Raw genomic sequence first — 72,089 nt, 5'->3', positions numbered from 1 at the left:
TAGTACATATATTACCTCTCACCTCTCTTAACTGATCCCTACAGTCCTTTACAGCCAGACCTCTCTGGTAAACACAGTTCTAATCTCCGTTAGTGTTAGGTAGCTGGAACAGAGAGAGAGAGAGAAGAGAGAGAGAGAGAGAGAGAGAGAGAGACTGAGATTGGTGTAGTGGGTGAAGTCTTTGGCAGGAGAATGGCCCATGATTAAGGTGAGCTAATCACCTCGGGGATAATTAGGGTTGGTAGAAACCAGGTCACACTGAAATCATCACACATGCCGCACTTACGCCCCAATATCCGCTCTGTGTTTATTCTTACCCATCCCGAAGCACAGTCTCACAGTCCTGAAGAACCCTGTGGTCTACAGGATCCTGTGCCTTCCAGAACTTCATGCCTTGCAAGATCCTGTTAACAGCAGGATTCAAGCACTGGGATCTTCACTGGGACTTGGACTACAATAATAAGGCCATACATCACTATTACAGTAGCACTATTACAGTAGCACTGTCCATGAACAATAAGTGTTTGTGCAGACCGCAGGATGGGCCTTAATGCCTGTCACTGTTCCTGCACTGACTCATCGTGTTGCTTTAAATTGTCATTATGTGACATTAGTAAGATCAAGGCAGATCTCTGTAAAAAGGTTAAGCCTCAGAAAGGGGTCCAGCAACACAACGTTTGACACAACCTACCAAGAGTTCCGGTGTTCATCTTAGAGTTTCATTAAATTCTAATTTTGCTTAGGTGTCGTAATTTTCCATGACTGTAGTGTTAGCTAAGCAAGCTCGAAACCTGCCTAACTATGTCAGCTTCCGAGCCCTGAGGCGTGAGAGGTGAGCTGTTCTGAGGTGTGGGAGGTGAGCCGATCTGATAGACAAAGGCCCAGGAGAGGTGGAAGAAATTCAGCTAAAATTCCTCTGGAACCCAACCCCCCCCCCCCAAAAAAAATTCTCCACATCCCTTTTCTCTCTTTTCTTCTATTTATTCTTTCCATCTTTATCCATCTCACTTCTCTTTCCCTCTCCTTTTCTTCTTTTCTCCCCTTCTATCTCTTTTCATTACCTGTCCTTTCTTTTCATCTATATCCCCCTCTCCTCTCTCTCTTTCTTCCCTCCATATTCTCTCTCCCATCTCTTTTCCTCTTCCCTCCCTCTGTTTTGGACCAAATGGCTCTCATGCTTTCGTCCATGTGACAAGAGCCGTTTGCTTTTCTCCATCAGCTGTGTGTGTGCATGTGCGTGCATACTGGAACATTACACCATCACAACACAAGATCCTTCAAGTGTCCATGTCGAGATGTTATTCTGAAGCGGTACCGTATATAAACACAGAGGCCGGAGCTGGCTGCCTTTTCCATGGAACTGCCTCGCTCGTAAGAACTATCAAAACAAATCTGGGTTAGTAACGGATGGGCCTTGGCAGTGGGCCTGGTGGACCCAAACCCTGCACAGACATCAATTACACCCCACAACATTAGCACGCTGCTATCGGATGCCTTTGTTTTCGTTATCTCACCGACCCTGCGGAGGGGGAGGTCGCAGGTATGGGGTGTCCCAGGAACACATGCTGCTGATCTGGCCCAGAACCGGTTCTGATCCAGTTGGGCTGAGGGTCAGGGGAAGCCCATAGAGCTGGGAGCTGCTTAGCACAAAAACTAAAGCTCGTAAGAGTATCAGCCGTCCCGAGACATGGATAGGCAAATCACACCTGGCCTGCACACACACACACACACACACACACACACACGCCCAAACACACACACCCACACACACACAGACACACGCACACACAGACACGCACACACACACACACACACACACACACACACACACACACACACACACACACAGACACACAGACACGCACACACACACACACACACACACATACATTCACATACACACACAGTATGGTCCTCCATAACTTTATGGCTCTAGTCAGCCTGATAGTTAAAGTGGAGATGAATCTGTAGAACATCACTTGACTACCGACGGTGATGTGAACTAAACATGACCTGGAACCCCTGTGTGTGTGAGTGTGTGTGTGTGTGTGTGTGTGTGTGTGTGTGTGTGTGTGTGTATGTGTGTATGTGTGTGTGTGTAGATGTGTGTGCGTGTTTGTGTGTGTGTGTGTGTAGATGTGTGTGTGTGTGCGTGTTTGTGTGTGTGTGTGTGCGTGTGTTTGTGTGTGTGTGTGTGTGTGTGTGTGCTGGTCTGCTGGAGGATCTCTCATGGGTTTATTGGAGTTGTGTGTGACTGTGCGTCTACACATGCGTGTGTATGCCCAGGCCTGAGCGTGGGAGCGAGTTTGCCAACGGCACAACGACTCCAAAATTTCGAAATGAATGAGTTGGCGAAGGACATTACAGTTTAACAGGCAAAACCATGAGCTCATAATTAACAGAAAAGAGGGGAAGACAGGTAGGAGGAGACTGGAGGAGTGAGACCACCCACCTGGTAGCCATTACAGAAACAGCAGCTACCTCAGGAGTTGTGGATGGGGAAGGACTCTCTTGTTATTGTGGGTCAGGTGTGATAACGCGTGTGTGGGTGTGCATGTCTGGATGTGTCTGTGCGTATGTTTGTGTGAGCACGCTGACAGCCTTATTTGGTCTTGATCTGTTGACTGGGTCGTACCGTGTACGATTATTGCTCTTCAAACACAGTCCACAATGGTCCCGCACCAGATACGTACAGAAAAGGGCAGCCGCAGTTCAAAATCACGCGTCTCTCTTCACAGGACCGTTATCTTCAGGCCAGTTTCAGGCAACACAGCTCCTCCTATCTTTGTCTGGCATTTTAAAGAAATTGTAGTATTTCTCAGAAAGCGCTTCACTTTCAGTTCTGCACGATGTCACGCAGCCTTGCAGCTATTCGCTGACTTCCACCGGTGTGGGTCCTTTGTGACTGTGAAACACCGTTTACTGTAAAACAGGCGCTTAGAACTTCTCTGCTGCCATCTAGTGGACATGAGGAAGTGGTTCCTCAAAATTAAGACTATTTCAACTTTCATGTTTGAGGGTAATGTTACAAAACATAGACGTTACGATGCATCTTGGAAAATATAACCTGTAGACGTCACTGCGTCCTCATAAATGAATCCTTATAAAGTATCTGTTCTGCTTATAAGTGATTTTGTTTTAGCCACTCGTTTGCTTTGAATCAAAAACGTTTGTTTTCCTTCGATTTGTCCGACAAAATAAAATTAACTAATTCCAAGTTGTTTATATCCACTGAGCAAAGTCCCATCAAGCACCCCCCCCTCCTATAAATGTAAAGGCGTTTCAAACGTTAAGGTAACGTGTGCGCATGCGCGAAAGTGTGTGCAGCCTTTTAGGTATGCTACCGTTTAGGTATTCGTATTTTTCTGATTCTGATTCTGAAACCAGCTGAGCCCTCAGTACCTCACGATATTAGCAGCGTGACTTCATCTGTCAGAGCAACGCTGTGCTACGTTCTCTGACCTGGTTCTGTTTTATATGTTATGTATGAGGTAGCCTATAAGACAGCAACACAACTCAAGTTGTTCAAGCTCTGTGAAGTTTTGCTTTTGAAATTTCAGTCATGCAAGTATTAACCGGCAAAGGGTAGTTTAGCACAAATAGTGTGAAGCTTTGTGTTTAGTTGAGTTATATTTTGGTATAATTTGGAAAATGCACCTTGGGACGTGCTGTTTAACACAAACACTAAGTGAACATTTGTACGTTTTCAAACACAAGCAGGCTATGTCTGACTAAACACGTAGTTTTGTTCACTGTAGTTTGGAAGGTCACACCTGAACAGGAGGAACTCTTCATTTTTATCAGACAAAGGATGTAATGGATAGACAGACACACATGAGATCGTGGTAGCAACACTTCGCCCTTTGTCATGGAGCTCTGAATCTGAAGAGTCATGGGCTGTCATGGCCTGGTGGTAGGGAACTGGTCTTGTGATCGGAGGGTCGTGGGTTTAATTCCCAGACCTGAGGCCATGACTGAGGTGCCCCTGAGCAAGGCCCTTAACCCTCAATTGCTCACTTGTATAAAAATGAGATAAAAATGTAAGTTGCTCTGGATAAGGGCGTCTGCCATAAATCTAAATCTTTTTTTTTTTTTTTTTTCTTTCAAATATGCCACACAACTGTTTAATAGGAAATGTAACTGCTTTTTTTTTTTTTTTTGGCCCGCCTCCACCCCCCCATCTTTGGAGGACAACTTTGTTTTTATGTACAGATTTAAATGGCAATTATAACAATTCTGTATAATATATAGTATAGTGATAACAATATATAGTGATAACAATATGCAAAGTGATAATTATTGGGGTTAGGTGGACCAAGAAAAGAGGGGGAGAGAAATAATAAAAAGGGAAAAGACAAAGAGGTAGGAGAAGAAAGAAGAAGAAAAAGAAAAGAAGAAAAAAAAAAAAACAAAATAATAATAATAATAAAATAAAACACGCAACCAGCTCAAATGACCACTGCAAACAAGTACAGAAAGTAAACCAAATACATATAGTACAGATGAGTGCGATGTATGGGTGTGTGTGAGTGTGTGTTTATGTGCATAAACCCCATAGAGCGGTGGAGTACCAGAGCCGCACTTCCCAGAAACCCTCACATGCCCGCCCCCGCAGGCGGGAGAGAGAGACCCCGGACAGCGCCCCACCAGTCAAGGAGCGCAGGTCCAGGGGAACCAGAGGGAACAGAGCGCCTCCCCCCCAGGATGCCCCCCCCCCCCAGGGGCCGGCGGCAAAGCCACGGCGCCACGCGCCCGGAAAGCCACCCACCACCCGGCAGGGCCCACCTCCCGCCGAGGAGCACCCGGCCGCCCCATACCACCACCGCCCAGGTGGAGCGGGCCAACCGCCCCCTCGCCGGGGGGCCAAGCCGGACTCCGGAGCCCCAAGGCGCCCCCCCTCTGGAGTGGTGCAGTAGTCTCAGGGGAGCGTCCGGGAGTGAACACCCTAAAACAATATATGAACGATTTTGGGCTCTCTGATGCGTGGCGTTCACAACACCCCACTCTCCGGGACTACTCTTTCTTTTCGGCAGTACACCACTCACATTCTCGTTTAGACAACTTCTTAGTTAGCAATTCCATTATGACAGATGTCACAGACACTTGTATTCATCCTATCACTATCAGTGATCATGCACTGGTCTCTCTCTCTTTGACACAGAAAAGAACCACACCAGCAACTAGGAACTGGAGACTAAATACATCATTACTTAAGGAACAAGATTTCATTAATTACTTCAAAAAAGCAGGGAAGGCAGTAATGCGGGGGAAAATAATATCCTACTGCACACATAAGAAAAAGACAGAAAAAACACAGGTATTAGAATTGGAAGGAAAAATAAAATCTTTAGAAGCTGCCCATGCTGCTTCACCACAAGAACACACAATGAACAAGCTGAGGAAACTAAAACTGGAATTAAATGAAATAATAGATAAAAAGACACAATTTTTACTGCAAAGACTGCGCTGGCAGAATTTTGAACATGGCAATAAATCTGGAAAATTCCTTGCTAATCAGTTAAAGCTTAATAAGGAAAAAACAACTATCTCCTCTATTAAGAACTCAACAGGTAGCATTATTCACGACCCACAACAAATAAATAAAGCTTTTAAAGAGTTTTATAAAGCTTTATACCCATCACAGATTAATCCATCTGATTCAGCTATTGAAGAATTTATTAATAATATAAATCTCCCAAAGCTAGAAAACGAACAAATTGTTACACTGGATTCACCACTTGCTCTGCCCGAATTACATGAAGCCCTACAGCAGCTACCAAATAACAAAGCTCCAGGACCAGATGGATTTCCTGTAGAATTCTACAAAGAATTATGGTCGGTGCTAGAACCAACCTTTTTTAGAATGGTAAATCAAATTCAAAAAGATCATGTCCTGTCTCCAGACATGAATTCTGCTAACATCAGTGTACTTCTAAAGCCAGGCAAAGACCCTACACTTCCTTCCAGCTATCGCCCCATTTCACTCATAAACGTAGCACTTGCCAGAAGATTAGAGGAAATCACCCCACTTATAATACATCCAGATCAAACTGGTTTTATCAAGGGTAGACAATCTGCCAACAATACACGCAGACTAATAAACATAATAGATTACTGCACAATTAACAAATTAGAGACTACCATTGTATCTTTAGATGCAGAAAAAGCATTTGACCGGGTAAACTGGAAATATTTATTAGCAGTTCTACACAAATTTGGATTTGGCCCATCCTTCATTACCTGGATCAAAACCTTACATAGTTCTCCTAACGCACGGGTTAGGACAAACGACATCACCTCACAAAGCTTCACTCTGCAAAGGGGCACCAGGCAGGGCTGTCCACTATCACCCTCACTTTTCGTTCTCTTCATTGAGCCATTAGCAGCAGCAATTCGACAAAATGCAAATATTACAGGAATTAACACAGGAACCACAAACCATAGGATAAGTCTCTACGCAGATGATGTATTACTTTTCCTACAGAACACACAAGCTTCCCTTCCGAATACAATCAAACTTATAGACAGCTTCTCTTCTATAACAGAATATTCCATCAACTGGGGCAAATCAACAGTTTTGCCTATAAACTGTAGTTTCCAGAACACGACCACCACTCCACTACAATCAGGTAATATTAGATATTTAGGCATACATGTCTCTGCTAAACTGTTAGACTTGGTGCAGTTAAATCATATCCCTCTATTAAAAACAATAGAAGATGATCTCACACGTTGGAACGCTTTACCTATATCACTCATGGGGAGAGTCGCTACCATTAAAATGATGGTTCTACCCAAAGTTAACTATTTATTCTCACTAATCCCAAATAAACCCTCTGCTGCTTGGTTTAAATCCTTAGATTCAAACATCTCAAAATTTCTATGGAAAAACAAGCCATCAAGAATAAGTATGAAAACCTTGCAAAAGCCAAAACGCAATGGTGGCTTAGAATTACCAAATTTTTATCAATATTTCTTAGCCAATAGATTACAGTACATTTTAAAATGGGTCAAATACGACTTAATAGACAGGCCATGGTTGGACCTATAACAAGCATTTTGCGGGAAAATAAAACTCTCAGACCTAACTTACATTAGCTCTAATATTAAGCGTCAGGAGTGTTTTAAAAGCCTTAATATAAATACTTTACTGACAGCCTGGTGGGAATTCCTTAAATTAACTCGGTCCCCACTCATCCCATGCAAACTAACACCCATTTGGAACAATCCAGACATCTGTCAGAACAAGAAAGTACTACATTTTTCATCATGGCATGACAGGGGAATAAAAAATTTAGAACATGTTATTAAAGATGGAAACTTTGTCACATTTCAGGAACTTGTATCAGAATATGGAATAAACAACAGTAGATTTCTGGAATATCAACAATTAAAATCCATCATTCAACAGAGATTCAACCGCAATCAACTGAATTTAGAAATATCAGCATGGATAACTGAATTTTTTAATCTATATACTCCTAAATTATTATCAAAACTGTATAAATTATTGTTAAAATTTGATGACTCAATCTCCCTTCTGATAGCCAAATGGGAACGAGATCTATTTATTAATCCAGATCAACATTTCTGGACCGACATATGTACAAATATCTTCAAAATAAGTAAAAGCCCCAACTTACAACTTATACAATACAAAGTCCTTCATAGAACACACTATACAGGACAAAGGATGTTCCAAATGGGCCTAGCACAATCAAACATATGCACCCACTGTACAGGCAATATAATTGATAACTATATGCATGCTATATGGGATTGTAGGCCTGTTAAGGAATTCTGGAAGAAGGTATGTGTAGAATTGTCCACGGGGCTTAAAAGCTGCATCCCAACTTCCCCCAGACTGTGCATCTTAGGAGACGTCAGTGAATTAGATACAGAGGCAGACATATCACACATAGTTCTCACTGCCCTATGCATCGCCAAGAAAACCATTCTTATCAATTGGAAAACGAAAAAGGACCTGCATATTACTCATTACAAAAATTTATTACTTGATCAAATCAAATCAAATCAAATCAAAGTTTATTTGTATAGCGCTTTTCACAACACATGTTGTCACAAAGCGCTTTACAGGATTTAAAAGGTTAACAATACTATGGGTCCAGAACCCTAATGAGCAAGCCAAAGGCGACAGTGGCGAGGAAAAACTCCCTATGATGGTGGGGATTAGGAAGAAACCTCGGGAGAACCAAGACTCAAAAGGGAACCCATCCTCCATTGGGCGGCCCGTTAACACACAATCTGTCTGATCACATCTGTCTGGAGAGAATGTCTGCTTCCTCTAAAGACCAGTTGGAGGAATTTAATTCTCTTTGGTTCCCACTGATCAGTTCCATTAGCTAGTCGGGGTGGTTGGCGGGGGCTTCATCTCCCGGAGGGCCGGTTGGTGGCTGGGGGTCGACCCCGGGGAGACTGCTCGTGCCGGCCACTTTCTGGGCGGGAGGGCCGGGGCTGCCGACCTGGGATGGCATGTGCTTGCCCTGGCGGGTGGTGGTGGGGGGGGGGCCTGGGTGGCGCTCCCTCTGGGCTCTGGGGTGTGGGGCCGGGGCGTGGGGGGAGCAGGTGCTGGCCCTCGGCGGGGTGGCTGGCCTCCCCTGTGGGGCCGGGTGGCGGGACCCGGGGCCTGGTGCCTGGGGCCCCCCGACCCCGAGCTGGGGCCCTGCCCGTGCGGGGGGACCTGCGCCGCTGCAGTTGCGCCGCTGGGTGGGGTGGGTCGGTCGGCCTGGGTCGGGGGGTTGGGTCTGGGCCTTGGGGCTCCGAGGTGCCTGGGTGGTGGGAGTGGGGTGGTGGATGATGGGGATGTCTGGGGTGGGCCGGGGGGTAGGGTTCCGGACTCCGACCAGCATGTCCTCAATACTGTTGATGTCTGTCATCGTTTGATCACTGTGCGACTGGTATGGTTGTGGGTGCATACACAGGGGTGTGGTGTATATGGGACAAGCGTGTGTGGGTGTATATGTATGTGTAGATATATATGAATATATGTATGTATGTGTATGTATATATTTATATATATGGATGGATGTATGTATGTATATATGTATATATGTATATATTTATGGGTTAAATGTGTGTGAGTGCATACATGTATGAAGGAAAGGTGTGTCTAGGTGTATGTGGATGTGCGGACCGGCTGCTCTCTGTGTTGGGGGTGGTGTGGATCCGGGCTTGGATGTGGTGGTGGGGAGGGTTGCCGCCCTGGTCTCCCCGGGTCGACCGCTCCCTGCCCTGAGCTGGGGGGGCAGTGAAGTTCGGTGCTCAATGAGCCAGCTAGCAAGCTGGCTCTCCTCTTCCAGAGGACCCTTTCCTCTGGACCTAAGCATTCCCACCCCCCCCCCCCCCCCCCCCACACACACACACACACACACACACACATCCTTGTTCATTTAGGATTCTGGGGACAGGCAGGTACCCAGAGGTTGACGAGGTGGGCCTGCTGCCATGGTTCACCCGTCTCCTCACCACTGTCTGTCCCTCAGTTTTTACTGCACTTTAGACATTGAGGGCCTTTGAGGGGAAGGTGTGGACATGCACTCACGTTTGTCCTAGCACCTGTCCCCTCAATTTTACCTGCACCATAGTATCACACACTACCACACATGCATATACACCAACACCTACACACAACACAGCATTGGGGTGGAGGGGTGGGAAGGCCTTCCTTCACCCGCTTCCTGCTCCCTGCCGGGGCGGGGGGGGGGGGGGGGGGTTGCTGGCACGGGACTGGGCTGGTGGCTTCCTAGGACCGCTGCCGGTCCTTGCTGGTCCAGCCATTTGCCCCTGCCGCAGAGGGTGTGCCGGTCTGGATAAGTGTGTGTCTATGTCTTTGTTTTCTTCTTGTCCTTGTTTTCTTCTTGTTTCTGAATGGGTGGATGAATGAGTGCGTGTTGGAGGGAGGGGACATATGGCCAGGTTTGGAGGTGTGAGGGTGAATTTGAGTGTATGTGTGTGTGTGTGGGGGTGGGTGTGTGCATGGTGGGGGTGTATAGGGGTGAATGTAGTGTGGGTTTGGGTGTGTGGGTGAGGACGGCTGGTTCTGGGTCGGGGCTGGTCGTGCCCGGTTCACTCCCGGACGCTCCCCTGAGACTACTGCATAAATCTAAATCTAAATAACTGTGGTGGTATTAAATTAGCACTTACGGTATTATAAACTTGTTTGACACTACACTTTACAAAAGCACAATTTCCCTCTTTACTATGTGCCAGATGATGCGTATAAACAGACAATAACATTTCGATCCTGATTTCAGTTCTGTTAGAATCTCTTCACCGAATTATGCGTGTACGCATAACAGAACTATGTGTTCTGTTAGTTTGTGTAGTAGTTGATTTTCATTATTTAAGGTTAGGACGGATCAGATAGAACTACCTGCCCATCTCTGATTGAAAAGAAGCTATCATGGCCCCCAAGGGTCACTAAAGAAATGTAACCATTATTACACAGAGACAAAAGGGCCTTTGGGATAATGCTACTGAAACCTTCACACCACGCTGTTACTGTACAGATGAAAAATGCAATATAGCCCTGGTGGCTTATCTGGCGAAATTGGTTTCAGAAGTGTGTGAGTGCACTGTATACATCACCGTGTACCCCACTCAAACTATTTCCATTTATTGCCTTGACCTTAGTTCACTTCAACCACGGAGGTAATTGTGTCTGCTTCTCCCTCCCCGCGGCCGGTTCGGTCTCCGATGATTACAGTCAGCAATTTGCACGGTGCGAACGTAAACAGGTGTGTTTGTTCTGTCTCCGGTTGCCTAGCGACATCACACAAATCACACGCTTCTTAGTCGCACGTTTTCGCAGGCCAGAAGAAACAACGACAAATATAAATGGATATGAACCCAATGAGGCCCTCAGTGCTGCGTGCGGTGCAGAGACCTGTAACCTAAAGACAACTGACCCACTGAAAGTTGAAGAAGTCGTCATCCATGTTGTCTGTCACGGTGTTGCTGATTGTTGCAGAGATGGGCAGGGAGAAAATGTGTGTGTGTGTGTGTGTGTGTGTGTGTGTGTGCAGGGGAGGGCTTGCTGACAAGCACAATGAAGTCACCAAGCAAAGCTAATTTTCCAGTTTTCCGTGAATGACAACAACCAGAGGGCGAGTGGAGCTGCTCACACATCGGCGTCTGGCACCGCGGCCGACCGCATGCAGTTTTAATGAGGCGTCCTCACACAGATGAGTGCGCAACTCAATTAGGCCGTGTGAAAATGACAAGAAGAATGTGTCAGCTCCTGAGGCTCGACGGCATCCCGAATGTTTCCCTTGCCGGGTGGATCGCTCTCAAGCTCACGGTTTTATTTATTTCCATGGTGGAAGATACCAGAGGATGGGGCGTTCGGGGCTTGTGAAGATGGCTGGCATTTGTTAGACATGAAAAAACAAACACGCAAAGCATGGAGGCAAATTGGTAATGCGACGGTGACAGTTTAGCTGTCAAACACAGATTTCTGAATGTTGTGTCTTTACTCCAACATAGTAAATAAATGATTCAACTCAGAGGTAGAACGAACACGACTTTACTTAGCTTAATGGTAGTCTCAATTTTACACATATCATTGCACTGGCAGATAACCTATAGGTAAACTAGGTAGCTAGGGGAGTGGTTCCGCTGAAGTAAATAGATCCACTTAATATACTACACTCCTCCCCTTTTAGATTAATGCTACATACCTAAAGTAACACATAACATTGCCAATGCATTTAACACAATCCGTTACTCAGTTGACATATGTTGAAACTTTTTTTCTTTTCTTTTCTTAAGCCATAAGTCCCATAAATGAACTTCACAAATCCAATCTTTTCGTTGGTGCCCTGAGTCGTTCAGGGTTACGCCTCGGAACCTGTGGAGTGCTCTCTGTAGGGGGCACTTCCTCTGTAACTGTGGGTGTCACTGTACTATGGTGGGAGCTGGTTCCAGGATCAGGTGGGCGTACTGGTTGCTCCGGTGTTTCTGGTTGAGCATTCAACAGTTGGTCCACATTACGTCTCCATGTATGCTTGCCAGTGTCCACTTCGTACATCAGAGGGCAGCTCCTAGTGACTTTCCAGGCGTCCACTTGTCCCCTCGGTAATCACGTGTCAGTACCTGCTGTCCCACATCGAAGCTTCTTGCTGTTCCACTCGAAAAGCTGCTGAACTGTTTGTTCTGCACTTCTCTCCTCAAGTTTGGCTTCAGAAGGTCAATGCGAGATCTCAGCTGTCTGTTCATAAACAGCATTGCAGGTGTCTGATTGGTTGTATGGACAGAATTGCGGTACACCAGAAGGAAATTGTCAATTTTGTGTTGAAGAGAGATGTCTTCTTTTGTCATTGCTTTTATGGACTTTTTGAATGTTTGTACGAACCGTTCTGCGAAACCATTTGTTGCTGGATGGTGAGGTGCTGACTTGAAATGTTTGATACCATTCTTTTTCATGAAATCTTGAAACTCTTCAGAAGTATACTGTGGGCCATTGTCACTCACAATTTGCTCAGGCAGGCCATTCCTGGCGAAGATGGTTCTCAAGACAGAAATGGTCCTTTCGGATGTTGTTGATCTCATTGGCACTACTTCTGGCCATTTTGAGTGAGCGTCCACAGCTATGAGAAACATAGAGTTCATGAAAGGGCCAGCAAAATCAATGTGCACTCTCTGCCAGGGTGCAGACGGCAATTCCCACGGATGTAGGGGAGCCTGTGGCGGTGCATTTAGAATGCTCTGGCATCCTGGGCAGGTTTTGGTGATGTCCTCGATTTGTTTATCTATCCCTGGCCACCATACGTAGCTACGGGCCAGGCTTTTCATCTTCACTGTGCCTACGTGACCCTCATGTAGACTGTCCAACACTCTGGTGCGAAGCTTAGAGGGCACTACCACACGTGATCCACACATCAAGGTTCCCTGGCAAACTGACAGCTGATCACGTCTTGCCGAAAACTCAGGAAAACATGGGTTCTCATGGGCAGGCCAACCTTGTACTGTGATGTCATACACCTTGGAAAGTGTTGGGTCATTCTGCATTTCTTTTCGTATCATGGCATTTGTAACTGGTAACTGGTCTATCAGTGTTGTGTGGAACATTTCAGCCAGGTCACCCTTTGATGGAATTTCTCCCACAGACGTTGACAGTGGGAGGCGTGACAAACCATCAGCATTGCAGTGTTGTTTAGTCCCCTTGAACTCAATGTCATACTAGTGTGCTCCTAAGAACAGGGCCCATCGCTGTAGTCGCATGGCTGACATCACTGGTACTCCTTTCCACGGATTGAATATCGACACTAGGGGCTGATGATCAGTCACTAAGGTAAACCTTCGCCCATAGAGGTAATGGTGGAACTATTTGATACCCCATACTAGGCTAAGGGCCTCCCTATCTATCTGTGCATAATTGCGTTCGGCACTTGAAAGGGACCTTGAAGCGAATGCAATTGGGCGTTCAAGTCTATTATCCATTGTGTGCGATAAGACTGCACCAATGCCATACGGGGATGCATCACATGCTAGACGGATGGGTCTGGATGGATCATAATGGGTAAGTAGCTCGTCAGATGTTATTAGTCTTTTTGTTTCTGCAAATGCCTTTTGACCTTTTTCCGACCAACGCCATTCCACTCCTGTCTGCAGTAGTGCATTTAGTGGATACAGCACTGAAGCAAGGTTTGGTAGAAACTTGTGGTAATAGTTGACGAGACCCAGGTACGATCTCATTTGTGACACATTTTCAGGTTTAGGTGCTTTCAGCACTGCCTCAATTTTCTCTTGTGACTCATGTAAGCCATGCTTGTCGATGACATGTCCACAGTATGAGATTTCTCTTTTGAGAAACTCACATTTCTCTCTCTTTGCACGTAGGCCGTACTCATTCAGCCTGGTGAGTACTTTGCTCAGGTTCTGGAAGTGATCATCATCATCTTTTCCTGTTATGATAATATCATCCAGCATTGTGTTCTAGGTATGTCCTGGAGCACCTGATCCATGGCTCTTTGCCAGATGGCTGGAGCTGAAGCAACACCAAACAAGTCGATTTTATTGGTAAAGTCCCTTATGGGTGTTGATGGTTAGGAACTTTTTGCTTGACTCCTCCACTTCCATCTGGAGATAGGCCTGTGACAAGTCGATCTTTGAAAACTTCTCCCCACCAGCCAATGATGAAAAGATGTCTTCGATTCATGGAAGGGGGTACTGCACTGTGCGCAGCACCTGGTTAATGCTCACCTTGAAGTCCCCACATATAGGCACTTCACTTTTTCCTTTCTTCATCACAGGAACAATGGGCGTAGACCAGTCACTCTAGTCAACTTTTGAGAGAATGCCGGATGCCTCCAAATTTTGCAGTTATATATCTTGGGCAGTATATCTATCTTGGGACGTAGTGCATACGGCACTGGGCGCGCTTTGTGAAATCTAAGGTTGGCATCTTTTTCAAGTTCAATTTTGGCCTCTAGGTGTTTAAATTTACCAATGCCTTTCTCAAACACGTGTGCATTAGCCTCCAACAACTGTGACAGTCTCTGGTCAGGGCTGTGATTGGAGCGCTTGAGGTTTGTTAAGATATTCAGGGCTTTTATTGCATGCCAATCAAGCTGAATTTTTCTAAGCCATTCACACCCTAGTAGAGCAGGGCCTGTGGTTTTCAGGACATAGAGCTCCAACTTGTGTGTTTGGTCACCATAGGCCACATCCACTTTAAGTTTCCCTTTGGGTGACACCTTTTCACCTGTGTACGTTTTTAACATAACTGATGTCTTTTTCAGTGGTAAGTGAGAAAACAGCCGGTCATAATCGGTCTCAGAGATAACTGACAATGCTGAACCTGTGTCCAGTTCCATTTTAAGGTTCAATCCAGACACTGTTGTTGTGACCCATATTATTTTCCTGTCTTCTTCAGTTATGCTATGCAGCTCTAAGCATGACAAGTCATCTTCCTCACTGCTGTTTGTGTTGTCTGAATGTTCTGTTACTTTGTGCATTTCATTTGCTTTGACCTTTGATATAGGTTTAAAACCTTTCTTCTTTCCAGATTTTTCTTTTTGAGTATTAGTTTGGTCTGTTTTGCATGCTCTTTCTATGTGGCCTTGTTTGTGGCATTTTCTACATGTCTTTTCCTTGAACCAGCAGTCGTTTGCATGGTGAGAGGATTTACCACACCTGTAGCATTTTTGCTTTTTCCCATTCAAGGACATTTGATGCACTTGGTTTTCTAGGGTTTTCTCCTGTAGCTCTGATGCACCCTTAGCTGCTGTTTCCATTGAGATAGCTAGTCCGAGCGCTTTCTTCAAATCTAGCTCTTGTTCTGACAGTAGCCTTTTCTGTGTACTTGTACAGTGAATGCCACATACTAATCGATCTCTTAAGGCATCGTTAAGTCCATCTTTAAAGTCACAATGCTGTGAGAGTTTGCGCAGTTCGGCCATATACTCAGATATGCTTTCATCCTTTGTTTGATTCCGTTTATGAAATCTGAATCTTTCCGCTATCACTAGTGGTGCGGGGTTTAAGTGCTTCTGCAACGTTTCGACAGTGTCTTTGTATGACTTGCTCGACGGTTTCATGGGGCTCAGGAGATTACGCAGTAGACTGTAAGTTTTAGCTCCCATTAGACTGAGGAGGACGGAACTCTTTTTTTCATCCTCAATATTATTAGCGTCGCAGTATAACTCCACTCCCTCTATATATGATTCCCAGTCTTCACTCGAGCTATCAAACTCCTCTACTTTCCCAACGTAAGCCATTTCATAAAATCCAGATCTTATCCGTTTATCCGTTCACTGTGTGCTAAGCAGTTACTCACCGATCCTTTGCTAGGTTTCGTTACGTCTTCTGCTTTCGTTTTTTCATTTCTCCTTCCCTCTGGTCCAACTCTTTATTTCGAGCAGTTGTTTAGGGTCCGATTTTACTCGTCGCCAATTTGTTGTGTCTTTACTCCAACATAGTAAATAAATGATTCAACTCAGAGGTAGAACGAACACTTTATTTAGCTTAACGGTAGTCTCAATTTTACACATATCACTGCACTGGCAGATAACCTATAGGTAAACTAGGTAGCTAGGGGAGTGGTTCAGCTGAAGTAAATAGATCCACTTAATATACTGTACTACACTGAACAGAGTCCAGAGCTTTACTTTGTAAATACATTTGTTAAGATTTATACACAGAGCCTCCAGTGCAAGGTAAAAGAAACACCTAAAAGTCTGTGAATCAAGTCTACACCAACTAGTTTGTATTCCAATTTAGTAGCCTACCTCAAGGCAAGAATTTTACATTAAAGGAATTTTAAATAAAAATGTGACAGACATGTCATATTGACAAACATATTTAAGCGCTAAAACAATTTTTTGCATATGTGACTAGTAACTGTGATGGGCAGGGTGAGCAACTAAAAAGGAAGCGATCACGCCAAGTCTCAGGGAAAGAGGTTAGTTTAATTGAAAGGGCGCAAACCAAAAACCCGTGACATCGTTCCAGATTAAGGAAATAATAACCAGCAGTCAACTGGTACAAAGACAAGACATATATAGACGAACAAACGACCCTCAGGTGAGATGGATCACGGGTCCCGCCCACCTGAGGGACGAACATCACATGACCAAAACAGGACAGCTGCCGCTGTAGATGGGGCGACCGGCAGGGCCCCCCCCCCCACAACGTGACAGTAACACTAAGTAACTATATTAGACTTAATGTCTCTTAAGGATTTAGGATTAGAAGTCTGGACTGTGTGGTGTAGACAAAATATATCTGGATTAGACTGCAAACTGACCATAACAATATGGGTTTTGACATGATGGTTTCCTGCTGATTTATTATACACAGAAATGGATTTTTTCCACAAACAGAAAAGCAGCAAAACAACAGGTACGTGGGAGGAGATCTGATTTGAACGCTAATGTTATGCTGGATGCGCGTCATACATCCCCATGAGGGACAACGTGGAGACTCAGTTAAGATCGCCGTTACTGCAAATTTCTTTGAAAGATGTTTGGAGGTAGGTGCCTCGCTCTGTGGTTAGGGATGGGAACTTTTCTCTGACAGAGAAAGGTAAGGGGCCAGTCGTCGATTTCAGTGTGTTGTGAGGGAGGGGATCGGACACTCTACAATCCTTCTTCAAGGATATCGATGCTTATGCATCTTCCATAACTCTTTTTCTCTCTTTGTTGGTGTGTTTTACAGGTTGGGGAGGTAAAGTTGAACTACAGAGCTGAAGCTGAAGCGCTGTTTCTATCCACCACTACTGAAGCACTCTTTCTATCCACCACTACTGAAGCACTCTATCTATCCACCACTACTGAAGCACTCTTTCTATCCACCACTACTGAAGCGCTTTTTCTATTCACCACTACTGAAGCACTCTTTCTATCCACCACTACTGAAGCGCTCTTTCTATTCACCACTACTGAAGCGCTCTTTCTATCCACCACTACTGAAGCGCTCTTTCTATCCACCACTACTGAAGCACTCTTTCTATCCACCACTACTGAAGCGCTCTTTCTATTCACCACTACTGAAGCGCTCTTTCTATTCACCACTACTGAAGCACTCTTTCTATCCACCACTACTGAAGCACTCTTTCTATTCACCACTACTGAAGCACTCTTTCTATCCACCACTACTGAAGCACTCTTTCTATCCACCACTACTGAAGCGCTCTTTCTATCCACCACTACGAAGCGCTCTATCTATCCACCACTACTGAAGCGCTCTTTCTATTCACCACTACTGAAGCGCTCTATCTATCCACCACTACTGAAGCACTCTTTCTTTCCACTTCAGCCTGTGTTCCTTCGGTAGCTGCTTACCTCAGAGTAACCCTCAGGCTAGGAAACTGGGAAACTAGATAAACACGTGTTTCTCGGCAGGAGTGGTTAAGCTCTGAAAGGGCCTGAATCACTTGGGCTTGTGCACTACACATTGTGCAACAGCTGCATTCATCTCTCTGGCCCAGTTTCTGATTCATATTTTCATCCGTCTGTAAGGACAAGTGCCTACTATAGTCACTTTCCACAGTAGATTCCACACCATGCCTCGAAAACGTCCCGTGACGACATCCGATTTATGTGTATTTACAACCGAGCTCCAAGTCCTTGTCTTTCTGTTGTGAGTGATAAACTGCACTTCTGGGTTGTTCACACTGGCATCAATCTGCAGTTTTCAGATCAGAGTATCATCACAGACAATCAACACTGCAGCTATAGGATTGGTCAGTATGTTTGAGGTTATCACACAAAGGTCACTAGATTACGTCTAGTCACATCACAACTGGATTTATTGCCAACATCACTGCGTGTGGTAGTAGTTGTCTCTCTGCTGTTGTACCACATGGCAACATTATCGTCCATCTCTGAATAGGTGAAGAGACCAGTTCAGCATAACACAAACAAACAAGCATGCTGTTTGTTCATATACAGCCAGACTCTAAGGTATTACTTCAACATTGTTGGCATTAAGTGAGCACTACGGTTATTTATTCGTTGCTGGAGACTGCTGTGCCCACAAGTCTTACAGAATCAGCCAGCACGAATGTTCAGGGAATTCAGGTGTTTGGGGCGTTAGTAAAACTCACACTCTGCCTTTGACCTGCATCCATCAGAGTTGGTGTGCTTGTTCTGTAAGACACTATGTCTCTCTGGCAAAGACATTTAGAATATGGCCTCTATAAAGGCTTGGGTCTTCAGAGGGTAACGCATTAGAAGCGCTGGCGTCTGCATCAGGGCCAGGAGGCCCACTGACATTTTCTGCCTCACGTTGATTGGCTCCCTCACCCCACACGCTAAGTTCGTGTTCTTCCTCCTGTCCTCGGGGAGTGAGGCTCCTCCGTGTCTTGCGTTCACCTGCGGCAGGACCTTGTTGCACCAGCGAATGTTTCCAGTCTCTCGGACAAACACCCCACCCCTGAAAATCTATAACCCACTTGGACGTGCCATCACAAATAATAGAAAGCACGGGCAGGGATACAGCGAGGCTCGTCAGGGGTTACGGATGTGCCCTGACTGTACTCAACACTGCTGGCAGACTCCATCGCCCTGTGTCTGCGAATTTCATGGCGTACATATGAAAATACTTGCTACGCGATTACCTTTCCTAGAGGAGTGATGTGCTCCACCACTTATGATCAATCACAAGCGGCTTTATTTAAGAGCGAATATTTCCGCCTGCCCACTCGCCATCGCTCTTTGTCTTTTATTCAATCTTATTCTCCTTCTCTTTTCCCAACAGTTCATCTCCTTTATTTTTGTCTCTAGCGCTCCTTGGACAGCTCATCGATCAAATTGGTCCATGCTGCTCACAGAGACTCATTTCTGCCAGTGTGTTTTTAAGAGCTATTTTTATTTATTTTTTACAGCCCATCCTTGGTTTCCATGGCACTCCAACCAGTGGCTGGGCAGAGCACGCTCAACACAGATTACTACCAGGTCACTGGGATCGCCAAACATCCGCTAATACATGAGACATGCTGAATGACTTGTGTTCATCCCCAAAACAACTTAAGGATTTTTATATATCAAATGCCGCTTTGACCCCCCCCCCCCCCCCCCCCCTCCTGAGCACCGTAGCAGAACTCCGCGTCAGTGCAAAAGGACAATAATACACTGCTTTATATTATTTCAATTAAATTGTTTGCTTTCTGGCCAAGGCAAAGCTTGTCATAAACCCATAAGAAGCATCGTTGGTATCTCTGTTACGCCGCAAACGCCGCACCAAAGTTTTCGTTGTTGTCGTGTAGTGGCACGTTTAATGGACCTGACAGACTGCTGCATGGAGAAACCTTATCGAGATGAATGGGTCCAGATGAATGTCTCTGCTGACGGTCCGATTGTGCCATCGTTCTAAATCAGAAGTCACAAATCAATTGTCTTTGTGTGAAGAGGGAAGAAAGCTGATAAGTAAGGATGTGTTTGTCCAGATCAGCATCGTAATTAAACGTGTTTGCAAGACACTCGGCACAAACAATAGGATTGCTGTTTTACTGCAAGAAAGTGATGAGCATCAAACTTTTATTTATTCCGATATTTATCATTGTCGTTCAAAAAGTCTTTAGCATTTGTCTTGAAGCGTAATGGATAACATACCTTTAACATAAGCTTTTTGTGGTCCAAAGCCACAGTGGAGAGCAAAAACATTGTGATCTCTGAGGGAGTGAAATGGAGGAAAGCTATGAAATCAGAGCCAAGAACAGGAACAGGACCTGGACAACCAAGGAAGTTCTGGTCCTCAGGGCCATCAAAAATATATGGAGGGTTCCCCAAGAGAGCCAGAGCTACCTCACCAGGGCCACAGATGATACGCTCAATAGTCCCCAGGACCTGGACCTTTGGTATGGACCAACACTGTGCAGCTCAAACCCGAATTTGCAGCACTTTCTGTTTGGCTGCGAGGCTGCACTGACACATGGCTGGTATGGATGACATATGACCAGGAACCTACGATTGTGAGAGATCATGGGGGCACGCAGGCTGGAGACAACATCACAATGTTCGATGCACTTTGTTAGACCAGGGGAGAATCAGAATAGCAGCATGAAGGTGTGGAACCTGTAGGTGAGGGTGTGGAACCTGAACTTGAGGGTGTGGAACCTGTAGGTGAGGGTGTGGAACCTGAACTTGAGGGTATGGAACCTGTAGGTGAGGGTGTGGAACCTGTAGGTGAGGGTGTGGAACCTGAACTTGAGGGCGTGGAACCTGTAGGTGAGGGTGTGGAACCTGAACTTGAGGGTGTGGAACCTGTAGGTGAGGGTGTGGAACCTGAACTTGAGGGTGTGGAACCTGAAGCTCAGATGCTCAGAGATTAACGGAGAGATTAAAGAAGCAGAAATTCACTGAGAGATGGTCCTAAAGGCCCTTCAGCTAGACCAACGGCACTGTTGGAGATGCATGAAGCTGAGATGCCTACCAGGTGGAGTGGTGGGAAATATAGTTTAGAACTTTAGAACTGAACATGTATAAGAAACAGAATAGAAAAACTGATCAAAATATTTCCTGCAGGCCTTTCATGCTGTACCCACAGTCTTGTCTTCAAACCACTGGGAGCCCTTGAACTCCACACGTTTCTATGAACCTGTTATTTGAACTGCTAACCTCTTGACAGCTTTGTACCACAGTCCCAACAGTCAAGGTCCTGTGCTTTTTAAACTTGCTCAATGCACAGTTCCTTTCACTGCAGTACAGTAATTCAATAAATAATACATCTGAACCATGGCGGCACTGACACTGTAAATGCTTCAATGCCACACACACACACACACACACACACACACACACACACACACACACACACACACACACACACACACACACACACACACACACAGGTGCTGAGGCTGTCATCCAGCCATGTGGTGCGTTCACGCGGGTTTGTGACACTGATGTGAGTGGTACTGTTCAGTTCTGCTGCTCCAGGACTGCATGCTGCCCACTGACGTCTCTCCTGAATATGTGCTGATGTACTGTTGACATTTGCAGATCTGATGGCATCTTTCTGGTTGTTTGGTACCACAGAGATGCTCCCAGCACTGGACCAACTCATTGATGGCAAAGCACAAAGATGATGCCAGAAAATGTTGCGGTAGATGAACAAATGCCATATCTATCCAGCCAGTGCGTCTACTCCAGTGAGTCTACTCCAGTGAGTCTACTCCAGTGCGTCTACTCCAGTGCGTCTACTCCAGTGAGTCTACTCCAGTGAGTCTACTCCAGTGCATCTATTCCAGTGAGTCTACTCCAGTGCATCTATTCCAGTGAGTCTACTCCAGTGCATCTATTCCAGTGAGTCTACTCCAGTGAGTCTACTCCAGTGAGTCTACTCCAGTGAGTCTACTCCAGTGCGTCTACTCCAGTGAGTCTACTCCAGTGAGTCTACTCCAGTGCGTCTACTCCAGTGTGTCTAATCCAGTGAGTTTAATCCAGTGAGTCTACTCCAGTGAGTCTCCTCTAGCGAATGTAGATACAGCTGTCCTACCACAGACCCACCAGAGTACCTGAGACTCCCACATCTGTACTGAAGTGGCTATAACATAATAAGCACGGCTTGTTTAGCCTAGACAGGACTGGTTCTGAGTCTTGGGCCAGGGTTTCATCCTTAACTCTGTCCAGGGATGTGTTCCTAAACCCACAGTTACACACACACATCCTCACACCTAAACCCACACACACACACACACACACACACACACACACACACACACACACACACACACACACACACACACACACACACATCCTCACACCTAAAACAACACACACATACACACACTTACACACACACATCCTCACACCTAAACCCACACACTTACACACACACACATCCTCACACCTAAACCAACACACACACACACACACACACACACACACACACATCCTCACACCTAAACCCACAGACTGGAGTAGACACACATCCTCACACCTAAACACACACGTACACACACGTCAGCCCCTCACCTAAACCCACACACTTACATACACACACATCCTCACACCTAAACCCACACGTACACACACACACACACACACATCCTCACACCTAAACCCACACACTTACATACACACACATCCTCACACCTAAACCGACACACACACACACAAACACACACACACACACATCCTCACACCTAAACCAACACACACACACACACACACACACACACACACACATCCTCACACCTAAACCAACACACATACACACTTTTCCTTCTGTGTTTTGTGTGAAAGTAATGAGGGGTGGGGGTGTGGGGGTGTGGGGGTGGGGTGGGGGGGACCCACTTCTGTGTCTGCACCATCGTCAGTGCCAACAGACGCACTTTCCCTCCTCACAAAAAGGCATGGAACATCAAAGGCCAAACTGAAACCTTGAAGGCTTCATTCTTCCCTGACCTTCCTCCTGGGTGTTCTCCCCATCCCGTTATTATTATTCCCTCCCATAATGCACCACAGGAACCATGCGAGAACCGCAGTTATGCAGATGCTGATGAACGAGGATGGAATATATCCATAAATCAGAGCGGCAGCCCTGTCTAAATGATTGTTGTACAATTCCATTTTTTTGGGTCAGATCAGAAAAAACCAGGGAGGGAATAAATCATGGAGCTTTAAAGCACTGGAGCTTTGCTTTAAACTCAATGGCTCTCAAAAACTCCCAATCTCAAATTGTGATTTGATCCCAGTCATCGAGACCTTCTCCACATTTCAGTGTTCCGCCTGCTATCAGAATAGGTATTCGGGGTTTGTAAATTACTTAGTAATCCCCTCTGGCTAGACTGTGTCTTCATGGCTTAATTAGCAAACGCATTCATCAGATTTGACCTTCATCCAAATGTTCAGGCGCTCTCTGTCTCTGTATCTCCCTCACATTAACTCTCCCCATCTCCTTTCTCAGTCTGTTCAGATGGAGTCAGATCCAGTCTGTTCTCCACTACATTGGTCATCCTGATGGAGACGCATACACCTCTTTGTTCTCAGTTGGAAGCACTCCTCCAGACAAGTGGAGGAGCTGTCTTGGTGCCTCAGGAAGGCGGATCTCACGCCTACAGCCCCTCAGGAAGGCAGGCCTCATGCCTACAGCCCCCTAGGAAGGCGGGCCTCATGCCTACAGCCCCTCAGGAAGGCGGGCCTCACGCCTACAGCCCCTCAGGAAGGCAGGCCTCATGCCTACAGCCCCCTAGGAAGGCGGGCCTCATGCCTACAGCCCCTCAGGAAGGCGGGCCTCATGCCTACAGCCCCTCAGGAAGGCGGGCCTCACGCCTACAGCCCCTCAGGAAGGCAGGCCTCATGCCTACAGCCCCCTAGGAAGGCGGGCCTCATGCCTACAGCCCCTCAGGAAGGCGGGCCTCACGCCTACAGCCCCTCAGGAAGGCGTGCCTCATGCCTACAGCCCCTCAGGAAGGCAGGCCTCATGCCTACAGCCCCCTAGGAAGGCGGGCCTCATGCCTACAGCCCCTCAGGAAGGCGTGGCTCACGCCTACAGCCCCTCAGGAAGGCGTGCCTCATGCCTACAGCCCCTCAGGAAGGCAGGCCTCATGCCTACAGCCCCCTAGGAAGGCGGGCCTCATGCCTACAGCCCCTCAGGAAGGCGGGCCTCACGCCTACAGCCCCTCAGGAAGGCGGGCCTCACGCCTACAGCCCCTCAGGAAGGCGGGCCTCACGCCTACAGCCCCTCAGGAAGGCGGGCCTCACGCCTACAGCCCCTCAGGAAGGCGGGCCTCACGCCTACAGCCCCTCAGGAAGGCGTGGCTCACGCCTACAGCCCCTCAGGAAGGCAGGCCTCATGCCTACAGCCCCCTAGGAAGGCGGGCCTCATGCCTACAGCCCCTCAGGAAGGCGGGCCTCACGCCTACAGCCCCTCAGGAAGGCGGGCCTCACGCCTACAGCCCCTCAGGAAGGCGGGCCTCACGCCTACAGCCCCTCAGGAAGGCGGGCCTCACGCCTACAGCCCCTCAGGAAGGCGTGGCTCACGCCTACAGCCCCTCAGGAAGGTGGGTCTCACTCCTACAGCTCCCGGGCAAGCCTCTCCATTGCTGACCAGGCTGTTTTCACCAGGGAAATGTATATTCTCCCATTCCTCAAGTTAGTAGTTTCAAATATTAATTTTAACTGATACTGACTACTCAGTGTAACAGTGTAACTAGCATGAGTAACTTTTAAGGGGTCCGTGAGTAGGCTGTGATTATACTATATAATGAGTGCTATGTAGTGCAGTTTTCTCACTGCCTATTCCAAGTCATATATGTGGATATTATATATGCGTTTCTGCCTTCTGACTGGGGGCCTCCAGGTTTGACATCTGACCCACATTGATGTACATGAAGGGCCCTACGTCACACGAGCGCCCTCTTCTGTACGTCTGCACCGCTGACCTCCGTAAGTCACTCTCAGTGAACTCACATGTCCAATTTACCTCAGCCGCTCCGAGACTTCACAAGCATCTGGTTCATTTCTTTCCCCTCTGTCTCGCCCTAGGAGTGAATTCTGAAGTGCTTCACTCCCCGAGCACGCGTAATCGTATTTCAATAACAAAGAGGCTGAAATCAATGGAAAGGAAATTAAATCAGAATCTTTAAAGTAGGAGGAGGAATGAATAGATCTGTACTCCAAAGAAGCAGAAATCTATACATTCCTCACCACACCACTGGAATAAGCTCAGACCGGAGGAACGTAAGTCTAATGCTAATAGATCCAGTTCACTATAAACCCAGGTATGGCTCTCCTACAAGATTTTGATTCAAGCCACTAGTTTAGACAGACCGAATGTATTACTGCTAAAGTTTTAATTCCTGCAGTCTGACTGCGTATTAAATTCTAGCGCTTGCTGGTTATGTAGCCTCCTTGTACAAATGATCAGATCAGCATTCACAACTGATTTGAGTCTACTCAAATTCTACTCAGGCTCTCGAAAAAGAAATTATTTTGTTTATCTATTTGTTTGCCATTCTGAAAACAAATGTATTTCTATTACATTTGTTAGGCAAACTGTGCTCTAAACTATATGCACAGCATTAAATCGATACTTAGGATTAATGTATTTTGGCTTCATGACTAATCTTGTCACTAAATTATCCTTCCATACCTCAAAGTCTATGAAGGTGGGTCATGATTGCATTGATCCCCGGGAGACAAGGCTTTTCCACCTGGTGTTTGGAGTCGTGTTCAGACATATTCAGCAGCATCAGTAGAAAGGAATGAGGTCGCCAGGAATTACTTCCTCAGGTCAGTGGGAGCTGGATGGCACATTTATGTCAGCAACAACTGAAAATGGCCAACTGTAATAAAAGCCAGACCCATTTACCCTGGTATAAAATAAGAGTTGATTAATGCCATATTAGAGAATCCCCAAAATAATTTAGAATCCTTGTAGAAGTTAAAATGTCCACCTACTTGGCAAAATGTAGTAGGCCTGTCAAGCTAATCACGGTCTCCGTCTGAAAAACAGAATAACTGGTGAAAATCTCGAGCTGTTCCCTCCTCTAGTTCTCCATCTCTCTTTTCCTTTTCTGCCCTAAAAGCAATTGTTAAAGATGTTTGGAGAAAGACTTACTTTTGTTAGACCACGTGTGAATGCGTGTGTGTGTGTGTGTGTGTGTGTGTGTGTGTGTGTGTGTGTGTTGGGGGGCATCCATTGTGATGGCACAGTGAGTGTTCTGAAAATCGATGCTACTCCAGTGTGCTAATTCAGTGACAGTAATCTCAGCCCCTTGGCCTCTTTTCTGAGCAGAGAGCCGTTGCCTCCCTGATGGATCTGTTGAACATTTTGGCAAGAGAGCGCAGAGAGGACAAGTGAGAGAGAGAAAGTGAGAGAGAGAAAGAGAGAGAGAGAAAGAGTGAGGGAACAAGAGGAAAAGACACTTTTTTTTGATGGTTCAAGAGGAGACCTTTGTTAGGAGGGCTTAACTTATCTTGAAAATATTATGCCGGCAAAATTAAGGAACAAAAATTATATTAAATCACGGATAATAAATACCTGGCAGATAGTTGTTTTCCATTGCCTAGAAATGGCAGACTTGCCTCTCCTTCAGGTGATTCCAATTTTCATGGAAAAGCAATAGCCTTTTCATGTTTGGGGAATATTGGTTTGGTAAGGGTTGACAGCGACCAGCCACGAGATGCTTGACAGTTACACAAACTCGTTTGTTCGTTTGTGCCACGGCCTTCACCTGGACCGGAGTCTAGGGAGTCATGGTGCGTTGTCCGTTACCTGCGACCAGATTGGATCAATCAAACAAAGAATGAGTAAAGAGAGAGCAGAAATAGCAATAGCAGAACCTCGGTGGGCCTTGTGCAACTGTGATACGTCTGAGGCTGTGATACGTCACAGGAGTTCACGGGACGCCGTGTCTATAGGTGCATCCTTCTGAAAGCATCTGCTAGGAACTTTACCTGCGAGTGGTACGGAGAGATGTGCAGGTGTCATTTTAAAGCCCAAATGTCAAGCAAATGCAACATCGCTGCTCATATGAGTTCTAGTCTGTGCGTACTGGGTTCAGGAGAATGTAACGTGGGTTCTTAAGCATGTAAGCTTGGTTCTGGAGAGGTCAAGGTTCTTAAGCATGTAAGCTTGGTTCTGGAGAGGTCAAGGTTCTTAAGCATGTAAGCTTGGTTCTGGAGAGGTCAAGGTTCTTAAGCATGTAAGCTTGGTTCTGGAGAGGTCAAGGTTCTTAAGCATGTAAGCTTGGTTCTGGAGAGGTCAAGGTTCTTGTGGCCTCACGCTGGGGTCCGAAGCTTACAGGCTGGTTTCTGTTACACATGAGCTTGCTTCTGGTACACGTGAAGTAGATTGTGGTGGGTGGGTGTTAGTTTGACAGTGTGGTGCCTTCTGACACCTTCTGACACCATTGGGCCTAGGGTTCCAGATGTGGTTTAGATTTCTGAAATTCGTTGGAGTAGATCTTTGTTCTCTGAAATAGCAACACACAAGCACAGCAGTGACACTGTTCCTCCTATCAGTCCTGTGTCACATCACATTATATGAATGACTGATGTTGAATTAGCTTGTGCCCCTGGCCTGTAGTGTTCTGATCTGATCTATAAAACACCTCATCACTTTACTATGTCTTCCTTTGTCTCGCACTGTCACCGACACGCACACCTGTTCGCCATCTGCACGCTCCATGGACCAGCGATCAGCGACGTCGACAACGTGCAAGAAAGATGAACAGAGCCGTGTCTGATTTGTTGGTGTAACATATTGAGCCGATCATTCGTCTTGGCTTAAGTGATAAATGCTTCAATCTGACGTGGGCTTGCGGCCAGCTCCCGGATTGATCTCACGTGAAAATTACGGGACGCTTTGGCACTGGTGCGAATGGCTCTCCAGGCGCCTCGTCATTGGTTAATGGGCAGTGCGAGCCTCCCCTTGACGCTCTGTGCCAGAGACTTCTGGGTAGTAAATCAGCCGCTTGAGCGGAATCATAATTGACGAGCTCGTTCAGGGGAGGGCCGGGGAAATCCAAGCCGCAGTAGTCTTCAGCCGAGACAGGAGGGAGCTGCTCGTGAGACGGATTCTCCCAGTCGCCAGTGAAGTTTCTCTCCCTGCTGCCCAACGAGACTCGTGAAATTTAATGAGCAACCCCCGGGTTAATGGCAATGAGCTATACAGTTACAACACAACCATCAGGGTTCACCAAAAAATAGCATCTGCAGGCACGAGGTGGAGACACTCGGAGGATTAACAGTGAAGGTCAAGAACATCTCTGCTTCATCTTCTGAATCACTTAATATGTTTCTGTGCCAACTGTTAAGGTCTGACATTAAGAGCACAGTGATGGGGGACTGAAATCTCCAGTGTGAACACTGCAGTCCAGCTTTTAACCATGAAGACAGTGTGAACCCAACTACTACAGGTGTTTGTAATGGTGAATGCAATCTCACATGCACTCGCGTCTCGCTTAGATAAAGAACAGTGCTATAAGTTCAAGTCCCGAGGAGCACCCACCCCAGATGATGACAAACGTAAGTCACTGGCGCCTGCACAGTGCTTCAAACGAAAGTATGATTCACTGCCGAACCAAAGGTCTAAAACATTGGCAGCGCTCCCGCGTCTAGTAATGGTTACCTAATTGTGTCATTTAATTTAGTCAATTATTTGCTGAGAGCCTTTTTAACATGATCGCAAAAATCATTCACTGTCAGAACTGCTGGCCAATTCAGTTTACTCTTATTAAGTAACGTTAATGTGACTTGAAATCCAATTTCACTAAGTTCTAATAACAAGGTGTTTGCTGCCTGACTAAAAATAACAGGCACGTTTCAAATGTCTGATGCCGTATTCCTCTGTGTGCATCTGAACACTGCTGTCTGATGCACACGCACACACACACACGCATGCACACACACACACACACACACACACACACACACACACACACACACACACACATCCTATCTTTGCTATGGATCAGTGAGCACAACAAGGTTAAAATGCACACGCACACACACACTCTATCTGTTATCCACATACCAAAGAAACTTCAGAAGCTTTGAAAACAGCCCATTCAGTCCTTTCGCAATACATTTAAGTGCTTCTTCTTGCTCACAGGTGATGCATACCAGCAGGTGAGAAGAGCTTTCTGGCAAGCTGAACCATGTTTATGACAGATGCAAGCAGCAACATATTGCCTCCTATTGTAGAGAGGGAGTCTGTTTTGTTTATTTCAAAAAGGCATTTTATTCTGTTTGGCATAAAGGACTATATTCAAAATTTGTACAAAGTGGTGTAGGGAGAAAAGTCTATGATGTTATTCAATCATTGTATTTGGTAAACAAACGGCTGGCAAGAAATATCAATAAGCGTCCAGAGTTCTTCACTGAGGAGAAAACAGTAAGATGCACCCTCAGTCCAGCTGTGGTCAGTATTTATGTTAAGGAGTTAGTGGGGATGTTGGAAGAGTCTGCACCCGCAGGCTCACGCTACCATACACACAAGTTCAGTAACCTGGTGCAACAGTGACCCAACACACAAGGGTTACAGCAGCAGCTGGTCCTGCTGGAGAACTACTACCAGAACTGGACCCTGATATAGAACTACTACCAGAACTGGGCCCTGATATAGAACTAGCAGAACTGGACCCTTATATAGAAATACTACCAGAACTGGGCCCTGATATAGAACTAGCAGAACTGGACCCTTATATAGAAATACTACCAGAACTGGGCCCTGATATAGAACTAGCAGAACTGGACCCTTATAGGGAACTACTACCAGAACTGGGCCCTGATATAGAACTAGCAGAACTGGACCCTTATATAGAACTACTACCAGAACTGGGCCCTGATAGAGAACTAGCAGAACTGGACCCTTATATGGAACTACTACCAGAACTGGACCCTTATATAGAACTACTACCAGAACTGGGCCCTGGTATAGAACTAGCAGAACTGGACACTTATATGGAACTACTACCAGAACTGGGCCCTGATATAGAACTAGCAGAACTGGACCCTTATATGGAACTACTACCAGAACTGGGCCCTGATAGAGAACTACTACCAGAGCTGGGCCCTGATAGAGAACTACTACCAGACACAGACAGCAGGTGAGTGGAGGCATCTGTCCAGACGTCAGGACCACAGACAGCAGGTGAGTGGAGGCATCTGTCCAGACGTCAGGACCACAGACAGCAGGTGAGTGGAGGCATCTGTCCAGACATAAGGAACACAGACAGCAGGTGAGTGGAGGCATCTGTCCAGACATAAGGAACACAGACAGCAGGTGAGTGGAGGCATCTGTCCAGACATAAGGACCACAGACAGCAGGTGAGTGGAGGCATCTGTCCAGACATAAGGACCACAGACAGCAGGTGAGTGGAGGCATCTGTCCAGACGTGAGGAACACAGACAACAGGTGAGTGGAGGCATCTGTCCAGACATAAGGAACACAGACAGCAGGTGAGTGGAGGCATCTGTCTAGACATAAGGACCACAGACAACAGGTGAGTGGAGGCATCTGTCCAGACGTGAGAAACACAGACAGCAGGTGAGTGGAGGCATCTGTCCAGACGTCAGCACCACAGACAGCAGGTGAGTGGAGGCATCTGTCCAGACGTGAGGAACACAGACAACAGGTGAGTGGAGGCATCTGTCCAGACGTGAGGAACACAGACAGCAGGTGAGTGGAGGCATCTGTCCAGACGTCAGCACCACAGACAGCAGGTGAGTGGAGGCATCTGTCCAGACGTCAGGACCACAGACAGCAGGTGAGTGGAGGCATCTGTCCAGACGTCAGGACCACAGACAGCAGGTGAGTGGAGGCATCTGTCCAGACGTCAGGACCACAGACAGCAGGTGAGTGGAGGCATCTGTCCAGACGTCAGGACCACAGACAGCAGGTGAGTGGAGGCATCTGTCCAGACGTCAGGACCACAGACAGCAGGTGAGTGGAGGCATCTGTCCAGACGTCAGGACCACAGACAGCAGGTGAGTGGAGGCATCTGTCCAGACGTGAGGAACACAGACAGCAGGTGAGTGGAGGCATCTGTCCAGACGTGAGGAACACAGACAGCAGGTGAGTGGAGGCATCTGTCCAGACGTCAGGACCACAGACAACAGGTGAGTGGAGGCATCTGTCCAGACGTCAGCACCACAGACAGCAGGTGAGTGGAGGCATCTGTCCAGACGTCAGGACCACAGACAGCAGGTGAGTGGAGGCATCTGTCCAGACGTCAGGACCACAGACAGCAGGTGAGTGGAGGCATCTGTCCAGACATAAGGAACACAGACAGCAGGTGAGTGGAGGCATCTGTCCAGACATAAGGAACACAGACAGCAGGTGAGTGGAGGCATCTGTCCAGACATAAGGACCACAGACAGCAGGTGAGTGGAGGCATCTGTCCAGACATAAGGACCACAGACAGCAGGTGAGTGGAGGCATCTGTCCAGACGTGAGGAACACAGACAACAGGTGAGTGGAGGCATCTGTCCAGACATAAGGAACACAGACAGCAGGTGAGTGGAGGCATCTGTCTAGACATAAGGACCACAGACAACAGGTGAGTGGAGGCATCTGTCCAGACGTGAGAAACACAGACAGCAGGTGAGTGGAGGCATCTGTCCAGACGTCAGCACCACAGACAGCAGGTGAGTGGAGGCATCTGTCCAGACGTGAGGAACACAGACAACAGGTGAGTGGAGGCATCTGTCCAGACGTGAGGAACACAGACAGCAGGTGAGTGGAGGCATCTGTCCAGACGTCAGCACCACAGACAGCAGGTGAGTGGAGGCATCTGTCCAGACGTCAGGACCACAGACAGCAGGTGAGTGGAGGCATCTGTCCAGACGTCAGGACCACAGACAGCAGGTGAGTGGAGGCATCTGTCCAGACGTCAGGACCACAGACAGCAGGTGAGTGGAGGCATCTGTCCAGACGTCAGGACCACAGACAGCAGGTGAGTGGAGGCATCTGTCCAGACGTCAGGACCACAGACAGCAGGTGAGTGGAGGCATCTGTCCAGACGTCAGGACCACAGACAGCAGGTGAGTGGAGGCATCTGTCCAGACGTGAGGAACACAGACAGCAGGTGAGTGGAGGCATCTGTCCAGACGTGAGGAACACAGACAGCAGGTGAGTGGAGGCATCTGTCCAGACGTCAGGACCACAGACAACAGGTGAGTGGAGGCATCTGTCCAGACGTCAGCACCACAGACAGCAGGTGAGTGGAGGCATCTGTCCAGACGTCAGGACCACAGACAGCAGGTGAGTGGAGGCATCTGTCCAGACGTCAGGACCACAGACAGCAGGTGAGTGGAGGCATCTGTCCAGACGTCAGGACCACAGACAGCAGGTGAGTGGAGGCATCTGTCCAGACGTCAGGACCACAGACAGCAGGTGAGTGGAGGCATCTGTCCAGACGTCAGGACCACAGACAGCAGGTGAGTGGAGGCATCTGTCCAGACGTCAGGACCACAGACAGCAGGTGAGTGGAGGCATCTGTCCAGACGTCAGGACCACAGACAGCAGGTGAGTGGAGGCATCTGTCCAGACGTCAGGACCACAGACAGCAGGTGAGTGGAGGCATCTGTCCAGACGTCAGGACCACAGACAGCAGGTGAGTGGAGGCATCTGTCCAGACGTCAGGACCACAGACAGCAGGTGAGTGGAGGCATCTGTCCAGACGTCAGGACCACAGACAGCAGGTGAGTGGAGGCATCTGTCCAGACGTGAGGACCACAGACAGCAGGTGAGTGGAGGCATCTGTCCAGACGTGAGGACCACAGACAACAGGTGAGTGGAGGTATCTGTCCAGACGTCAGGACCACAGACAGCAGGTGAGTGGAGGCATCTGTCCAGACGTCAGGACCACAGACAGCAGGTGAGTGGAGGTATCTGGGTCCTAGAGGCCACAGTGCAGCTCCCTCATCCTCATCATTACTGCATCAGGACGTCTCAGCAGTGAAGCATTCGAGCAAAAACCTCACCGAGCAGAATGTGTCAGAAAGAGGAAACTCTACAGCACTGAAATACCCATTACACTTTGGTCCAAATGATTTGATGGTGTAATTTAGCCCATCGTGCTGTATGGGGGTGAGGGATGGAGTTCACTCCATCACCACGGTGATGATAGATGGAACAAACGTCCAGTAGAAACCCTGCATGCAGAATGCTGCCGAATGATACCACAAACCCAAAGGAAAATACCTCCCAATGCATGATGGGTAGAATTAGGGCAAATTCAACTATCAATACATATCCACAAAAGAGCCCTCAATCTTGGGTGCATTTAAAGACCTGTCTGTAAGAAGCACTACAAACCTGACCCTATACAGGATGAACACCGTCTAGCTGTAGAAAGGGCAGACACAGAAATATCTCTGCCCAAAGTGGAATGTTTGTGTTCACTGCATGACAGGTGAGTATAATACAGGTGAGAACATGGGAATAATGTGAGTGTTTCTTGGAGCAGGGCACACATCAACCATCACTTCACGATTTGTAGCAACATGTCATCCTGAAACACCTGGGGCTCAGTGGTGAGATGCATTCATGTACAGTTTTAGGAATTCAATAAGACAAGAAAGATACGAAGCAAATGAAAACCCTACCACAACAGAGAGTCCAAACCACACTGAGTACAGACAGTTCAAACCAGACTGGAGACAGAGAGAGTCCAGGAAAGGCACCAAAGGGCAAGGCAAGAAGCAAAATAAAAAACCACAGGGTAAACCACAGGGTAAGCCCAATCCATAAGACTCAAACCAGACAATAACAATGAGCTTGCCAGGCTCACTAGAGTAGGTAACACTTCACACAGACTACAGAGAGGATTTAAATAGGGAGATTGATGAGTATGATTAGGAACAGGTGATAGTGATCGCAATAACCATGGTGATGAAGTTAATACTGCAGTGAGGAGAATCTCTTGTGGCCCGTGGGTGGATCAGCGACACATCGCCTTGGATACAATCACTGACAACCTCCCATCCCATAATTCCTACTTCTCACAATTAAATCACCCCTACACACCCCTAGTCTTCTTTGCTAAATGTTTACATATACTCACCAGCCACTTTATTAGGTACACCTGTCCACCTGCTCACTAACACAAATGTGGAATCAGCCAATCACATGGCAGCAACTCAATGCATTTAGGCATGTAGACATGACCAAGACGATCTGCTGCAGTTCAAATTGAGCATCAGAATGGTGAAGAAAGGTGATTTAAGGGACTTTGAACGTGTCATGGTTGTTGATGCCAGACTGCTCATCTACTGGGATTTTCACACACAACCATCACAGAGAATGGTTTACAGAGAATGGTCCAAAAAAGAAAATATCCAGTGAGCAGCAGTTCTGTGAGCACAAATGCCTTGTTGATGATAGAGGTCAGAGGTGAATGGCCAGACTGGTTCGAGCTGACAGTAACGGCAACAGTAGCTCAGTCGTTACAACCGAGGCATGCAGAAGAGCATCTCTGAACACACAACACGTCAAACCTTGAGGTGGATGGGCTACAGCAGCAGAAGACCACACCGGGTGCCACTCCTGTCAGCTAAGAACAGGAAACTGATGCTACAATTCACACAGGCTCATCACAACGGGACAATAGAAGATTGGAAAAACGTTGCCTGGTCTGATGAGTCTCAATTTCTGATGTGACATTAGAATGGTAGGGTCAGATTTTGGTGTCAACAACATGAAAGCATGGATCAATCCTGCCTTGTATCAACGGTTCAGGCTGGTGGTGGTGGTGGTGCAATGGTGTGGGGGATATTTTCCTGGCACACTTTGGGCCCATTAGTACCAATTCAGCATTGTGTCAATGTCACAGCCTACCTGAGTATTGTTGCTGACCATGTCCATCCCTTTATGACTAAAGTGTACCCATCTTCTGATGGCTACGTCCAGCAGAATAATGCACCATAAAGTGTCATAAAAGTGTCATAAAGTGTGAATCATCTCAGACTGGTGTCTTCAACACAACCAGTCTGTGAACACAACCAGTCTGAGTTTGCTGTACACGAATGGCCTCCACAGTGACCAGATCTCAGTCCAATAGAGCACCTTTGGGATGTGGTGGAACGGGAGATTCACATCATGGATGTGCAGCCGAAAAATCTGCAGCAACTGTGTGATGTTATCATGTCAATATGGACCAGACTCTCTGAGGAATGTTTCCAGTACCTTGTTGAATCTGACACGAAGGATTAAGGCAGTTCAGAAGGCAAAGGGGGTCCAACCCAGTACTAGCAAGGTGTACCTAAAAAAGTGGTCGGTGAGTGTATTATGTAGTTAAAATATCTTGTCAATGTCTTATTGACTTCTTAAAGTACCAATAAAACTGTTTTCAGTTATTGTTCTTTTACTATTATTACTATTATTGTTGTTGATGATGGTGGTGTGTTATTGTACAGTCATGCCAATAACGCCATCCTGATAGAGAGAGAGACAGAGAGAGAAAAAAACAGAAAGAGAGAGAGAGAGAGGGGGGGGGGTTCTTCAAATAAAGGCACTTCTCTAGTTGTTTTCCAGTGGCAAATCAAATCTAACATTAGTCTAGGTCAGTGTGTGCCATTATACAAAACCCTTTCTTTAACCCTTTCTTAAACTGGTGAGCTGAGTGTATTCAAAAGATTCACAATGTCCAACACAAATCTTGCACTAGCGTCGTTTACAGTCTGCGGACTCTTTCTGCCAGTCCTCTCTGTGTTGCATGAAAAATAATAGATCATTTGAGTAGTGTCCGTCATGTATCTTAAAGCACAACATGATGAACTGGAATCCGCTCCTTCATCCACCTGATCTGACAGAAATGGTGAAATAACCACCTTCTGCTTCTTCTGATTGTCTTGTAGGAAAAAAAATTCTGCCATATGTGCAATATATATGTACATATTGGTTTCACAACTGGAATTCATCAAATTAATCTGCTCCTGTCGCTCCTCTCTGACAAACGCGTTTTAAATCGACAAAACAGATGTAAGGAAATCAATATCGCTCGTGCTCCCTGAATTGGTGACAGCACGGGAACACTTGTTTATTTTTTTACACATGGCGTAAAACTACGAGAAAGTAGGAAAGCGGAAGACAAACAGATTAACGGGGACGTTGCGTAGCTGTGGATCGATTATTCACTGATTTCCCAAAAGGATGGTTTTGAAAATAGTTGCTCGTACTGCAAATGTGGGTGGAAATAAAATAAAACCATCATTGTTTGGAGGCCTGTGAAGCACATTGCGTGACTTTTAATTAACGACTTTTCTACCATTAGAACATCCTCAAAATGTGTGGGCTGACAGGAAGAGCAAGTTAGAGTACTTTTATAACCAGTAACCTATATGCATTAGTAAGATACTGTAGTCATAGTACAGCCCTTGAGATTTTATTTCCTTTACCTTTATATGGGTGCATGAATCATTCTAACACCTCTTGAACATAACATTCACACAGACTTTAAAAATGCAATTATGGTGCTTAAATAATGTGACCAACGAAACTGAATTTAAAGAAACAGAAATTTTTCTAAACTGCATTCTACACATTCTTGCCCCAGTAACCAGTGCTGGGGTAGTTTTACTGGTCACATCAGACCAATAACCTGTCAGTACGTCATCAGTATCACAGTACTACTCCCTGGAAATGTCATTTATGACCTGAACCTTACATTAGTGGTGGCTCATCCTTTAAAGCAATTTAAGCACCATTTAATTACTAGCACAATACAGAAAAAAACAGGCACGTAGTCATAACCACAGCTCATTTGTGATGTTGTCTTTTCTGTTTATGACATGGGCATGAACAATATAATTTTCCCAAATGTTCTTACTGCTAGAAGATAAAATGGCGGCATGCTGAAATGTGTTTGTCTTATCATTTTACTTGAATATTGACCATTTTGAAGCTTTTGATTCCAACAAAGGGCACTTCAAAGCACTGATGGCGGTTGTTTATTGCTGTAATTATGTTTTGACTAGATGTTTTAAGTCCTCATAGGTTTTCACTGGACATTCACAAATAATTGCTGTAGCCGTAGCTGTAGCAACATTCTAAAAGGAAATCAAGAACAAAATGGATTCTGCACTTTGTTTATAAGGCAGCCTGATATTTCTTGTCATGCCCAGTTATCGATCATACTGAGGTATATTTCTTCAAGAACGTTTTGGATGTTTTTTTGTTTTTTTCTGGTGTGAGAGATGCAGTCAGTGCTTCATTTTATGGATGCAGTGATGGAGAGCTTCAGTTACAAACAAAAGCTCGTGGGAATAAGATCTGATTGGCCAGCAATTATGGCATCAGTCCTGAATGGGTTTCAAACAAAAAGACAGATGCAGATTGTACATTATTATGTTTACTGACTGAATTTGAAGCTGACTCAAGGGGCAAGGTGTACCATATTTGAAACTTTTCTTCTGGATTTTCTTCTTTCTTTGTAAAATCAGCAATGAGAATTGGGTTTTTGGAGGAGATTGGCTGTTCAAAGCTGCAAAAAAAAAAACCCCCAAACTACTCCACCGAGGTGGAAATTCTGTTCATGTTTAGCAAGTACTGTGGTGAACCGTGAGAAGCATTTAAGGGGATGCTGGGATCTGAAAATGTGACGGAAGAGGATTTCGATCTCATGGTCCTGTAGCAGATGTACAGCCAGAGCTTGCCCGAGGTAGCTGTAGATGTCTTCGACATCATGCAACAAAAGGTAAATGATGTATACTTCTTTAAGCATAGGACTGACTCCTTCCAGTTTATAACTGAAAAGAAATCTGACGCTTCTTTCCGAACCATCTCCAACAAGGTTGCAGGCATCACACACATTCCTGATCATGGCCTACTCAAAAACGTTTGGGAAGGCCCACAAAGACCCAGGATCTTGAGGAGTACCACCAGGCACTGTGCCATGCAACTGTACAATCCTGGACAACCTAATCAGTCAAATAATGCTGTGTTTTTCCTATACTGGAGAACCTGTGCTTGACCCTTGACACATCCCATTTTCACAGTGAAGGATTCTGGTGCCAATTAATAAGGCTTATTTATTATAATTGATTCAATAATAGGCTATAGTATTTTATTTACAATTTCCCAAAACACCAATTTTGGTGCTTTTTTATATCAGGAAACAGTAAACAGTGAACATAGCTGATCCTTGATACATCTTCACTCGCAATGTTTCAGTCAACAGCCAAATGAAGTCTTGATCCCTGCAACTATGGCTCTGGAATACACATTCAAAACTCAGCGGTTTACTGTTGACACTAATGTAAGTTGCCAACATTGCCATCGCCAAAACACACACATACACACTAGTGATCACTAGGAGGCTGTGGTGCAGACGTTGGGCAGCCCTAGCTCCACGCTCGGGGAGCAGTTGGGGTTAAGTGCCAGTTGACTGGTTGAATGAATATTACAATCTACCACTGTATCTGTTCCAGAATACCCTTACCAGTCATGCTAGAAAGGAAAATGTTAAAATGCATTGATTTATGATGGTTTAAATTGAGTTTTCGGGAATAATTTCCCACACACTTTCCCACTGAAATAAAAGAAGATTTCTTAGGTCGTATATGTTATTGTTTTTGCTGTGGATTGATATTATGAAGTGATGATAATTTACAGAAAATTTCATTAATTTAGTAATAGTATTTTTCGCCTGATTCTGAAAGGTCTTACATATGTTTTAAAAGCATTTTATCTTGGGTTTTCCTCCTGAAGGGGACATGCCATCCAACTCACTTTGCATACTTTGGCTCTGTTGTAGTTTAATACCCTAAAATGACCAGCGGATAAGACCGCTGATAGCTGCTCTAACAGGGTTAGCAATAACAACCAGTCTATCAACCAGGCTTCAGTCGAAAAATCCCATTCATTATTAAAATGTATCGTATGCTACTATCATTCATAGCTAAGAGGGGAATGATCACAATCTGCTACTGGATCCTCACTGAAACCAGATACAGGTATGGGCAAAACAAAAAGGTGAGGGGTTGGGGGGTTGGGGGTCATCACGGTCAGTAACGGGATGCTACCCGGGTGGGCGGGGCATCAGGCTGCGTGTGTGTGCCAGGGGCGTGTCCTTCACCGCCTTGTGCATCCACTCTTATGTTAGCTTTGCCACTAGCTGAGCTAGTTGGTATCGCTTAGCAACGAAGCTGAGGTGCCTAATCTGGGGGGCTCATAGGCTCCTGGGAAACCATGTATGGCCTCATTACCGTGCATTTAAATCTATGCCCTTTTAGCTTTACTTCTGAAAGTTTGTCTGGCACGCAGCCTTCTGCTTTGGGGAGAACTCCACGGGGTTAGTGCTGGGGTGGAGAATTAGAAGTGGCTTGGTTTGCTTGTTAGGCAGAGCAGAGGAGTAATGCAGAAGCCAGCAGTATGTTTGAGGACTTGTGCTAGCAGATCTGTCTGCATTAGCACTGAGTTTGCCTTCCTTTACACAATTTGCAGACTTGGTGATTTTCTGCCGGTGGACGTCAATGAGCTGGCTCACAGGTTTTCGTGTCAGAAATAAATCTACAGGAAGCCTGAAAATTTCCCTGTTCAAACTTTGTCTTTGACTTGGTTGTCACCTCAGATTTGGAAGTCGAGAACTGTGAGAAACAGGAAGGATTCATCTCAGTTCTCAGCACTTGGTTTCCGGTTTCCTGAACTGCCATCAGAGTGAAGACAGAAATACAGATGTCAGGGATCCACGTTTAGTGGAAGAACACCATGAGGTGTGATTGAGGTATGATAGAACATTAGAAGATTAAATTAGTGGTAAAACATTAGAACATCAGTGGTAGAACATTAGATTAGTGGTAGAACATTAGAACATCAGTGGTAGAACATTAGATTAGTGGTAGAACATTAGAACATCAGTGGTAGAACATTAGATTAGTGGTAGAACATTAGAACATCAGTGGTAGAACATTAGATTAGTGGTAGAACATTAGAACATCAGTGGTAGAACATTAGATTAGTGGTAGAACATTAGATTAGTGGTAAAACACTTCAGACTTTCGCTTGCAGACTTTTCCTTTTAGGAACACTGCTAGGTCTGATCTGTTTCTCATGTGAAGAAAAAAACAGACAGTAACTTTCACCTAACGCTTGCTGCAAAGGTCACCAGACATGTGAAGGTCACTGCACAGACGACCCAACGCCTGATGCCATCTCACGGTGTCAGTCAAATAGCAACAATAACAGCTTTTCTAAAAGGTTTTCCCTTTTTTGATTGGTTTGGTTTTTCCTCCACATTACACTCATATTTTCCCCAAACTTTAAGCGAAAGTCAGAAGTGGTGCTACATGTCGCATGGTCTGTCAGACTTTGACAGATTGTGAAGTTTTGACCCTCTAACCCTTCTTTCTGGACGCCAACGCAGAAGGGGTGGATAATCATCTCCTCTCCTGTAATGGTCCAGTGGAATTACTACATCTGGAGAGAGAGAATCCACTCAGAGAAGCCTGGAGTGAGATGAGCCATAAAACGAGCTAAAATGAGATACATATCCTTCTGCTTCGATTATCTCTAAACTCCACAGTCGTCTCCATGTCTGCAGGCTGAACCCACGGGCTATGGCGAGGACAATAAACTCGGTCACGCTTTAATTACACGACTTCACGCCAGCGTATATATCACTTCTGCATGCTTCATAAGTTGGGTTTCACAGCGATTCCCTAATGGCCCATATTTTCTCGTGTCTCCTGTTAATACCGGATAAAGACACTGCCCAGCAGGACTGGGCTGTTGTGCATCGGCTGCCTCTGGCGGGTGACCGGAATCGCCATTACAAACCTAATCGCTGCCCCAACGTCGCAGGCTCGCCTGGAAACATCATAATACAATTATGGAAAAGGTTATTTATGGCTGCCTCAAACATCCAAAATGCATGCAACAACTTAGCAATGTAGAGGCCACGTTGCTTTACTGTGGGAGTGTATGAATTAGATATATAGTTGGAAGAGAGCCAGTTTTTCTGTGTTTATACTCGTGCACTCAGCCAGCTGTCAGTCAGTGAGACAAAGAGCACATGGAGGGCACCGCGATGAGATGTGACCAGTCAGCTCTATAAATACCCAGGGCCCAATCACGGGTGGAGGTGCATGGGTGGTGCTGCATGGAAACCCATTATGAAATTATATTACATGGAGCAAAAGGTTTTCTATTCATTTAGATCTATAGTCCTAAGTGCTTGGGGTTTGCAGTCATCCCATTATAAATAATGAAACATAGTTCCTGTCAATTTGAAAAATATAATCACCCAGATACCTTCTCACTCTCCTGACCAAGTCATACATTATTGCTCAACACAATATTTACAGCTATGTCAAATATGTGCTGAAGAGAAATAAAGCATAAATAATGCATTGTGATGGAGGATTGGAAATTGGGAATTTCCTAAGTTAGTGAAGCTGCTCACCCCACGATGGACCGTAAATTCAAAGCTATGACTATTCCCCACTTGTCCCTACTGCAAACAGATGTGATGGGTGAGATGTGTTGGGAGAGATGTGAGGGTGAGATGTGATGGGTGAGATGTGATGGGAGAGATGTGATGGGTGAGATGTGATGGGAGAGATGTGATGGGAGAGATGTGTTGAGTGAGATGTGATGAGTGAGATGTGATGAGAGAGATGTGATGGGTGAGATGTGATGAGAGAGATGTGATGGGTGAGATGTGATGGGTGAGATGTGATGGGTGAGATGTGATGGGTGAGATGTGATGAGAGAGATGTGATGAGAGAGATGTGATGGGTGAGATGTGATGGGTGAGATGTGATGGGTGAGATGTGATGAGTGAGATGTGATGAGAGAGATGTGATGAGTGAGATGTGATGGGTGAGATGTGATGAGTGAGATGTGATGAGTGAGATGTGATGAGAGAGATGTGATGAGTGAGATGTGATGGGTGAGATGTGATGGGTGAGATGTGATGGGAGAGATGTGATGAGAGAGATGTGATGGGTGAGATGTGAGGGTGAGATGTGATGGGTGAGATGTGAGGGTGAGATGTGATGAGTGAGATGTGATGGGTGAGATGTGATGAGTGAGATGTGATGGGTGAGATGTGATGAGTGAGATGTGATGGGTGAGATGTGAGGGTGAGATGTGATGGGTGAGATGTGATGGGTGAGATGTGATGAGAGAGATGTGATGGGTGAGATGTGATGAGTGAGATGTGATGGGTGAGATGTGAGGAGTGAGATGTGATGAGTGAGATGTGATGGGTGAGATGTGATGGGTGAAAATGTGATGGGTGAGATGTGATGGGTGAGATGTGATGAGTGAGATGTGATGGGTGAGATGTGATGAGAGAGATGTGATGGGTGAGATGTGATGGGAGAGATGTGATGGGTGAGATGTGATGGGAGAGATGTGATGGGTGAGATGTGATGAGTGAGATGTGATGAGTGAAAATGTGATGGGTGAGATGTGATGAGAGAGATGTGATGAGTGAGATGTGAAGGGTGAGATGTGATGAGTGAGATGTGATGAGTGAGATGTGATGGGTGAAAATATTATGAGTGAGATGTGATGGGTGAGATATGAGGGTGATATGTGATGGGTGAAAATGTGCAAGCTCCTTGCCACCAATTGGCATGATACACTTACAATAATGTGAGTTGATGGCTATTCACTTCAGTCATGGGTAACATGAATGCTTTTGACCAAGCTGTCCTAATAGGTTTACTTTCTGCAGTCAGATGGATCTTGATTCAGATCTAGAACTGAACTGTTGGTTAATGAGATGTTCCACTGAAGGAATGGATCTCCAGTGGCATTCCATCTGACAGATGTGCAGATTGATGTCAAAGTATTCCCCAGCGCAGAGTGTCAGAAAGCTCTGCTCATGAATTTGAATACGTTTTTATTAAAATGGCCAAGTTCTCTGTTTGAAATTGCATTGTCCTGAAAAAATCAGGACTGCATAAAACCTAAAGTATATCAAGAGAATGATACATTTGCGTCCTTAAATGACCTGAAAAAATCCCCTGGGCTTTCTTAAACCAACCTTTTTAAAGGAGCAGTGTTTTCAAATGAGCCATACAGCCACTGAATTATCATCCCGTTTACAGAGCAAAGATCCAGTCACACATTACCTCAACGGCTATAGAATCCTCTATCAGCACAAAGGTGAACTCTGCAATATCCTGGTGAATAATGGGAAGAGAATGTAAGAAATTTGAGATCTACAACCACGAGTAAATTGTCTATGTCTAGAGGTCATAATGCATAATGAGTCGTGTTAAGGGAAATGGACTACAGTGAAAACCATCTTGCCCTTTAATGACAAGGGATGTATATATCTTCCATTAAGTTTCATTTAATGGTTGTTATAAGATATGACATTATTCTGCTGGGGATGTTAAATGTGTGTTGTGAGCAGAGATGTGTGCTGTCTGTGGCTGCTGGACAATTTTGCTGGGTTCTTCTAACCTCCGCGACCCTACAGACAAAGACCAGAGAGAGAAACAAAGTTTCTTACAAGATGATTGGCTCCCGTTTTCCACATTAGCAGCAGACTCTGACAGCAGAGGGCTCATTACTTGTTTATGCTTTTATCTCACTGCTCATGTATGGTGCCTGGAACGCTGTTGCAGCCCAATACACTGTCCCAGTGCCCAACTGTTAGAGCGAGTTGTTATAGCTCCTTGCTGAGAATATCATTCCTGTGTGGTGCTGCATCGACCCTGTGACTGTGGCACTGAAGGTGCTTTGCTGGCTCATTATCGGAGTGCACGCTGCGTGTAAATGATCTCGGAGTTAACGAGCTTGGCTAGGAGACCAGGCTTCACACTGTTTCGCATCGTGGCCGAGTCTCTAACGTATTCACAGTGCGCTGAGTAGGTTTGGTCCAGCTCTGGGCGACTTGAGGTTGGGGGAGGATGCTTATGGTGAAGTTGTGGCCCGCCTGGGGAACAAACAGGAATGTAAAATAAAAAAATATATTTTTTTAATGTAAATGTGCTATATTTTGTCAATTGTGATTTTTTTTTTCACCACAATAGAAAATTTTTCCTCCACTTTTTACCTATCTGTGCAGTTAGAACACACACACACACACACTAGTGATTACTAGGGGGCTGTGGATCACACGTGCCCAGAGCGGAGGGCAGCCCTAGCCCGGCCCAGCCCTAGCCCAGGGAGCAGTTGTGGTTAGGTGCTTTGCTCAAGGACACCTCAGTCATAACCTCAAGTCTGGGAATCGAACCCACAACCCTCCGGTCACAAGACCAGCTCCCTACCACAGGACCATGACTGTGGTGGACAAAGGAAAGCAATCCAAAAGTTGAAACCAGTATGTATCCAGTGGAAGGTAGGAACAATACCTTAGAGCTGCACCAGTCAGAGGTCCAGTCAGGACAGGGAAACGTGAGTAACGTGGCTAGTCATGCCACGTGTGAAGCTAAATTCTCACTGTATACCAAATTCACTTACATTCACTTACAGTATAAATGTCTGACACGTTTAGCGAACATGGGAAAAAGATTATCAGAATATATACTGTTTGATCCATGTGTCTGTCTACATGAGTTGTTAGTTAAACTGTTAGTTTAACTTTGGCAAACAGTCAGCAATGTGTGATAATACTGTTATATATTTATATATGTAGCAATAATACAAGTAATATCTCTAACCCCATATAAAGGGTAATTTGTACAGATAAACTGTAATGGTGTTTATATGCATGTGTTTCGTTGAGTCATATTGTGGCTCTAGCCAACACTCCAGGTCATCTGCAGTCTTGCCATACATGAATTTAGCTTCAGAAAATACACCTCAACATACAATTTTGCATGGATTTCTAAATTATTGGTCAAACTGGAGAAAGGGCCAAAGCATTAACTGTCCTATATGACTGTCCATTATAATGCACATAAACATAATCACACTGAGCTGCTGTAGGTTCTGTGAGACTGAGGTGGCATGACATTTTACACATACAGACAGGACGATTATGAAGAGTCACTTCAAAGAGCACAGACCCATTTATCTCTATCATAGGTTGACAAATGCAATACAAGAGTGCCACAAATCACCACCAAATGTCTTGTTTTGTGCAATCGAACACTAAAAAACCTTTAGTGACAGCTACGGAGACGGCTCTGATGAACAGTCTAGCCCTACCTGAACCATTAACGGTTCTTGGGGGCCGACGGCACAGGCATATGAGAATTTGAATGAACGCCTTGAGGCTTAAATGATTGAGTTGTGTCAGATGAGGCCTTTATAGCACAGGTGAATGAAGCGGCCAGTCTGGAATCGGAACGGTATCAGAAACTCAAGAACAGCCATAGTTAAAGCACCAAATATGAGCCAAAATCCAAGCAGTGGTCTATCCAGGAAACTGCAATGTGTTAGGAGAGGCAACCAGAGAACAGGGACACTTCACACCTATCTAGATGGGTCCACTGAAAGCACAAGTGAGAAGAGTCCCCATGAAAGACCTCACCACCCCCAGTGAGAAGAGTCCCCATGAAAGACCTCACCACCCCCAGTGAGAAGAGTCCCCATGAAAGACCTCACCACCCCCAGTGAGAAGGGAGTGAAATCACTGTTTCAAATGTTGGAGCAGTAAACATTTGTCAATGTGTTGTGCATTCCAGAAAAGAGAGAGGGAGACAGCAGATAATATAAATACACATCTCTGCCAAGATTGCCCAGAGCAGCCAGCAATCCACACCTCTAGGGCACAACTGGGACAGCAGTAAGACGCTGGATAGGGTCTCGGTTCTCAAGGAATGCTTGCCGTCAGTCACAACCCTTCAACCTCATCAGAAAGCGATGCCATTTGATCTGTTAAGCGATGTCACAGACGCTGTGGGACCAGTCTCACCAGTATAGGACAGGATCATCCGCAGCAGGGCTAGGTCACCGCAGCCACTCGTGACCTCATACAGGTGACAAATGTGGCTTCTACCCACCAGGCCAAACATCCTAGCCCGTACACCCATCACACTTCTCTCACGTCCCCCACATATCCAGCCCTCGTCTGGGGTAATAATGAGTGTGAGTGTGGCCATGGTGCCCAGTGAAGGTGATGGCAGTGAAACACAGGCGAGATCTTCAGTTGTGAAACTTTTTATTTTTAAGAGGAAGAGGAATCAAAAATCATGTGTCAGCCATTCCACAGTGTTGTCTTAATTCTCAGTGGACATTTCAGATTCACTATATTCACTACATTATTACTGATAGAACTTATGGGCAGTAGGTATGTCAGCACATAGTGGTTTACTATGGCTGATGGTATTGCTATAATACTGGATTGCCGGTTGTAACAGAGAGGCGGGAGCAATTGTACACACAGCGTTTATTCTTAAACGTATAGCACAGACAGCGCACACTAAACATTCAAACAGACAGGGAACAACTCAGACAAAGACAAGCACGGGACACTGCATAAACGCACATTAAACAGACGAACTAAACGAGACCCAAGTGATGACGGGACGATCCACAGGTGAGAGAGATGAACACACACACACTGAACAACACCAAGGAACTAAACATATGGACAAACCAGACGCAGACTACGTCTACACACGCTCAAAGGGAGGTGACCAGGACTGTAACGTGACACAAGTGTAATAGACATGTTTGCCACTGTTACTTCAGGTGAGCCTAAAAGTGCCAAGGATTATTTAATAAATCTAAACCATATATAAATATATAAAAATATATAAAGGTAATACATTTCATTATATATACTAGTTTATATATACAATATACTTTATTATAAATATAACACTTATAATTCTGTTATATGCGTTAAACTTATATATAGATTGTGTGATTGTGTGTGTGTATTTATGCCATACAGTACAGTCCTTTCCCATGATGCCCCTGGCAGCCTGTGTGTGTGTGTGTGTATATATATATATATATATACTGTATATATATATATATATATATATATATATATATATATATATATATATATATATATATATATATATATATATATATATATAATTATCATTGCAATGCATTATGCTCATCAAAACAATTCAGCTTCCCTGTGTGTTTTCATTGTGCTCTCCCGCTGTGAGATAGAATGGTCTATTCCCAGAGACAGAACCATGTGCACTCCTAGCAGGAACCTAAGGAACCTCTGGGGAGCAGGTAAGCAATTTATTATAGTTCATTCATAATTAGTGCACAGTCGGAGATGTGAAAATGACACAACTTCAGCAGGATAGTGTTTTAAATGTACACCATAGTGCGAGTCATTTTCATTTGGCAAAAAAAGCTGTTCAAACTCAGCGAGAAGGTTTATAATGCACGTAGGATTAAACCCCTAAGCAAAATTAGACAGCAGCAAAACATGAATCAAAGTGGAAGATAAAACGTTTTTTGTAGATAATGATTATTATAAGCTCTGCAGTGGTGCAGGGGAAGTGCAGCGCTAGTTACTGTAGCAAACAGACATCACAACGTCATGCTAAGCTAAGGAGCTAGGATATTTCGGGGCTTGGAACTTTGACTAGCAGAGCTGTAGACCAGTCCGTTCCAGGCTGTGTGGAAGTGACTTTCAAACTTTGGTCAAAGAAATGAGCACAATGTACCTGTCTTTGCTGCCACAGAAGCTGGGTTGGCAGAAGAGCCAAATATCAAAGTTATTTGAATTGCTGCAGGTCACAGGTCATAGAGGTATCGAGAGGAAGGTTTCATCTTTGAATGGTCAGGGGACAGACACATTACTGGAGCTGATTAAGTCCAGAGTTGAGATACCAGGTCAGGGAGCAGCAAGAGTGAGTAAATAAAGAGCTGTTATCCCCTCCGGGCAAATTAAGCTTGTAAAATGTTATATGAGAACAAGACGCTTTGGAAGCAAAATATGGTGTTTTGTTTGTGCCAGATGAGTACCCAAAACAGCCTGATAGGCTATGCATTAGTGAGAGTACTGCTAGCCTGAGGGGCTGAGTGTTGGTGAAAACAAGCGGCTGAAATGAACTTCCTCTGCAGGGTGTCTGGACTCTCCCTTAGAGAAGGTGACGGGGAGAGTTGCTGCTCCTCCATGTAGAGAGGATCCAGTTGAGGTGGTTCGGGCATCTGATGCCCCCCTGGGCTGGCTGGCCTTTCTGTCTTTGGAAGAGAGTGCACCTTTTCCTCTTTCTGTCTTCTGGAAGAGGGCAGCGAGCGCACCTCTTCCTCTGTCGTTGGCCCTCCTTGGGGATGTCTTTTTGAGGAAGGGTGGTGGCTGGGGTTTGTTTTTGTAACCCACATCTTCCCATTGCCTCAAGCACATGCTGTTGGAGTTTGGGTGAGCCCTCCATGTGTCTCTTCATATGTGGCATGGCGAGCTCTTTGTTCAGCTCCTTGACGAATAGCCGCCATGCAGCATTCACACCACCCACATCACCAGGGTGTTGTGCAGGTGAATTCACACCACCCACATCACCAGGGTGTTGTGCAGGTGAATTCACACCACCCATATTACCAGGGTGTTGTGCAGGTGAATTCACACCACCCACATCACCAGGGTGTTGTGCAGATGAATTCACACCACCCATATCACCAGGGTGTTGTGCAGGTGAAGTTGGTGTAGACATTTAGGATAGAAACACCCACCATGTTGTACCAGTGAACCACAGACCTCCTCAAGGTTCAACAGTTAGCTAGTAAATAATAATTACTTGTAACTTTCTGAAGTAATATACTCACTTTCAAAGTAACCTAAACTCCTCAAATATTAGAGTATGTAAAATTATCTTTCCCAAAAGTCATCAAATATTTTCTAAAGTAATGCTAGACCAATTGAAAAAACAATACTTGTGTGATGGGAGCTGTGCTGAGCTATGAAATGATAAATGCATTTGGGTCGTGTCTGACCCATGAGTGTAAACTTGATGCAGAAATACAAAAGCTGTGTTTCTTTATAAAGTAAGAAAGGAAAATAAAAATTAAGAATTGTGCTACACAAAAACAAGATATTTACTGCATACTCAGAATACAAAATGATTAATTCATTAATTTAAAATATATACCATAGGAACACTCATGAAGTAACAGAAAATGAATGCGGTTCATTTTTGACCCATGTTGTGCATTAGAGGGGTAGTGATACAAAAAGGGTTTTTATTCAAAAAGTAAGAAAACAAAAAATAAATGAAGGATGTATGATGATCAAAAACAAGTTAATTGAGGAATACCTTGAATGTTGAATGATTCAATTAATTTATCACTTTATGTTGTTCATCAAAGTGTTTAGTGAGGTAGGGTCTGGAGGAATGTTTCTGGATGACAGAAAGGTACATGGTGCACATCTGTAGTCTATGTATGACATACGCCCTGAAACCGATAGTCCGAGCCAGATTCCCCTGAGCACAATGATTGCAGTTTCCAGCCTCCAGAGGGGGTAATTTCCCTGTAGGTCCTGAAGGTAAGAGGAGGAACCGCAGAACTTCACCTCGGTCAATAGAGATGTTCATGGGATGAAGACAACTGGCAGTCTGTCACAGCACAGTGGAGAAGAGGGAGCTGTAGCTAAGCTGAATGTCAGCTGAGAGTAGAAGAAGTAAGAGCATTACCCAGGAGAAATGGCCAAAACCGAACAGCTAGACAGGAAGAGCTGTCAGGAGCCAGAGATGGAGAAGACCGAGATATGGAAGTGGAAGAACCTGCAGATGCCCTACACATGGGTGAAGTGCTCTCCAATGATGGTGATATAGAAGATAACCCCAAAGTTCCAGTGAGAAACTATCTTTTAAAAGTGGAAAGTTCACACAGGATCCTCTGGGTGAAAATAGTTTACTTGATAGTTAAGATAAGCTGAAGTGAAAACAAGAGAGATGGTGTTACCCAAATTACTGACCAAGTTCAGTTACAGTTTTAGTAAATCAGTTATTTGGTTAAGTTGTTAGTTTAAACCAAAGAGAGAGAGATAGCATCTTTTAAATGTGAGACATGACTGTTAGTAATGAAGGTAGTTACTGGATCTGATGTCAGCATACTGAATCTCATACACATGCTTGGTATATTGGCACGGTAAAGTCCAGAACCTTCACACAATGTAAAGAGAAGATAAATGTTGTATAATATTCTGAGTTTGGACCTGTATTCTGTATGATAAGGCCAACTCCCTTCCACACAGTCCAGAATGTGGAATGAGTCTCTTCTGGGCAATGTTGAGATAATATTCAATTTTGAAGGAAAATAACATTATGACTTATCCTTCTTAAAGTCTCTGTCCTAGATTCTCTTACAGGTAAAAGTACATGTAGCACTATAAATGTTAAGCAACTGACTTGTTTAGCAAGCAAGGGAAAATGTGAAAAAGGGAAAGAAAATGTTTCTCTGCACCAGTTGATTGCTCAAATGAAAACTGTGCCTACTTTAAAAGGTAAAATACTAATTGCGTGCAGTAATATTGTTATTAATGGATTTTCTAGCAAGTTCACCCCAGCTTGGTATCTGGTTTTCCAACAGTCACTGAACTGAAATACTGATCACATTAAAAACTGTGTGCAATCAGTAATAATGATTACAGACCCGCAGCTTCTGCTGTGATGAAAAGCTTAGAGAAGAAGTACATTACATCTACATTAAAATCAGAGGTAAACTCAGATAGATCCATTCTAGTTTGCTTCTAGACAGGGACAGAATACAGATGCTATTAATATCATTACACATTTATTGCTAAAGCAACTGAAGAAACCCTTCCATTACCCCTTTCATTAATCCTTTCATTTATCCTTTCATTACCCCTTTCATTACCTTTCATTAACCCTTTCATTTATCCTTCCATTACCCCTTTCATTAACCCTTTCATTATTAAATGGGTACTATTGTTTCCTGCACGTGAAGGTTAACAGCACCTTTTCTCAGCATAAAGGTATCAACATAGCCATCCCTCTGTGTTCACCTCAGAGCTCAACTACTATTTTTACTAAGTGAGATTCTGGTACATCAGAATATCTGTATGCAGTACAAATATTTGCCCAGTGGTGTGTAAATAATTGCCTTACAAAATGTGAGTAAAACGAAAGAAATGATGTTTGACTGCAAAGCAGGAGGTGCTGTAGTCCACTATAGTATAGTAGGTGCTATAGTCCACTATAGTATAGTAGGTGCTATAGTCCACTATAGTACAGTATGTGTTATAGTCCACTATAGTATAGGTGCTATAGTCCACAATAGTATAGTAGGTGCTATAGTCCACTATAGTATAGTATATGTTATAGTCCACTATAGTATAGGTGCTATAGTCCACAATAGTATAGTAGGTGCTATAGTCCACTATAGTATAGTAGGTGCTATAGTCCACTATAGTATAGTATGTGTTATAGTCCACTATAGTATAGGTACTATTGTCCACTATAGTATAGTAGGTGTTATAGTCCACTATAGTATAGTAGGTGCTATAGTCCACTATAGTATAGTAGGTACTATAGTATAGTAGATGTTATATAATCCACTATAGTATAGTAGGTGCTATAGTCCACTATAGTATAGTATGTGTTATAGTCCACTATAGTATAGGTGCTATAGTCCACAATAGTATAGTAGGTGCTATAGTCCACTATAGTATAGTAGGTGCTATAGTCCACTATAGTATAGTATGTGTTATAGTCCACTATAGTATAGGTGCTATAGTCCACAATAGTATAGTAGGTGCTATAGTCCACTATAGTATAGTAGGTGCTATAGTCCACTATAGTATAGTAGGTGCTATAGTCCACAATAGTATAGTAGGTGCTATAGTCCACTATAGTCAGTGTTGGAGAGTAACGAATTACATGTAACGACGTTATGTAATTTAATTACAAAAAAAGTGTAACTGTAATTCGTTACAGTTACAATGAGAAAACATGTAATTGAGTTTGTTACATAAAAAAAAATAAACAAAAACCTTTGCGAAATATTTAATGATATTTTTATTGCTTTGCGCCCTATATCGCCGTTTCCCGCTTGTTTCTGTGCTGGAGCAGCAGGCGCGCGGTTCAGTTTCAGCTCAAGCAGCAATAATGACAGACGCCATGAAGCACTGGAAATTTAAGGAGCATTTGTTTTCGCTATGTGTTGTCAATAAATGTGAACCATGTGCCACCATCGGCAGCTATTTATGATTATGCCAAGCCTTTGTGTAAATTTCGGAGTTTGGAGGTTTATTTTGCTTTACAGCAAGGCATGCTGACCGTCAAACACTGTGGTTTCCATAGTTCGCTACCTGCTGGGCTAGCTACTACCATTCATTTGAATGTGTTTGTCCTTTAGCATGCTAGCTTGTTTTACAGGCTAAACAAATTAACTGTTTAAAGTCCTAAACAGGTATTCATTGAAATCATATATGACTATTATAGACAATGACAGACAGTATCAAATGAGTATTTATGACTGTTTGGTGTTGGAAAAACATTTGTCGATGTCTATGACACAACCTAGCCTACCCAATTGGTAGCCTATCATTGGACCTATCTTAGACCTACCGTTCGACAAGCAATACATTTAAATTAAATTTGTATGAAGTAGTGAATTGCAGTTTGGTTTCCAATCAAGTGCAACACGTGCAGATTGTATAGAATGCAGTATTTAGAGATAAAATGCAGTTATTTACAGCTAGTGTAAGTAAAGATGGTTAATAGATATGTGCAGAGTAGATACATTACCTAGGGAAATGCATGTGTGTGTAATGTAGTTATGGCAGTACAATGCACAGGGCAAAGAAAAATATATGGTATAAATAAATGTTATAAATACAGATGGAATCATACAGATAATATACAGATTATCCTATACCACTGTAGATAGGGCTATACAGATGTGAATTGAAGAGGAACACTGTACAGATTTTGTATGGATGGTAAGGTATGGATAGAGGGGAAGGAAAGAATGGTCTTTGGGAAGAGTTCAATAAGGTGACCGCTGTGGGAAAGAAGTGGTTTTTGAACCTGCTTATGTTAGTCTGTAAACTGAAAACGGTAGAGCCTGGGGGAGGAGCAGAAAAGAGTATGGCCCGAAGACAGGAGTCTGAGAATCTAACATGCCTGGTGCAGGCATCTCTTCTTGTAGACCTCCTGTGATTGCCTGTCAGCAATTCCCTCTCAGCTTAGTACTCTTTTAACGTTCACACTGTCAGTTCGCAAAAATTAAATGTTGATCATGGGTCAATACTCATTTGAACCTTAAAGTAATCAAAAAGTAATCCAAAAGTAATTAGTTACATTACTTTTCAAAAGTAATCAGAAAAGTTACACTACAATTACATTTTAAACAAGGTAACTTGTAACTGTAACAAATTACTTTTTTAAAGTAACTTACCCAACACTGACTATAGTATAGGTGCTATAGTCCACAATAGTATAGTAGGTGCTATAGTCCACTATAGTATAGTAGTCCCATTAACCTACAAAAACCTTGGTGTCTATACTTCATTCACATGACAATATGTTGCTTGTCTTGTGTTCCAGATTACAGAAAAGGTTATATTATTTAAGAAGGCTTAGTCTGTATGGGATTAGTGAGAAACTGATGTTTCTATTTTATCAGGAGGGTTAGAGAGTTTGATTCCTTATGGGTCTTTTCAGCTAAAGCCTCAGATTACTTCAGAGTAAAAACAAGAATGAAAATAATGGGAACAAAATACTAATCTATTCAAGCCATCTATAAATGCATTTTGGACAGGAAGGAATGCAGACTCATCACAAAACACAACTGTGCAGTAATAATGGGTTGATAATTGCATTTGCAATAATTGTGAGCTTGCAGTAGTTATTGTAATAATGTGCAATAATTAATGGTTGTAAATGTTGGGACCGTGCAATAATTATTGAACAATGCAATTACAACAGGACTGTAAATAACTGGGGGGAACGTCTACACCTGTTCACCTGTCCATTTCTGCCTGTTACCTGTCACTGTTACCTTCTCATTGTGAGGTATAGCCAATGGTTACATGACCCTCACCTGTTCCATGACTCCAGTTTTGGATAAACTAGTTACCAAATAAATATCAACAAGCGTTTGGTCGTGACTTGTCATATCATAGATCACGTCATCATTTATTATCATATATCAAAACATGTGTTGCATATCATATCAGTCATATTGTCATGTCATGTCTACTGAATGACTGCTGAACACCTTCTGAATTTCTCAAATTTTCTTACATTAAACCCATGCAGTCCTCTTATTGTTGGTGTTTCTTTATTCAAGTGTCTCACACATTATATGTTAATATTAAGTGGCAGGGCCACCATTAGCCTCAGAAGAACTTTGATCATTCTTGGGATCCTGTTGTACAGATCTTGGGGTTTTGGCCCATGCTTCCAGACAGCATGTTTTCATGCACATTTGTATGAATGGTGAAGGCTAAACCTAGTGGGATTAACACTCACAGCTCTACATGTGAAGGCTAAACGTAGTGGGATTAACACTCACAGCTCTACATGTGAAGGCTAAACGTAGTGGGATTAACACTTGCAGCTCTACATGTGAAGGCTAAACCTAGTGGTATTAACACTTGCAGCTCTACATGTGAAGGCTAAACCTAGTGGTATTAACACTTGCAGCTCTACATGTGAAGGCTAAACATAATGGGATTAACGCTCGCAGCTCTACATGTGAAGACTAAACCTAGTGGGATTAATGCTCACAGCTCTACATGTGAAGGCTAAACCTAGTGGGATTAACATACGCAGCTCTACATGTGAAGGCTAAACATAGTGGGATTAATGCTCACAGCTCTACATGTGAAGGCTAAACATAGTGGGATTAATGCTCACAACTCTACATGTGAAGGCTAAACCTAGTGGGATTAATGCTCACAGCTCTACATGTGAAGGCTAAACCTAGTGGTATTAACACTTGCAGCTCTACATGTGAAGGCTAAACATAGTGGGATTAACGCTCGCAGCTCTACATGTGAAGACTAAACCTAGTGGGATTAATGCTCACAGCTCTACATGTGAAGGCCAAACCTAGTGGGATTAATGCTCACCGCTCTACATGTGAAGGCTAAACCTAGTGGGATTAACATTCGCAGCTCTAGGCTACATGTGAAGGCTAAACATAGTGGGATTAATGCTCACAGCTCTACATGTGAAGACTAAACTTAGTGGGATTAATGCTCACAGCTCTACATGTGAAGGCTAAACCTAGTGGGATTAACATTCGCAGCTCTACATGTGAAGGCTAAACATAGTGGGATTAATGCTCACAGCTCTATATGTGAAGGCTAAACGTAGTGGGATTAATGCTCACAGCTCTACATGTGAAGGCTAAACATAGTGGGATTAATGCTCATAGCTCTACATGTGAAAGCTAACCATAGTGGGATTAACATTTGCAGCTCTACATGTGAAGGCTAAACCTAGTGGGATTAATGCTCACAGCTCTACATGTGAAGGCTAAACCTAGTGGGATTAACATTCGCAGCTCTACATGTGAAGGCTAAACATAGTGGGATTAATGCTCACAGCTCTACATGTGAAGGCTAAACATAGTGGGATTAATGCTCACAGCTCTACATGTGAAGGCTAAACGTAGTGGGATTAACATTTGCAGCTCTACATGTTAAGGCTAAACATAGTGGGATTAACATTTGCAGCTCTACATGTGAAGGCTAAACCTAGTGGGATTAACACTCACAGCTCTACATGTGACTTCATTCCAGACATGATCCTGGTGTTCATGGAACCCCCACAGATTTTGTTTAGCAGTGTGAGTGACAAAATATGAGAACATCACAAATCAGAAGTTTGATTTTTGAGATGTCTTTTAACACACCACACACACACACACACACAGAGAGAGAGAGAGAGAGAGAGAGAGAGAGAGCTGTTCCTCTAATGACACTTAAAACAAATGAGAGAATTAGGCAATAATGAGTCTTTAACTAGGTCACGTGCAATTGCTTCTCAAATCAGTTATAAATTGCACCAACAAATCAAATTCGAAAACTACTTTATAAAATGTCTGCAGTGGAATCGACTGAATGAAATGCGGTCTATCGCAAATAAACCGGCAGCAAATGTAAATCATCTCCCGTTACTGCTCTGTTTATGGTTTCCTTTCAATGGCCAGGCTTGAAATGCAAATTGAGATACACCAGCAGCTCCTGACTGAATCGGATCAAGATAACGGCGCGCGCTGAATAAACGCAGAGGCAGCGGATCTTAGCGCGTGAATTACGTGGTGGTTACCGGCAGGTCATCAAATGACCTACGGGGAGTAGCGATAACAACACACGGGCAGGAAACATCCATCTTGTTTCCGATCAATAAATAGTCTAGCTTCGTGTTTCTGTCACAACCCATATGAAGGCACCGTAATTATCGACAATGGATAGAAAAGAAGAGCAAATGTGATAAGTGATGCCTTCACGTGTTCACGTGAATGATCCTAACGTGAGGCGATATAATGGCGCTCACGCAGATGAATACAACATATCTGCATCAGAGCACCGAAGGGCACGAATTTCGATATTTTAATTATGATCAAACCATATGAGTAGTGCCACCGTTCCAGAAATGCACAGTGATGGATGGATGACAGTTTCCTCGCTAAAAAAGTTAGCGAGTAACGCGAGTGCGCCTCCTTAACGGCTGCCACGGGGCTTCTCCTCGAGGTGGAATACGGAGATGGAGACGCCTGCATCGCAATTATCCTCGTTAGAGCCCCTACAGTCTGTACATATTCAAGTGCAGGCCTGATTTAAGCGATCTAGAGTCAATGTAGAACACGTGTGGCTCTTGAGCCCTGAGATCAGTGTTTCTGCCTGGGAGAAAACCATATGAAAGTTGGTTTAAATGTCAGGGACAATACGGAATACATTTAGCTCTGCGTGTGGGATGAGGTTAGTGTGGCTGGAACTGAACGGTTCCCTCGTCTGACCTGTCGGCAAGAGTAATACAGTCATAACGATAGCAAAGAGGAGAGCATTTCTAACTTCTTGCTTTTTGAAAATGCAACTGAGCTGAATGTAATGAGTTTATTTTGAAACAGACATATATTTCAACCATGAATCATAATCAGCAGCCATTCTAGAACCTTCTAGAGAATGCTTCCCCTTGGCATGACCTGGTAACTGGAGACCCTAGCCGCTATGGGTTTGGACCTGATTAAGAGGGCCTTTACTCCGCCCACGTCTGATATCCTGCATTTGTTTCATTATCGTAGTGACTGTTCTCGTCAGCAGGAAGTGAGGTGGGTGTGTCTTTATCTCTTTCCTCTGCTTGCTCCCCTGCCGAAACCGAAGTGGTGACCTACATCCAGGAAGGGGTGAGCGCCAGGCTCCTTGACATCAAACAAACAGGAATCTGGGTAGGAGGAAGACTCAGTGTATGATGAATGGGCTCATATAGTTTACCCCCCCCCCCCCCAAACAACAACAGAAGTTGAAACTTTGCTTGCCACCGAGGATCCATATATAGAAGCTCAAAAAATTATGTCAAGTTCTTGAGTGTGAAACCCATCATCATATGAAACCCATCATCAGAATCAGGTTTGGAGTTTGAGAAACAACACTAAATTATGATGTTAAAGAATGCTCTCTTGAGATATTACATGTTTAAACGAGCTGCACGCTATAAGATACAAACCATATTTTCATAACCGTCCTACATCTTGTTGTTTTGTTGAACGTTTTCATTGGGACTTCTTTATAGCTGTAATCTCATATCTGTCATCTGTTTATTAATGAACTGCGCAGCTGTCGGCTGGTTCATGCAGAATTATTACCCTGAACACGCTGCAGTCCACTGAGCTACTGAACAGATTATTAACGCATGCTGGAACCCCACTGGAGAAACACGGCATCTGTTCTGCTGGAACCAGTCAGGCCAGCTGGCGTGCCCCGGGCACCAGGACAACGTCCTTTGGTCGACGGGTCGCAGGGTCACACGCAGTCATGCAGGCCTTGTAAAGCCCAGGGACCGAAGGTCGACCCCCCCGTCCCCAGGAACAGTGGATTCAGGTCTGGTTGGGGTATCGCAGATTGTGGAAGGTTTGGCCTGTGAGCGGGTGATGAACTAATACATCATGACAGCCAAAACTTTCCATCACTACAGAGAGAATGACAGACACAGAGGGGCTAAACGAGGGAGCATCAAAGGAGACAAAAAGAGACACAGAATATGAATGATCAGTGTCAGACCTTGCTTAAACATTTTAATATAAACTAATGTGTGTGTGTGTGTGTGTGTGTATACCCTCCCCCCAGGGCCCCCGTCTCTCGTCCTGCGCCCAGACGAAGGCTGAGTGGGGATGGGCTTCGTGGCTTCGTTAATACTAATGCGTGACGATGATGCGGGCGGTTCTCATGATCGCCACGGCAGTCACGACATGGAGGTGAACGTCCTTGGGTAGGAGCAGCCTGAATTAAGAATCACTGTTCGTTAACAAACTCGCCTAAATTAAGCTTTTAGAAGACACTTTACCCTATGAGCTAATAATAAATCACCTGATATATGGGATACTAACCTGTAACCAGGATGTAGCGTTGTTCTCTGCTTCAGTGTCACCCTATAAACCTGAAACATCATAAACTTTCACAGTGTTTGGAGGGAGTGGGTAAGAATAAAACACAACTACCAGAAGTTTATACTTCAAGGAGTTAATACTTATAGAATTTAGAAGACACTCCTATCCAAAGCAAATGATATGATTTCATTCACATCTACATTTTTACTCTTGAAGTACAGTACTGACACTTCTCACAAGCTTTCTCTACTTTGTTCTGCCCTCTCCATATCAGTCATCGGTTCTGGAAATGTAAACTACTCCCACACTTCCTCTCACCTTCGCCTCGGGAGAATCCCAGATGCCATGTTGAAGGGCGGTCCAGTTCTCCAATGGGGCGAGGAAGTAGCTACCAGCAGGCCCCCAAACCCTCGGCTCCTCCTGAGGGAAGGAACATTACATTTCCGTAGACCTGAGACAGCAATATATACTGAAATGCTTTTTGAAATTGTCACAAGTGGAGCAAACTGAAGCCATGGACAATTGTTAGTAGAAGCTGCATACATGTTTTAATGTTTAATGTTTTAATGCAGTTTGATTGACTACAGTCTTTAAAAAGTAATGGCTGACTAACAAAACTCTGACCTTCAATTAATCACTTCTATAACTCAACAACTCAACCTCAATGTTTTTATGTGGCGAGTTTAAAGTTATATTGAAAGATCTGGAAAATACATTTATAGGCACTTGCACTTGTTTTAAATGAAGGTTTATTCCTTGACGATACTGCATGTAAAATGTAAATTCTGATTTGTATATGTATTTTGTATAACTTTTTATATTGTTTTTTTTTTTAAAAACAGGTCTCTCTTGTAAATGAGTCTGTAAGCCTCGAGATTATCCTTTCTAAAGAAAGGAATAATAATAATTAAAAAATGTTTTCCACCGTTGTACATAAGTGGATAACATAACAGTATGATAATACGCTAACAATTAATGAAGGTATATCGCTATGGCAATAAACTAGCATGTGTACATGTTTGCCAGTGATTGAGGAGTGAGTTTTTTAAAAAAACATCCTTTGTTCACACAATTCCTTTAGAACAGGGGTGAGGAACATTTTTTCATTAGGGGCCAGATAAATATTTTTATATCAGGCCACGGGCCACAGACTACCATGACATAACATATAGCTAACTAGAACGGGCATAATACATGGTAATGGTAGTATAAAAATACCTTACCTTGTCACAGTTTTAATGTGAGGGCTGAGAATGTTTGGTCTTGACCAGCTGTGGAATATCTGGGGGCAAAGATGCTGTGGCTACACGTAACTGATTCTCCAGGTGGGTATCTGTTCATCTTGAACGAAGTCGGTTTTTTTGCATGTGACAGCTTTGAGAAGAATTATTCACAGCGGTATGTGGTTCCGAACAGTGATGCCATTTTAAGTGCATGTTTCCTTAAATTTGGAAATTCACAAGCACTTGTGTTGTGTTTGTATAATTCTAGCAGGTCCATGGTGCTGTGCCTGGCCTTTTGCTGACAGTTATTCTGAAGTTCAATGTACTGCATTCTGGTACATCAGACACATTTACATTGAATGGTGTTGCAAAAATGTTAAGATCTTGTTCTTTTGCTTTCACATCTTGAAATCTCTGAGCAAATGCTTCTAGCAAGTAGGTACATTCATTTGCATATTCATTTGCATATTCATTTGCATATTCTTTTGTCCTTTCTGGCACAGGATTGTGGGGAAATGCCCAACATTGCCCCTTGCAAGTTGCACTTGCCACAACTTTAATTTGGCTTCAAATTACTTCACATGAGAAAGGAGTGAGACTAGGAGCTGATTAGGCCCTTGCAGTTTAACATTGAGCTCTGACTAATAACTTGTGATGTCAAATCACAGATCCACTTGACATCATTGAGTTTTTCATTACATTTCCCTTTTGTTTCCATGACACTTTTAACAGCATCTCGGAGTTCATAAAATCTCTTGAGCATGTTAGCCCTGCTAAGCCATCGCACCTCACAGTAGTAAACCAAATCTCCATAGTCTGTTTCCAGACTTTTCAAAAATTCCTTGAACTGTTGATTATTTAGCCCTCTACTTTTAATGAAGTTAACGCAGGAAACAACAGTTGCCATTACATCTTTCATACACAGTGACTGTGAGCCCAGATTTTCTTGGTGAATAATACAGTGACATGTAAATAAACTGCTGGTATCTACATCAACACGTGCCATCTCTTTTTTAATTAGTGCCACCAATCCTTTATGTGTCCCCACCATAGTTGGTGCACCATCAGTTGTCATTCCACATAATGTGTTGAGAGATAAACCATAGGACTGCATTGCTATTATTAGCTTCTCAAAAACGTCCTCACCTTTGGTTGTATCATGCATGCCCACCAACGAAAGCAAATCCTCTCGTGTTAAAATCCGCCATATTTCCACGTACGAAAATTGCTAACGTGTTCGTTATGTCTTTTGTCTCGTCTAAAGCCAATGAGCAGAACTCAAAATCCTTGACAGAATCTTTCAGAGATTTCTCAATATCCTGTGCCATATCGCCAATACGGTCAGACACGGTCCGACGAGAAAGGCTGACGTTCTGGAACAGTTTCAGCTTTTCTGGAGCGAGCGCCTGAGCAGCAGCGACCATACATTCCTTCACAAACTCTCCTTCAGAATATGGCCTCAGCCTCTTTGCTATCAGTTCACTCACCACGTAACTCGCCTCAGTCACACTGTCCAGCTCCTTTTTGGGTCGTGTAAAAGACGCTTGCTGTGTAAGCAAATTATTTTTAAGCTCCTTTATTTTCTCTGCTCGTACTGCTCCTTGCAGTGTAGTATAACTTGCGTGTCTGGTGGTGTGATGTCTTTCAATATTGCTTTTCTTGAGAACAGCGAGGGCTTCTCTACAAATTAAGCATATTGGCTTTCCTTTCTCTTCAACGAAAAAATATTCTGTCGTCCATTTTTCTTGAAAGGCACGACATTCATCATCAACTTTCCTCTACTTCGCCATTTTTCCAACTCGGACAAGCCTACTTCATGTCAGAAAGATGCATCTAATTGGATGAACCTACAATCATAGTTCTTGCAGCTGATTGGTTTGTTGAAAATATGCTAATTGAGTTGGAGAGTATCAAAAGTGACTGCATAAATCCTAAATATATATTTAATAAAATATAGAAAATACTTGACGGGTCATATATGGCTGAGTGGGGGGCCGTATACGGCCCGCGGGCCGGAGGTTCCCCACCCCTGCTTTAGAACGTAGCTACTCAAGCTATGTACGCATGACACACATACAGATTTCTGTGGTGAGGGTAATGGAGGGTGAGGGTAATGTTCCCATTGTCTTCTCGTACATGACAGCTAACATTAATGCTAGACAAGTAATGATAATGCTAGTGTGAGTAATGTTAACAACAATGTTGGTGCTGGTCTAACGCTAGTGCCACTTAGCAGCGAGGAGCCCGTTAGTGTAACAACTAGTCACGACATTAGCAATTAGGTCTATAAAGAAGAGCGGCCCCATAGTTGGTCAAAGCATCAAACGACATCATTAAATTATTGTATATTATAACATATGATAAAATTAATAGTGTGACAAAAGGTTGTCACTGAGTAAATACACTGATCTTGTGAACCTAGGATTTTTTTTATTCACTGTAGAAATTCAGAATGTAATACATGATGGTTTGCTGATACTGGCCGACACACACACACACCATTATGTGGATAAGGGGAAGACTGGCACCTTGTCTCTCTTCAAGCGAATATGACTTGCCCCTTACAAACTGATCTGTGATCAGGCGACTACATCCTAACTCGTTTGTCAGCGTTAGCGTGCTCTAATTGTACATGGGTTTTGCGTGTGCATGCGTGCCTTAGGCTGGTCAGTTGCCTCCTTGGGTAAGTGTGAAATGAGTGTGAAATGTGCTCAGGTAATAAGCCTGTTTTCACCAGCCTCCCTCTCCTCCACTCGCACGTGGAACCTGTAATTTCAACAACAACTAAATGAATGCCTAAACGACCCCTCGCATGCACCTCGCAGCATGTCCTGGGGGTAACTAGCAGTAATTGTGCTCTCTTGCCCTTCATATTCCTCCTGGAGCGATCATCTCCTCTTTTTTTGCAGCGCAATCATGTAAGCTAATTAAGATGCTGTTTAAAACCCATGTGAGGACATTCAGGCCGGGCAACACACCCCTCTGACATACACAAATACACTGGCATTTAGTTGCAGCTAATCCTGGAGCATCTTTTTTGCCCATAGTTTCCCCATTATATAATCTACTATGATCTGATTTCTAACTGCCAGGCAATATTCTTTGTAGAACAGTAGTTAAATTTAAATATTCCATGTCAGCACAGATGGCCTTAGTACAATCAGTAGTGTCAGTTCCACTCATTCTAATACTGCATGTTGTGTTTGTGTTATAGTCATTGTGTGCCTTTCCGATACATTGATGCTAATAGATAATAGCACAGATGCCAAGTGTGACTACTGCAGAATATCAGTGTGTAATCATGGCAGCAGTGCTACAGAATTAGCTTTAGCCCCCATACATTATCATTAGCTACAGTAGTCTACAAATCCTTCCCATGCCTCCTTACAAAAACTGGTTCACTTCTCCAGCTCCAATGTTTTTATATGGTTTTTGTCTTTATAGTCTTTAGGTGGTCTCTTTTTTGGTCTATTTACCACTTTTGCAGAACCTTGAGAAACTGTTCTGTTCTGTACCTTTTTCCCCTGCTGGTGGATAGCATTACCAATTTCTACCTGCATAAGGTCATTTCCTGGTGAGAAGAGGCATTTCTCTTCCTTTGTGGAGGTGTGAGAAGGGCCTGTTGAGGTCCAGAGGGCTCCATCCCAGATCACCTCTGCCATCTGACTCAACACCTCCATCATCTCAGCTGCTGAGGAACCTCTCTGTTGAAGGTCTTCTCTCTGGTTCTTGGTTTGGAGCTTTATTCCCAGTTTGTTTCTCAATTTTGTTCACTCTGCTGTCTTCATGCAAGAGTTTCCTTTCCACACACAACCACTCCAACGTGAATATTTTTGGCTCCAGTTAATCTTTAAGGTCTCTCAGTCATTATGCTACTATGTGTATAACTGCACTACACTGCTAACTAAGCATTTTTGCTTTGTCATTTAGGAAAAATTTTGGTTTTTTTGCTTTTCTCCAGGTGAACGATATCATATGATTCATTTCAAAGTCTTAATTATGCCTCAGTGCCGCGTGTGTTTTCCAGTTTTACCGAGACATCTCTCACGAGGCCTTTGAAGTCGATAGAGCTGCCCAAACCTTGCGTTCGCACCGTTCCTGCGCCAGCCGGCAAGAGCCCACGTGGGACGTTTCTCCATTTACATTCCATTATTTAAATTTCCTCAGGAGCGGAAGAATTAATGACTCGTGCCGCTGACGAGCTGCCTCGTCCCTGCCGACGCTAAATTACAATCATCTGTCTCTGCAGGTCAGCGTGCATGTACAGGAGGAGAACTGAGGGGTTGGTGGGGGTGGAGTCGTCAAAAAGTTTATCATCAAACAAACAGGCATCGGCTCCTTCACTCTCGGGGTGTGAGGGGGTTAGGAGTGAAGGCAAGCATGATTTATTGGCGAAGATGTGGTAGACGGACGCGAATAGGTGCTTCGCTAATGACTGCAGCACGCTGTTTGAGATGGAATGAGATTTGATAAAGGCTACGCAGTCTCTTGTGACTGATGAACGTTTGCCACAAATTATGCAGTGAAATAGCAAAACAAGACCCACAGCTAAAGATGCTAACCAGTGCGCACGCGACCTTGTGTCAGCACTGAAGACGGCAGAAACTGACTTATGTTCATAGCCAGTTTGTGATGTGAAGTAATTATAACATGTTTATTTTTTATTATCCTCCTCACTGCAAATGAAAATGTTTACATTTCAAGATAGCACAAAAATAGCAAAGGGATATTAGCCTATATAGCAATATATTGATGTTATTCATTGTTCTGTGACCAAATACACTTAGACCACTTAACTGGGTTGCAAGTATATTTTATTCATATTTACAATCGATCATATGGACCATAGCACAAGAAGGGTGCATTTTTAGTAGAAACAGGAAGGAGCCTGCTCTCTTAAAGGGAAATCACACAGACGTGTGCGCACACACGCGCACGTACACAGTTTAATTAAGTGCAACAAAGACTGGACGACTTGAACTTCGCGAGCAGCAAAGCAGCCTTGCAAGTCAAGAGTTATGCCGACAAACTGTTCGTGCACAGAACCAGTTAATATCGATTAACTTTATGTTATGTACACTGATCTGCGCTCATTTATTTAGACGATGTGCTGAGTATTCTAGACAGCTCACTCTCAGTCTAGATCAATATTAAACTGTCAGTGAGGGTTCATCATGGAAAATCCACTTAAGATTGGTGTTAATATGCGAGATCTGCTCCATGTTGGGTCTGAAAAGTATGTAACCAGAATTTTAAACATACGTATATATTTTAACCTGGAGAAGATTAATCTTCTTTAATCTCTCAATATAATACAGTATATTTATTACTCATTAAATGAAGGTCAGTAAAAAAGAAAAAAGAGAACAAAGGTGTAAACACCAAGGCAAACATTAAGGCGTTTAACATATGGGTTCTGCTGCATGGGCACATCTTTAATGACAGAATAAAAATAAATACTCTTTTCTAATAATGCATAATCTAGATTGTTCATTATAAAATGACAGCGTATTCTACCTACTATTACTTTATACTTTTAATGCCTATCAATTTCATAGTCACACAAAAAACGAAAACAATTTCAAGTTTGTGACGGTCACTAATGGGAGTGAAGTGAACACACCTTTATGATACATAAAACTAAACTGAGCCTCAAACGTAATTAGTTTGTTGGCAGCCAGTTCATTATGTAATATATGTAAGATTACATCAGGCATTTGTTTCATAATATAGCAAGGCATGAACTACAAAAGACTCACACAATCCTGTGTTTTTAGAACCCTGTTAACATTCCCACATTAGTTCCACAGTAGCCATTACTGCCTCATCCATTAAACAAATTAGAAATATGGAGAAATACACAAACAACTCTTCATTTTCAAATAAATAATTTTATCAGTAATAAAATTTGGCAGAATTTTGATATATATTGCTTAGATGGATCAAAGATTTTTTTTTGTTTTGGTCATGCAAAACACCTGAATTGTTAAACTTGATGTGAGTTTCAGTTTCTTGACCCCCAGACATACCACTAAGAGGAGACAAAAGACCACCAGAAGACAAAATGATGAGATATGGTTACCAAGGAGCTATAAATAGAGCTGGGGGGGTAAGTGGCACTGTCCATGGCACCCCATTTCTGTCCCACAGAGCTACTCAAATATATTCAGTCATGACAAAATGACACTTCTGAACAGGGACTGGGGTAGTAGCAGCAGATTATGAGCACCCCTGCAATTCCATATTGGAGGGAATGTGAAGACTCTTAGAAAATGGTCTCCTGGACAACAAGGTGGTAAGGAGAATGGGGGGGGGGGGCAGCTGAGAACAAGGGGCAAGCTAATCAAAGCTTGTCTGACATCAATCCAACTTCTGCTTCTTCACCGGCTTCACTGGACACATAACTGATTTTTTAAGCTGTAGAGGGAGAGACAGACAGACAGAGAGAGAGAGAAAGAGACATGAGATGACAGTAAATCTTGACATGCACTGTAAAACCATAGTGTATTTCCTCTGAGTAGCACCTAGGAAGTAGGAACACATATTCACAGACATTTCTCATGCACGGACACAGTGTATGCTCTCAGCACACACTCTTTTCCTAGAAACACTTTGTAGGCGTGGAGATAGACTCTACAGCCCCTCCGTTGCCATGATCAATTTGCGTTGGCCATCCTTGAACCCGTCCTACGGTATTTTTAGGTACACCACCCAGACACTATTTAGTCATCACTGTCAGTGGTCCTGTGCTCAGGAACTAACTAGTGGTGAAGGGATAGAAAAATCGCATGCATGCAAATTCATAGACTGCAATAGTACATTTATAAAATGCAAATATAATATATAGCCAAAGTATGTGGACACATGACCATCACATATAGAAACTTGTTGGACATCCCAGTCCAAAACTAAAGGGATGAATATCGAGATATTTGAGGCTATATTGGCCTCGGTTGGTCTAGGAAGGTTTTGCACAAGATGGCGGACTGAGAAGGGCAATTGTGAGGTGAGGCACCGATGTTGGAAGATAAATCCTGGCTCGCAAACATTCTAGTTCATTGTAAAGGTGAAACATTAACATTACCCTTTAGTGGAACTAAGGGGCCCAGCCAAAACCCTGAAAACTACACCCAGAATATTATTCCTGCCTCTGCCAAGATTATTAGGTGTACCTAATAATCTTAATGTAGATGTAAGGAATTTGCGAGATATAGCCCCTGAAGACATCTAATGATGCTTTGTCCCAACAATTATCAATGCTGTAATGTTGTTTACTAATGCCTGTGTCATGACACTTTGCCACAAGCCGTCTTATTAGCAAGAAACACAACAGGACGCCACTGTAAATGCCTCCGTTTTGGTTTCCTCTGTCTGAACTGGAGCAGCGAAGGGTCATTATCCCTCTTCCGCCACCAGTCCCAATCTCCTGCCTTTCCAACCTTCTTATCATGCACAATTGGGCTCCATTCTGCCCCTTCAGACTTGCCCCGCAGAGCCCAGACTAGCTGGAAGTTAATTGGCTGCCCATGAGGACAGAGTGATGTCACACAATGTCCTTTACGCTCAGCAGGAGGGCCCAGTCCATTAGCCCGGCCTAATGACGGGCCACAGTAGAGCGAGGGAGGGAGAGAGCGAGAGAGAGCGAGACCTGGAGAAAAGGCTCCTTGTACAGGAATGTCGTGCAGACGCATTACGGAGTTGACACATGACATGTCCGCAACGTAGGCCCACAGCTCGTCTCCAGGCAAACGTCTTCGGGTCAACTCTGTGGCTCTGTGCTGTCATTTCAACAATTCCCGTGAACAGCAAATGCTCCATTTCTTAGCGTTAGCGTGAGGAGTGACCATTAGGTCATAAGGATGCACTGACCTTCAGCTTGTAGGCTCATAGTAAGTCATAGTAAAGCCTGTGGATGGCACAGTTACAATATGGGAGTAGCAAACTACAGTGGAGTCATAGAAACTGCATCCAGTAACTAAAATATTAGGACAAAGCACAGTTCAGATGTAGTGTTGACTACTGTCAAATCTATTTCTGCTTGTGTGTTTGAACAATACTTCTAAGGATTAAGACTGCTAAGAGTTTTGGATTTGAGTCAAGGGCATAGCACTTGCTGAATTAGTTATCAAATGAAAAGGGATTTCTTTCTTATAAAGATTCTCATTGCCTACAGCTGTAGCTTCTTTTTTTGCTGGGTTTCTTAAAAGAAAGATCATTGTTGGTCTATCGAACATCACTGCTGTAGTTTGATGCAGTTGACAATGCCTTCTTAATAGATGCTGGGTTGCCGAGGTTACTGAAACCAGGGCAACGTTCATTTTGTTTACAGTGGACATGCATGTTGCACTTTTGTGATGGGGCTGACATCAGTAAACAGCTGCCACATTAATGTTTAAACGCTTTGTGCTCTCGGTAGCTTGGCTCAGGCATGCTGGGAGCTGTGGCAGAGCGAAAATGTGGACCGGCTGAAAGTTCCCAGGAGCTGGAACAGGAAACACTAAATTGGGGTAACAGTTGGCAATTTACATGTGTTTAACACAGGTTTAAATAAGAAGTCGAAATAGTGTCTCTGAAGCTATAATTAGAGTGACGCTATGTCTGATAGCCTCGGAGAGATTAAAAGCAAATCAAGGAGGTTTAATTACAATATCTAGTCCAAGCACGGGGGGGGGGACACATTCTTCTCTGCAAGGTGAAATAGAGCGTAAGTGCTTCATATGACATTTAAAGAGCTGTGTGTGGCTCATTAGATACAACAGGACAGAGAGAGTGAAAGAGGGGTGGGAGAGAGAGGGTGGGAGAGAGAATGGTATATTGTATATTCATTGCGTTAGTAGTAGAGCGCCGAAAAAAGTGTCTCGGTCTATTCTGTCCCCTGCTTTAAAAGGCCAGACCTCAAAGGGCAGCAGTCAGTCGATAAAAGACCATCTTTCTAAAATGGCATCAGCTCTGAGCTAGATCTGACCCTCCCCCACACACCACCTTCCATTTCCATGAGCACGGCCCCTCAGGCCAGAGGAAAGTGAACATTTGTACCTACAACAGCGAGTCTGTCTCTGCCACTCAACAGCCTCATCACTAATTTAGTGCCCTGTCGGGTGTAGGTTACCAATCCGGCCGGGTGGATCGGTGACAGACGGCACATCACCCCCGAGGCTCCGTCTCGCTCCCTGAACACGGTTTGCAGATTAACGTTATGTACGACAAATCGGATCCTTGCGTTACCAGCTTTGCGAAAAGTGGCCACGTCAGCTGGGTGCTCATTAATATGCATGAGCTGCCGGCATGCAGATGCTTGCGTTTCTGAGCGCCCCGTGTGATTCTTATCTTCATGGGGATTGCAGTTTATCGCCCTGACAAATCTGTGGCCGTAATCTGTTTGTTGAATCCTGAAAAATGGCTTCCGGGGAGCGAACCATCGGTCCGTTAGGCAGCCAGCGGGCGAAATGAGTGCTGAAACAGGTCGCGTCCGCCGCGAGCCGAATCGAGCCGCTCCCGGGCCCCGCCTGCGTGGCTGTGGACCTTCCGCTTCGTCCATGTAAGCTGTCTGCAAACGAATGCAAACGACACTTTCAAGCCAAAAGCAGCCAGCTTTATGAACGGAGCCTGCTCTGCCTTGCAGATGTGACCTCCGTCACCCCCGAACACTCCATCTCCTCCGTTGTTGACGGCTCTTTGAGGAGTGCAAAACGGGCCACTCGCCCCCGGGCCCTCGAGGACTTGTTAATGCAATCAGCATTCCTTCATTTCCTAAGCACTCAGTATTAAGCTCAGCCCTGCCCTGGAGAGCCCTTCTGTTCTGGAGGCTCCGCCCACCGTATGGCTCAACTTGGCTCAGAGATGCCACCCCACCCCCGCTCCACTCCCTGACAGAAAGCTCTTGCTCACTGCAAAGTGAATAGGTAATCACTCGAGGGAAAGTGGATCGACCTGGCTGACACTGACCCTGGTCAAAATGAAGCGGGGTGGGGGGGGTGCGGGGCGATAACCCGGCGAAGCGCCTCGGCCCGCCGTCTGCCCGCCCACTCGCCTGTTCTATTTTTGTTGTCTATTTGTTGTTGTTGTTGTTTTGGGGATGTCCACTTTGGCCGAAGACGGAAGCGCAGCGTTTTATCCCCTCGTCTGTCTGTGAGCGTTGGGTCATGGAGGGGGAGGGGAGGGTGGGGAGCAGATCTGTTTGCTGGGCAACTAAGCGGGTGTCTTGTAGAGAGGCAGAGAGGCCGGGCAAGCTCGGCAGGACGCTGTAGTAAAACAAACAGCATGAAGCTGGCAAACGAACCCCAGCTCCCCTCCTTTGTGCCCGTGAAGGTTTCACTCTCATGCAGGTCCTTGAACAGTCAAGTACAGTAAGCCAAGGTGAGCGCCTTAAAACCTGGAAGACATTTACTGTCTCTTTCACGTCATTTCACAGCTCCTGACTCCAGTGAGTGTTTGACCTCTTTGTGATATAGGTGTGAATTATTCACAAAGGTTTATCTGCCAGGGAATTTGCAGGCTGAATCCCCTTCGGATGAGCTTTGAAACGTCTTCAAGATCACACCCCTCACTTTGCTACTACCAGACTCTCCTCCACGTGGTCTCCTGCTGCTTCTGGGACAGCACAGATAGTCAATAATTCAAATTAAGTATGCAATAAAGGAGCCCAGAGACAAACCTTGTATAATAGCATTGATGGCTTTGGACTGTGGGGTCGAAATCAATTGCCGTCCTGCCTTCACAGACCCCTCCTCCCCTCTCTTCATCCCTCCTTCCCTGGCCATCTTCCTCCTCCTCCTCCGTCTCCCACCCATGTTCCATGGACGTTCCTTCTCCTGTCCGGCACCCCCGTTGCCAAATTGACGTCGGTAAAGCGTCCTGTCTAGGACGGGCCATATGCTTCCCTTCTCTGCTGCTGAGGGTCGGTCTGTTCCCCGCGCCGGGTCTGAACGAGAGGCGTCCAATCAGCACCCCTCCACCCCGCCCCACCACATTCCAATTCGCCTGATGCAAAAGACGGCCCAGCTCTAGGGGGCGGGTCTACCGTCTGTCTGCTGTCATCAAAGCTCGCACGCTTTCGTACACTTGTTCACCGTTTGTTTCTTTACTGCCTTGTGTGAGGACAGGGTGTCGTGACCCAGTAGATAAGGGACAGACCAGCTGTCCTGAGGCTCAACCCCAGGTGAGTCTCTGTGAGCTAAAGATGTGGCACCAGGGGCTTCAAGCTGAATCAATCAAAGTGAAACATGAAAGCGCTCTAATAGGTTTCCACCAGGCCCGGGAAGTTAGGATGGGGAATTAAAGGGAGATTTGTGCGTAGGAGCACGGCTACAGGATCTCCTGTGCTAAACTGTGGCATTTCACTTCTATCAATATCACTTGGTTCAATACTCATTATAGAATATGCAGAATATTCGCTGCCCTATGGGGTGAACAGCAGTCAGTTCTGACAGCCAGTTAGTAGGACGTGAAATTGAGGTAGACCATGTACCATATGGACCTGGCCACACTATACAGCTATACATAGATTGACAATCTCATCAGCAGACCAACCCCCAACAGGTTTAATGTCTCCCTCACCCCTCAACAATATGATGAGAAAACGTGTTCCTGCCCAGCATATGACACTATGAAAAAGTAAATGACAGGCAGCAGGGAGACGGGGAAAGCTGCACTGACACAGTAAATGACAGACAGCAGGGAGGCGGGGCTAGAAGCACTGACACAGTAAATGACAGGCAGCAGGGAGACGGGGCTAGAAGCACTGACACAGTAAATGACAGGCAGCAGGGAGGCGGGGCTAGAAGCAGTGACACAGTAAATGACAGGCAGCAGGGAGGCGGGGCTAGAAGCAGTGACACAGTAAATGACAGGCAGCAGGGAGGCGGGGCTAGAAGCAGTGACACAGTAAAAGACAGGCAGCAGGGAGGCAGGCCAAATGCAGCGACACAGTAAATGACAGGCAGCAGGGAGGCGGGGCTAGAAGCACTGACACAGTAAATGACAGACAGCAGGGAGGCGGGGCTAGAAGCAGCAACACAGTAAAAGACAGGCAGCAGGGAGGCGGGGCTAGAAGCACTGACACAGTAAATGACAGACAGCAGGGAGGCGGGACCAGAAGCAGTGACACAGTAAAAGACAGGCAGCAGGGAGGCGGGGCTAGAAGCACTGACACAGTAAATGACAGACAGCAGGGAGGCGGGACCAGAAGCAGTGACACAGTAAAAGACAGGCAGCAGGGAGGCGGGGCTAGAAGCACTGACACAGTAAATGACAGACAGCAGGGAGGCGGGACCAGAAGCAGTGACACAGTAAAAGACAGGCAGCAGGGAGGCGGGGCTAGAAGCACTGACACAGTAAATGACAGACAGCAGGGAGGCGGGACCAGAAGCAGTGACACAGTAAATGACAGACAGCAGGGAGGCGGGGCTAGAAGCACTGACACAGTAAATGACAGACAGCAGGGAGGCGGGACCAGAAGCAGTGACACAGTAAAAGACAGGCAGCAGGGAGGCGGGGCTAGAAGCAGTGACACAGTAAAAGACAGGCAGCAGGGAGGCGGGACCAGAA

The 72,089-nt window shown here is 44.7% G+C and overlaps 1 protein-coding gene and 1 long non-coding RNA gene across 3 annotated transcripts in view; one reads left to right on the top strand and one right to left on the bottom strand.

Moving 5' to 3' along the window:
• Positions 1 to 46,911: 46,911 nt before the first annotated feature.
• LOC143494142 (uncharacterized) lies at positions 46,912 to 59,180 on the top strand. The gene is made up of 3 exons (XR_013125555.1): positions 46,912 to 47,022; positions 58,061 to 58,202; positions 58,595 to 59,180. It is a non-coding gene; the product is annotated as an uncharacterized LOC143494142 (long non-coding RNA).
• A 5,160-nt stretch (positions 59,181 to 64,340) lies between these two features.
• zmat4a (zinc finger, matrin-type 4a) overlaps positions 64,341 to 72,089 on the bottom strand; it is a 66,018-nt gene continuing 58,269 nt past the window's right edge. For both annotated transcript variants that reach the window (XM_076992240.1, XM_076992238.1), the window contains one exon: positions 64,341 to 65,960. In XM_076992240.1, the coding sequence (XP_076848355.1) occupies positions 65,933 to 65,960 (28 nt within the window). In that variant the 3' untranslated portion in view covers positions 64,341 to 65,932. The remainder of the gene's footprint in view (positions 65,961 to 72,089) is intronic.

This window comes from Brachyhypopomus gauderio, unplaced genomic scaffold (genome assembly GCF_052324685.1).
Source record: "Brachyhypopomus gauderio isolate BG-103 unplaced genomic scaffold, BGAUD_0.2 sc91, whole genome shotgun sequence".
NCBI lineage: Eukaryota > Metazoa > Chordata > Actinopteri > Gymnotiformes > Hypopomidae > Brachyhypopomus > Brachyhypopomus gauderio.
Note: the sequence above shows the minus strand (reverse complement) of the source record. Positions and strands in the feature narration are given on the sequence as shown.